The sequence below is a fragment of the Colossoma macropomum genome, unplaced genomic scaffold (assembly GCF_904425465.1).
Source record: "Colossoma macropomum unplaced genomic scaffold, Colossoma_macropomum, whole genome shotgun sequence".
NCBI lineage: Eukaryota > Metazoa > Chordata > Actinopteri > Characiformes > Serrasalmidae > Colossoma > Colossoma macropomum.
The window spans coordinates 41,115,336-41,187,424 of NW_023494787.1; the positions used below are offsets into that span (position 1 = coordinate 41,115,336).

The following is a 72,089-nucleotide window of genomic DNA, read 5'->3' on the forward strand; positions in this document are numbered from 1 at the left end:
ACCTACAGCACATAAACTGTAAATTTGTCATCATTTCCTGTGTGCAATATAACCAATACTCTGCGTGAAATACATATAAAATATCTCTACAGTGTAAAGATTTTATTTGCTTTTCTATTTATAATGTTTATATTGTTAATTCATCACCATTCCTATGTGCAATATGATCAATCCTCCAGCAATACTCCATGTGCAATTCGGGTGAAATATCCTTCCAGTGTAAATATTTTTTGCTTTTTTATTTATAATTGTTCATATTGACGATTTTTGTGAATTGAGTTTATGTGAAGGATAGAGTTTATATTTTTATCTTAAAGTTTTTATCATTTTATTTGTATCTTTACTATTATACATATTGTCTATATAGTAACAAGTAACAAACTGTTAATTACTTTGTTTGTTAATTCTCTTCTTGTTACTTCTTTTCTTGAGTGCCTTGCTATCCCTTTGCTGCTGTAGCACTATGAATTTCCCCATTATCGGACTAATAAAAATGATCTTGTCTTATGATTTATCAGTATCTATCAGTAATGATTTACATATCAGTATCTATTAGTAATAAACTATCATTAATAGTTAATGGATTTGTGGTCTACATCTCTATTAATAATGATCTATCAGAGTTCATAATACCAGTATCTAAAAGCAATGGCCCAGTAATGACTTGCTAGGAATGAACTACCATTATCAGTAAGGATTTATCAGATCACTTACTATTAGTAGTAAGCTATCAGTATGAGATCTATCAGTAATCAATCCATCAGTAATGATACCCAACATAATAATAGACAAATATTTTTCATTTATCAGATTTAAAAACACAACCAAAATGTTAATGCAGAATAAACCTAAGGGTAATGTGAGCACAATGTGCGACATGAAACAAACACTAAAATAACAGAGATGATAGACAACTAGCTGGCCTGTTTTTAATGGTGTGGTGATCGACTATTCACTGCAAACCATAAGCTGTGTTTATGGAGATGGTTTATGGAAAATGGCTGGCTGTGGGTTCTTGGAAATTAATAAAGAAAAAACACAGCATTCATTCACAGTAGTTTAAGATGCATAGATTAGGATGCCCAGAAATAATGTTACCAATACATTGACCTATCACGTCATCCCCTAAGGACTTACTGAGGAATGACAGAAAAATATCAAAGCTGCTTTGGCTCCCATAGCTTATCCCACTTAGGAATGGCCTTAAAGGGATGATGGAGCACGGTGCAGGTTTTGGTTGTCTGACTAACAGAAAGCTTATAAACACACACTCTGCCATGTGTATAATCACTTGTGGTAATACGGCTCTGAAGATATTTGCAGCAGTGCAGAATTTTTATGAAAACGATACCATGCAGCTGTGTTAATTTACAGGAAAAAAAAAAAACACATGGATTGATTCCGCAGAGAAAAATGGTTTAATCTCTGAAGAAAAAAAAAACATCTTTGCAATTCAGCTGCCTGAAAACAAGGCGCAGCTGAGAATCGCACTTCAAAAACTTTTCTTACAAAATAAAATTAAAATAAAAAGCAGGGTTTTTTTTCTTCTTCAATACATTTCTGTCATAAGAAACAACTGCAAAACTGTACAAACAAGCTTTTTACAAAAGCATTTGAGACTTCCATTGTAGAATGTTCTTTCACATTTCTTTCTTTTTTTTTGTTTACACATTTACCATGGAGGTCTGCTACATTGTGACCATCAACCTTAAGGCATAAAAATACAAGAAAATGTCATTTTTAAGACATTTTAAGAGACGAGGGCGACGAAGAGGGAAGTGGCTCGGGGAGCGCAAGTCCAACTTTAGCCCTCTGTACAGATTTGAGAGTTCCTGTCGTGGAAAGCAGAAGGAGAGAAAGTGAGAAGTTTGAGGCAGAGTCTGCTGTGCCTGGTTACATAAAAACCCATTCTGATCCCTTGATTATCCCTTAAGGAAAAGGTCGGAGACCACCCTTCACTTACTTCATTTCCAGTCAAAACAGCCATTAAATACAAGCTGCTCATTTGTCAGGACATGTTTCTGAGGAGATGTAAGATAATTCACTTGCGTAAGGAAGGAGAAAGTCAAATGAAAATAGGTGAAGAAACAGGAGTTTCCAAAAGTGACAAAAACAATTAAAAAATTAATATGTCTGAGTTTAGAAAATGCAACCAACTTCTAAGACTGAACTTTTGGGGGTGTTGAAAGGCATCACAACAGATTTCTTTAAAAAACTGAAAAGAATTAATTCTGTAATAAAGGCAAAGTCTGGATAAACTAAATACTTAAAACATTTGGCCTTATATTTAGTTTCTCAGACTTCTGTGTAATTTGACTATATTTCTATGCATTCCTTTGTTTCCTGACACTAAAAGATGACAATATTTTATATAAAAAGAAAACAAAAAACACTTAATGGCTGTTTTGACTGGAAATTAAATAAATGAAGGGTGAATTTTGCACAGAACTGTAAGCCTGTTGCATAAAGCAAAATGTTTTAAAATGTTTTCCTCTCTTAAAGCTCTTAAATACTTTACTGCAGTTTTTGCTGCATTTGCTAGGGAGTTTTAATGCTGATATTCACTTTATAGTGCTCTGTCACTCTGTCACATAACACAAAATGCTGTGTTATGTGAATAGTACATAACACAGCAACTACCCAAACAATTCCAGTTACAGAAAAATCATAGTGCAATTAAAACTTGCATTATCTGCAGAAGTGCATGTTTGTTGAGTCAATAATTTTTGTTAAATCACAAAACACATCTACTTGTCTCCATTCAAATGATGTACGGGGTTTTCTCTGTCAAAACGCTCTTTGTGGGACACTGCATTCATTGGTGTGGTGTAATGTGAAAAATGTCATTTCAGAGAAACTTACCAAGCCAGAATAGTTCACAGTGGTGGTAATAGGAACCAGACGTCTTTAGAGTTTAACGCCTATAAAAGCTACATCACAGAAAGCGACTACACAAAATGTTGACAAATATGTTACTTGGTTCTCTGAGACTGGCTGTGTTACGTTTTTGGCCTAAAATATTCTTTTATACATGCATGGTGAGCTACATGCAGGGTGTTGTGAGGCCTCAAAGAAAACTTCTTCTTTCAGATTTACCACTATTTCATCACTACATATAAAACACTAAAGACATTGAGACTCCTGGTTCCTATCACCACCACTGTAAAGAAATAAGTCTGTAAGTTTCTCTACAATGAACCAGTTCACATCAAATCACTCTCAATGATTGTTTACTTTGTACACTAAGGCACAGGACTACACTTAAGGAGGGCCTTCTAAGGATTAGAGCTGACTGATGTGAACAATATACCGGTATTGTGATTATATTGCTACATACAGCAATTGGGATATGCTTGAAAGTTTTTAAAATGTACTGGTATCAGCCATAAACATAGTTGAAGATTGGCCTGCATTAGTGTGACCAAAACAATTATCATTAGATTATACACCCACAGAAACATTCATTTGGCTACTCAGCATATTGCAGCCTTCTGTGATTTAAGTAATGCGAACAGAAACATCACAATAACAATTAACAGACAATATATTGTGCAGCCCTATCATTGGAAAAACTTAAGGAAATAATTTAAGAAAATACTGAACTTTTAGGGTTTTTATGCAACCGGGCACCGATTTATAAACTCAGCAGTCCACATGGAGAGACAGGGACAAAGACAGGCTGTTTCTGTCTGGGTTCCTCCAGACGAGGCTGTTTGTGTGGTTTTCTGGAAAGTAAAGTCACAGTGTTTCTCTCAGTCTGTGTCTATGTGGCAGGGGTTGGTCCCTCGCTCTTGTGCGTCCTGGTACAGCTGAAGGAAGTCCCTGTATCTCGGGGCACAGCTCAGCCACGCCTCCCCGAAACGCACTGTCCCAATAAAGAGGAACTCGCCCTCGCCCGGCTTCACCCCACACTTGCGGGGCATCTTCACCCGGCCTGTGAAACGCTTGGCCCGTCCGCCTCCAGACACAAACACCTGACTCTTCTGCCTGTACAGACGAGTCAGTGTCACGGCAACTGATGTCTGCTCTTCCTCCTGCTCCACCCCCAGAATGCTGCCGCGGCCCACTGCAGAGAGAGAGAGAGAGAGAGAGAGAGAGAGAGTATGTGAATGTTAGAAGACTTAAAAACCTATATTACATTGTTTTCCCTGTCATAGTAACAGTGTGAAACCATGGTAACCAAAACTGTTAGCTTGAGATGTTCACAAGTTACTTCATGTGAGTCCAAGTTGTGTTTTTAGTCTCTGGGGTATGAGTGCGAGTTGAGTCTTGAGTCTTTAGTTGAAAATTTAGTTTAGTCTCATTATTAGCTGTAGGCACTACGAAAGTACAGCCCTACTAAATACAGCCTCAAATAATGAGCCTTTATTATAGGAAATCCTTCAGTCTGAACGACTAACCTGGAGTACTTCACACAGTAAATGAGGTTTTTAAAGGAAAAAAGCAAAACAACTTAAAACGGTTGGTTAGTCTGTATAGCAAACAGTTCATACAGCAAATATACTAGCTAACTAGTGTAAAAGCTAATCCTTACGTCTCGAATCCAAGTCAGTGAGGGTGAGTCTGAGATGAGTTACGAGTCAGTTAAAGGTGAGTCTGAGTTATGAGTCAGTTAAAGGTGAGCCTGAGCTGAGTTACAAGTCAGTTAAGGGTGAGTCAAAGTTACGAGTCAGTTAAGGGTGAGTCCGAGTTGAGTTACGAGTCAGTTATAGGTGAGTCCGAGCTGAGTTATAAGTCAGTTAAGGGCGAGTGTGAGTTGAGTTACGAGTCAGTTAAAGGTGAGTCCGAGTTGAGTTTCAAGTCAGTTAAGTTTGAGTCCAAGTTGAGTTATAATTTAGTTAAGTGTGAGGCAGAGTTGAGTTACGAGTCAGCTAATGGTGAGTCCGAGTTGAGTTACGAGTCAGTTAAGGGCGAGTCCAAGTGAAATTACAAGTCAGTTAAAGGTGAGTCCGAATTGAGTTATGAGTCAGTTAAGGGTGAGTACGAGTTGAGTTACAAGTCAGTTAAGTGTGAATCCGAGCCGAGTTACGAGTCAGTTAAGGGCCAGTCCATGTCAAGTCAGTTAAAATGTGACCTGAGTGTGACTCAATCCGAGTCACTGTCTCTGCTGATAGCCATAAGTAGTACAGGCAAAATTGCTAAGACAGGTATCTAAGGCAGTATAGTAACATACTATATAGCTTGTCAAAAATATGTGAACACCTTTCATTTTCAAAATGTTTTTAATAAATGAGGATATTTTCTTTGTTACTTTGCAACAACTTCACATATTAAACAGGAGGCAGTTTAGATCTTGCTATCTTTCTTAGTAAAAACTTTAGTTAAAAAAAACAGTTTGCTTTGTTGGAAATATTACCAAACCTCACCCATTTTATTCCACTGTTGTGATGTCCGAATGATTAAGTGAACACAAAAAAAATCACTAGTTGTTGACTGAATATTACTTGGATTTATTTTAATATTAATATTTTGTTTGGGTTAAATAAATGCTTACTGTTTAGATAATTCGCATTTTAATTATAATTTTGTCAGGTGGCTAAAACGTTTGCACAGTAGCTAACGATAGTAGAAAGTGTTGCTTACCAAAGTCGCTGGTACAGACAGCCAGAAGCAGTTCAGCATCAGTGCAAGGCTGGCAGGATGCTGTAGGGAACAACACATACATTCATGAGTCAAATCAGAAACATGACTCTGTGACAAACTTAAGCACCAGAACATGGGAGGGCCGAGCTGTTAAACATGATAACCAATGACCTTGAGCGTTCTATTGCTTTCATTCAACTGTTTTGCCAAAGTAAAGAAAAAAGGAGCACAAAAAAGCATGAAACAATGTTTCAATTATATTGTTTTCATCATCGAAAGTTACCACAAGTGGCATGTTTTGACCATCATTGTTACTTAGTAACCATCAGTCAGTGGAATGATACAGGTTATCTGTTGTTATCACATATAATAACTCTACAATCTTTTCAATCAATCAGATTGTGTGGTCACAACTAACTATTGTATAAAAACCACTAATCATTCCTGGACCTACAATCCAGATCACAGATTATTCTTCCAGGGCTTGTAACAATGGCCTTAATCACAAACCTGAGCTGCCTGCAGGATTTTTCATTGTGCAATGTGCAGAAAGAGCTGGCTTTTATAGAGCTTGTTTGTTTAATTTGTGCATGAGATCACACTGGCTGTGAGGCCATTGCTGCCCACAGTTTCATTACTTAACAAAGACCTGCTGCTAAATCACAAACACACTGAGCTCTGTGCCTCAGGCACAAGCCACACGTACGCAAGGACACACACACACACATATACACACACACACATACACATGTATAATACTGTGTAAAAGTCAGAGACTTCCTTCATTTATTTAATTTCCAGTCAAAATCGCAAAGTGCAAGTTATTCAGTTTTCAGGAGATATTTCTGAGGAGATGAGATACGAGATAACCCACTTGCATAAAGAAGGGAAAGGTCAAAGGAAAATATGGAAATAGGACCCCTAACAACCTGCAATGGCTGGTAGACCACCAAATCTGTCACCAGCACTTTCATCTTGGAGAGAGAGGAGAAAATCAAGCTCCACTCTTGTTTCAGATCTAAAAAATCCACAGGTGTTTCTGTCCATCCTTCCACTGTGAGAAAACAACTCAACACTATGAGTCTGAATGTGGACATGTGGCTGTGAAGAAGCCCTTACTGAGAAAAGAAAACAAAAAAGCTGCTGGTGTTCTCAGAACAATAGACTGGCCACCCCAGAGTCCAGACCTCAACATCACTGAATACATCTGGCATTACTTGGATTGCGAAAAGCAGAAAATGCAACCAACTTCTAAGACTGAACTTCCCTACAGATTTCTTTGAAAAACAGAAAGCAAAAAGAGTGAAAACTGCAATGTCACTTCCTTAAATATATCCCAATGCTGAAAAAAAAAGTTTATTCAATGGATGTTTTTACTGGAAATGAAATAAATGCTGCAGATGGTTATTTATTGACCCTACACTACTGACTGTCCTTGCATTCATGGTTTTCTGATTTCCAGGCACACTGAGCCATTCAGCTACATGTAGTAAAAACTCCTCATTAAAACACAAAAGCAACAGGCCCAAGGGGGCGGGATCACCTTGAAAAGAGAGCTGCCACTAAAAACACACATACAGAGAGCCTGCACACTCCACAGCAAATGAGAACCAGCTGATTCTATCTGAAAACAATGCAGCACTATGACCAGCAGCACTAGTGAAAACTTTAAGAGGATTGTGCACTAGTACACTGTAAGACGCTTAAAGCACTGCGTGTAAGCTAATGACAAGGCACGGCAAAAAAAGCTCCATGTGATTCCAAGAAAGCAATCATTGCAACTGAAACTGCAGTTTATTTGTCTTCTTGAATTAAAGCAGTGCCCAAAGCCACAGCTCCTGAAACACTGCGACACTGTGTGTGTTGGCAACTCTGACTGGGGGGAGTCTTATGGAAGTGTTGAGCTGGCACAGGGCGCGCTTGCTGCTGTCAGGTCAAACCCTGTCTTTTCCGTTGTATGAACATTTGGTGATGAATGGACCAATAGAAATGGTCAAAACGTCTTAAATAGTTATACGTATATAATTCCATATACTTAATATATCAATATACGTTAAAATATATTTTTTTTAACCATCTAGGGATGAGTCATAATTTTCAAATATTCAACCAGTCATGAAAGTTTAAAACATTGGACTTTAGGTAAGCAAATTAGCTTCTTGCTAACGTTATGTATTGTTATATTTAAGAACTATAGATGTCTGAACTTTCTGGAACCTGAAGAACCTTATGTCTTTATGTTTTTGTCAGAGTTTCTTATCTGTTTCGTCTAAAGAAAGAAGCATAAAAACTACAAGCCACCTCTTTAGCCACCTAATTAGCAAGCTAACTCATTAACCTAACTTGCAAGCTCCCTAGCCAGCTAGCTAATGTTAGCTCTGCTAGGTACTGTACTATCTCGCTCAGGAGAAATACAGACTACTAACAGACCTTATCTGAATGAATCAAACAGTAGCATCTGCAGTTCTTTTAAGGGATTTGTTCTGTTTTGTGAGCTGAAATTTGAGTGGTGCACAATGCTGTACCACTCTGGAAAAGGGTGCGCTTTGGGGGTTAGCTAATGTTAGCTAACTGCACACAGAAACACTAAGAAGGCTTGTTAGGGTTTAAATAATTGACTGCGGCTAATTATAGTCAATGATTTTTGTACCATTTTCAACAGTTTTGCTTAGTTTTATGAACTGAAGTGGAAAAACCGATTGGTGTTCTCAACATGGCTCAGGGAGGAGCTGAAGGCATGGATAGCATCTGACAACAGTGACTGGTTAACAGGAATGTTGTTTCAGCAAAAACAAAGGGACATGCTGTTCTTCTGTATGCAGGTCTATTACAAAATTCAACACGGTTCAAGATGTGTGGTGTAGCGAAAAGCCTGAGCCTCCGACATTCAGGTGCCTGAGTGGACGGATTTATGTACTGCCGTTTGCTTTAGTGTGGACCGGGGTGCGGTCAGGACATGGCAGGGCTGAGGACTGCTCTGTCAGCAACAGCAACGGCAGGCTGTGGTCAGAAAGCTCTCAGATCCTCCACACATGGCCGAAACGTTTAGCCGTCTGTTAGTGCAGGTGGGTAAGGGCCTTACAAACAACACTGGGGTGGTGGTGGTGGTAGGGGGGTATTAACAAGCATGGCATAATGAGTTTACGAGGGCAGAAGTGCAGGGTTCACAAAGGGGGAGAGAGAGAGCAAGATATTTTTGCTGTTTGCCCTTCTTTCCACGCATTGACTTGAATAGTTTCTTCCAGGAGAGCCACAGCAAGAAAAGTGATTTAAAATAGCTGCCTATCTTCACACAGCTTCAAGAGCATGACCCTTTTAGCATATGGGTTATTTTGGGGAAAGGCTTGTCTGGGCTGGAGGATGGCTGAGTGTGTACAGCGAGTCAAAGGTCAGCTGCTGTTGCAATCCAAGGCACAGCGCACCATTGACAGGGTCAGAGGCCATCCAGGCATGCGCTTACCAACAGCAGCTGACGGCCCAGGTTTCAGGGTCTGTAACCTCTCAGCTGACTGTGTAGGGCTGGGCGATATCACAGCTTTATCACAATACATTTTGCCATTTCATTTGATTTTAATAACTATTAATAATCATTGTATGCATTTCCTAACGCTCAAATTTGAACTCTAAGTAGTATTTCCTTGTCCACATTTTAACTGAATAATGATCTCTTTTTTTTCCTCACTCATGACCTTTTTTGCACTTCATAAGTTCAACACTGAAAATAGCTAGCCAACTAACTCTCATGACTCTCCTAATAGCTCTACTAGTTTGTGCTGTTGCAAGTGAATGGCTAGACTTCTTCTCCCTTGAGAATATTACAGAAACATCGCTTGCTTGTGTACCAATCAAGCAGCTGTTCAAAGTTCAAGCTCTTGCTGCTAATACTGAATTGAGTAAAAGAACGACACATTTCATTTTCCTGAAAATACCTCAAATGTGTTTCTAAAAAAGTTTGATTTTTTAGAATTATCGCTATCGATTTATCACCCAGGCCCACTGTCCAGATATTGATCTGGAGCATTCCTTACTGTGGCGTGCATCATCGTGACGTTTGCCGCCATAGCCTTTCTTGTTGTGGCGTTTGTCGCCGTGGCATTTGTCACCATGGTGTTTGTTGCCGTGGAGTTTGTCTCTGATCGCTAGCTCAGAATCTGGAGAGCAGAAGTCTTTCCCTCTCCGAGTTCTGCTGTGGCTCTGATGTCGGAAAGTTGAAAAGGAACCGCAGGAATGGGCTGGCATCTGAGTCAGCAGCCCTGACCGGCCCACAAAAACGCTGCACAGCCGTCAGCTCAACCACTTCACACACAGCCAGGGGCTGCAGGAATGGGGGGACAGGATCCCTTCAACATCTGGACCCCGCTGCATTCCTCGCTAATGGAGGAAAGCTTCATAAGCTCCATTCTTCTTGCCATCCCCACCACTTCAGAAAAGAGGAGAAGAGAGGGGAAAAGAGGAGCGGAGAGGAAGACAGAGTTGGCAAAAAAGATGAAGATAAAATGTCCTCCCAACATCTGGTGTCAGACACATTCCACGGTGATGGAGAGCAGCGCGGTCCCAGCTCAGCAGGTTAGCTCTCGTGAGCTGAAGAAAGACAACAACCCGACTGCAGAAAGAAAAACAGGTCACCTTACAGACCTGAGGGATTCACTGCACGCCTGGATTCTTGGGTTAGCCAGCTTAAGTTGACGCCAAGTAGAGCTTTGCAGTTCTGCCTAAGATCATAACTGTTTTTCATTTTGAGCAATACCGCTATTGCTTAATATTGGAGATGCAATCAGTAACTGTGATTCATCATCACTGGCACAAATAAAATACAAGTATAAATCTGACTAGGATCCAGTGAACATACAATATATGTCCCAAAAGTATCTAGACACCACTTCCAATGAATGATTTCAGCTACTTTCAGGTGCAGCCATTGCTGACACAGGCGTTCAACTGCACACACAGCTTGTATAATCTCCTTAGAAAAGTACTGACCAATAGAGTGGGGCGCTCTAGAGCAGTCAGACATGAGTCTACGGTCACCATGTCTAATGCCAAATGTTGGCTAGAGGGGTATAGAGCCCCCCAGCATTGGGCTATGGAGCAGTGAAACTGTATTCTCTGGGGTGATGGAGCTCCATCTAATACTACCGAGATGTTTTGCAGTGGAATTTGTGATCTAGAACTAGTTATCCAGTGCTAAATGCAATCAAATCCTCATAGCAATGTTTCAACATATATTGTAAAGCCTTCCCTGAAGAGGCATTTACTGCAGCAAAAGGGAGACAAACCCCCCTATTAATATCCTTGCAGAAATGCTGGATGAGCAGGTGTTTACAGTCTAGTATAGTACAGTAGGACAAGCCATGTACAGGGAAATGAAACACTTGTCAAGACCAAACTTTCCATTTTGCTTAATTGCGGCCTCGGTTCTAAGCCTTGGGTGAAATTTGCACAATTTTTCCTCTACCCCAAATTCCGTCGCTCAGCCAAGGCATTTTTGGCCTCCAAGTGCAGCTAAAAAAGCAGTTAGCATTGTGCAAACTGCATGCCTAAATCATCAGACACTCGCCTCAAACCGTGTCAAATTGTTGTGTAATCTCAAACAGACTTGCTTATGTGGTTTTGGACACTGTATGACATTTATTGATAATAACGGAAAATATTATTGACAACGCTGAGTTCCCTTTCTAGCCCCAGCAGTACATACTGGTATAGCTGTATCTCTTCACTGTCCAAAGAAAAACAAGTATCTCCAAATTAAACTTTGCATGTAAGTATGTAAAGAGGTTTTATTCCAAGTGATCTTGGAATTTCTATTTCCATTTCTATTTGTCCATTAATCATGACATTTTGACACAGTACAAAGGGCAGCTGCTGTGTTCAAATAATGTAGAAAAATAAACATTGAGAAAAATGGAGATAAATGTTTTTTTTTTTGGACAGCGAAGATATCTCCAGTCCAACTGCTGGACGCCAAACATGTGGCTAATAGAGTGCAACCTGAATCTCGCTGAATCCTTCTACATCCTGAGACAAACTGGCCTCAACAAACCACAGGCAAATACCATACAGAGGCTTCCAGCCTCAAAATACCATTTCACTATCCACCCGTACCCACACCATTAATGACCGCTGTTTATCAATCCTAGTTTGACATGCTAACTCTGAGGACGTGCAATGAGAAACATGTACTGAAGAGAGACATTTTTGTTTTGTTTGGAGTAAAAAAACAAAGCCACCTCGTATTAGCGCTGCTTGAAGCCGTGCGATTTTGGCAGGTGCGCAGTAGGAAAATAAGAAAACCCCTGTTTTGAAAATGAGGTGGGCTCCCCACCCAGCGCACATCACGAGTATCAGCAAGCAGCTGCCCACAGCGGCTCAGCGGGACTCTGACGTACACTGGATCGCTAGGAAAACAAACTATATGCCGTTTCACTATCTAACAGCAAACACGGTTCATATTGCAGTGGCTGCGCTGTTAAAGGATTAAAGTTAAGAAAAATTAGGGCTGGGACGAAGTCATTTGAAAAATCAATAAATCAGCCCTAAAAAAATAACTGCAGTTTTCCCCTCAACATTACTATGTTGTGAAATGTGAATTTTATTCACATGCAACTGATTAGCGCATCTGCGTCATGTAAATTCAAAGCACCATTATTTTCAGTATCTTCTGTTCATTTTTATGAATAACAGTATGTCGTACAGTGTCTAAACCCACATGAGCAAGTCTGTTTGCATTTACTTAACAACTCAGCTGGCTACCAGTGACCTTGAAGTGTGAATTTCCATAGATTTGTTTGAGGAAAGTGATAATTTAGTTATGCTAATTGGAAGAGTATGAACTTCCATTACTTGTTGACTACATTATTACCAGTTCAAAACTAAAGATGATATTAAACATGACATTAAGTGTAAGTGGAAAATTGTGTGGATCTGATTTCTCCCCAAAAACATTCATTTAAACCATGTGGATCCAGAGATACTTTCTGAGGTAAAGATATCAGTTACTAAATGAGAAAATGTACATTTTCCATTCACTCATTCAAAACAAACAAACGCTAAGTAGAGGCCACATTAATAACCCTTTACCCTGAAACCACAGCAACAGAACGATTATAGAAGAACACATGAAGGGAATATAAACTTGCAAATCCAGAGGAGAGATAAAACAAAACAACTGTCCATCGTACCAGACAGTGAATTGGGGTCCACTCCAGGCCTGTGGCTGACCAGTTCATACTGGAAGGCCGTGATTTTTCGGCTGATGTCTCTCTGGGGCAGGGCTTCGATGAAGAGCGCTCCCTCCTGGATACTGAAGCAGTGCACCTTCCCTTCAGCCTGCTCGCGTTCGCGGAGCAGCAGCCGCAGCTTACCCAGTCGGTCCAGGTAGATATGGGTTCCACTGGACTCGCGGGACGGCTTGATGCAGACGGAGAGCAGGCCAGCGGCTGGGGAGGCCGTGTTGGGTCGCAGGTTGACGATGATGGCCCCAGTTGGGTACAGCCACTCCAGGGAGCCCTGTGAGCACCGGAGATACACCTGCTCCACGTCCCGCGTATGTCCTTCATGGGTCAGCCCACTGCAGGATAAACAAGGGGGGGTAGGAACATTAAAGAAGATGTAGGGGGGAAATTTTAAATTCAGATGTGCTTTAACTTTGAGAGGTCGCAGATATCACCACAATAACAAAATCCATGGTGTAATTTGATACTATTTCTCAGTCACAGGTCACTGAATCCAACAGAGAAAATCTGTGGAAAGTGCAGATTCTAAACTTTCAATCCACATTTGTGTTTCTAAGCAGATATTTTATTCATATTTCAATTAAATGAAAAGTTATCATTGTCTATAGTCTTGTTATGCAGAAAAAAAGTACAAACTTGAACCTGTCAATGGCAAATACAGATGTAAATGTAATTCATTAGGCAACTAAGTGTAATTTACCTTGTAATTATGACATTTTTATACATCATTACAATACAGGACTTTTCATGAAACTCTTGTTTGATTTTTTTTATAAGACGTTTCTTTGGTGAGCTGTTATCCACTGAAGTCCACTGAATGACGGTGGTTGGAAATACTGTCAGTTTCACTTTTTAATAAAGACTAAGCATCAAAAGAAACTTCAGCACTTTAAGCTAATGACTGAGAAGGGTTTGTGCCTGAACTGCCTCCAAGCCGAGCCTCATGCCAGAGGATTGTCTCGGGGCTGAAAGAATGCAGTTAATATCTTCATATCCGCTCACACAAGGTGTTACAGCCATGCGCATAACCTGCTGCATGACCAGTCACGTGAAGACCACAGCTAGACCGATCTTTACACAACCGCACATACTAGACTGGGAATGGCACAGTATAAAGATTTCTGGTCCCAAAGCTGTCAAACAAGACACATTTATTACAGGCGATTATTTGCATTTGTCTTATTTACCCAAATTTGACCTTAAACAAAGATTTTTTTGCCATTGTGTTATAGCCATATGATTTGTATGTTTTACTTGTAATAATTATATTTAATACTTTCAATAATTCAATAACATTCTTTTCATCATGTGGATGCAGCATTCACATGAACTTGAACTAGGGTTAAACAATTTGGGGGGAATATCAAATTGCAGCTTTTCTGGCTACTATTGCAACTGTGATTTATATGCTATTATTTTCTATAAACTCAACTCCAGGCCTGTTTTCCACCAAGAAGGCCAGCACATCCATTCATCTATTGTTTTGGACTTGATGCTTGATTTTTTTCTGGTGAACCTCTTATATTACTTTATAACAGCAAAAATCCTTTACAGTTTAAGTAAATTATACCCAGCACATATTCTGTTTACTATTCAGATTATAACGGTGTAAACATGTTTTAGTGGTGCAAGCTTTGTAGTAAGACTGTAAACCTACAGTCTGTAACTGTACATCGTTTTCAGATTTATTAAAATGTGAAACACCATTGGATTTCATACTGTGTTATACACCATATGTCCACTATATGTCCTACTCATGCAAGGTTTCTTCTGAAAATAGGGAGTTTGTTCCTCCTTTGCTTCAGTAACAGCCTCTACCCTTCTGAAAAGACTTTACACTAGATGTTGGAACATTGCAGTGAGGATATGACTGCATTCAGCCACAAGAGTAGTGGTAAGGTCAGGTACTGATGCTGAATGACAGACACTTCAGCTCATCCCAAAGGTATTGGATAAAGCTTCATCACACCAGAGAACACAATGCTGGGGGGCTTTATACCCTCCTAACCAACACTTGGAATTGGGCATGGTGACCGTAGGCTCATGTGCGGCTGCTCCAGAGTGTCCCATTTTACTGGCACTGCTTTTCTGTGGAGATTATACAAACTGTGTGCATTAAACTAGCTGAATTCACCAATTAGAAGGCTGTCTGGATACTTTTTGCCATATAGTGTATCACTAAACCCAGTAACCCACCCATCCCTAGCACACAGACACACTCTCATCCACACTTTCTCTTTGTCACAACCGTTCCCTCCAACGCTTTGGCAAGGCCGACCACTGGCGCGCTGCCTTGGGTAGGATTTTTGAAACCGAAGTCAATGAATCCCGGGGACGCACAAGCCTCGGCACAGACGAGTGCTGAAACAGTAGCCGAGGCCAGAGCATGCAAGTGCAAATGCAGGTCACGCACCCAACCTCCCCCAGCTTTCAGCTCCTCAAAGAGCCTGGAAGCTCCCCGTCCGGCACAAAGAGCCCCTCTCCACCACCCCGGCCGCCATCCTCCACAGGGCTGCAGCCTGAGCTCAGCGGCTCACTTCCAGCTCCGCACAGAAAAAAGAGCCATCTGCCTCCAGGGATACTGGGTATAAAACCCCATGATAATTATACAGTTTCAGATTTTAATCATTCTGATAAACACATACAATCGCTGCCTTTTTAAAAAGTCGCAGTGAAAGGAAATAATGCATATTGCGTTGCGTTATGAGGAAATCTGAGAGGTTCAATAAAAACTGGATCAATGTGGTGAAATTTTAATGTGCTTTTCAACCTCTTAAATGGGATGCAAACTTTTATTGCACACCAAAATAAATTCATGTGGAATTCCACAGATTTTTCTAAATGTCTCCAAAACCGCCATTAAAGATACAGGCGTATTTTGAGCGTTTATATGTACCTTTCTGCCATCTGTGTTGTAGCTTTTAGAGACATTTAACTAAAAATTCAGACGTCTGGTTCCTATCACCACCACTGTGAACAACTATGACTTGGTAAATTAGTCTGGAATGGAGCATTTCACATTAAACCACCCTGAATGACTTTGTTTATCATACATCTTACCAAATGAATAATGCAGAAGTGTTGCAAGAATTCCCCTTTAAGCTGGTCTGTACTGTAGTCCATGAAGTTACTGAATAAAAAGCCTTAGGAAGTAACAAGCCTGGTATTTTTAGGGGCTGAACAGTAACCTTATACTTTAACAACAACATGATAATACTAAATACTAGAGGATGATGTGTATCTTCTATGCTGGTAATAGCAGTGTTGATAGAAAGTAAAAACTCTTTTTTTTTACCTGTTTACCTGCAATGAATGTCATTTGCAGCCTAATTTAGAATGCATTGAAATAACAGTTTAAATATATAAAAAACTAAATAAATTGTGAGATTCCTTTCTGGAAACGTCCTTTCTGTCTGGGTAACGTTTACACTGCTGTGTAAGATTCCTCTGTCAGGATTGTAAGACATTTCTTTTAGCATAGAGAACCAGTACTACCTTAAAATGAAACATCATCTGATAAGAAGCTAAGACTGTGGTGTTGAATTCTATCCATTCCCGCCTAACACTCCTGAAAACCGTTATAATTCTGATCACTGACATCTAGATAAGAAAAACTGCACATCATCCCATCCCTATCTGCCTTGTAGGCTCCAGTAATCCTGGATCACTGGATGTGGGCTAGCTGGAGACACCCAATCTCAGACAGCTTGGTTACCAAAACGAGTCATGGTGACTAAAATGGACGTGAATAACATGGCGAGAGCTGCACATGTGCAGCGCAGGCCCAAGGGAGCAACTCCTCTTTAATTAAGAGAGTCTGAAACACATCAGTGCTGTGTGCTGTAATGAGAGACCATCTTAAGGCCTGGCTAATCAACACCAGATTACTGTCACAGACTAAAAAGTGCTCCATGTTCAATCTCACACTATTGGGCTTTTATTGTGGTGGCACTGGTGAGGAGAGCCACCTAGTTTATTGCTATACTTCTTTTTAATGGGGCCAACTATTAGAAATGACAGAGGAAAGAAAAACAAACATGGTGCAGTAAAAAGGGCAGCAACTTCAGTGGCCTGAGGTAATTAACAAGCTATTTAAAAAAATGTATTACTGTGAAGTAGCATATAATATAACCTATGTTTATTGGTCAATAAGTGTATTATAGACTGTAGGCATAGATTTCCAGGCCTATTACAGGTCACGTCATCCAACTTTCTCTCTTACTTTCATATATGATATATAACTACATCCATGTCTGCTATGGTCACTACAAAACTCCTGAGATACCATTTAAAGACTGTTATTTCTTGCCAGAAGCACTTTTTTTCGAGGAAACAAGTAAACAAACTCTTGGAACAAAAATAGAACATATAACAAATAAAGAGTACATAATAAATACATCATTTTCATTTAAAAGAGAGAATTCAGTCATTTGATAATTACTAATAATGTATTTTGGTGTGGTTCCCCTACAGAGAAAAAGCAGTAGAAGGCCTACAGTAAGAGTAAGAGTGAGAGTCACAATTCAGTAGAAATGTCAGAAAAAGACTGGGTGAAATTAGTCATGCAGCTGGACAGCAAATGGGGGAAATCAGAGCTTAAAGACAGAAAGCTGTGAAAATGAGAGCAACAATCAAAACGGCCATTACTTCCAGTGCAACTACTACTAATAATAACATGCTAATAATAAAATAGGCATTGGCTACTATGTGTGATACTGCTACTATTACTCAATCTTCTAATAATAGTAATAATAACAATAATAATAATGACTGGCTACTAAGGATGGGTAATATGACATTTATCATTACTTTGATGCTTTGTTGAGCACATATTGTCACTAGTAGTTAAAGAACACTGAACAACTTCAATTTCACTACTGGTTTTGTCTTTTTTCTCATTTTCTAAGTGACCAATGGAGAAAAACAAAATATTATGCATATCATTTATCATAAAAATGTCTTTAAGTATCCTTATCTTATATTTTTTGCCCACCTCCTGGCTTCTACACTGTTAAAAAAGATGGTTCTTCAAAGGTTCTTTAGTAATGGGAATGGACCTATTTAGAACCATGAGTTCTACAAAGAATCACTTCATCTCTGCATGGTGAAATGGTTCGTCAGATTGATGGAGAATGTGTTGTATATGGTTCTAGATAGAAACTTTTTGAAAATGGTTCTAGGACGCACCAGAAAGGGATCTTCTACATGCTTAAAAAAGATGGTTCTTCAAGGATTCTTTACTAAGACAATAGTTCTGTACAGAACCATGAACACTCAAAGAACCATTTGCATGCTTAAATGGTTCTTTGCATGGTGAAACAGTTCTTCAGATTGATGGAGAATGTGATGTATATGGTTCTAGATAGAACCTTTTTGAAATGGTTCTATAAAGCACCAGAAAGGGTTCTTCTACACACTTAAAAAGACGATTCTTCAAGGGTTCTTAGGTAAAGACAATGGTTCTGTATATCCATTAACACTCTAATAACCATGTGCATGCTTAAATGGTTCTTTGCATGGTGAAATGATTCTTCAAACTGACAGAGAATGTGATGTATATGGTTCTTTATAGAACCTTTCTGAAAATGGGGTTCTGCTGCTATTACGATTTCAAGCTTGTAACAATAGAAGAACCCTTTTGGTGCTTTTTAGAACCATTTTCAGAAATTTGAAATTCTCAATCAATCTGAAGAACCATTTCACCATGCAAAGAACTATTTAAGCATGAAAATGGCTCTATATAGAACTTATGGTTCTAAATTCCCTTTACTAAAGAACTCTTGAAGAACCATCTGTTTTAATAGTGATGGCCACTATCAGAAATAGCAGGAAAAATGAACAAAAATTGACTATTATTTCTACTGCAGTGGTAAAAATGATGACTGACCACTTGCACTACTATGACTCCTAATAATACAGGCCACTACGATTCTGCTCCTACAAGCACCACAACTCATATTCTCAGTTATGTTACTGTCTGTTTTTCGGAAGAGCCGAGGGCTCTACGGCAGTCAGTCCTAAGCACTTCAGCAGTATATCAAGGCAGCCTGTCTGCCCCCCAGAATCCTACAGTAATTACTGGTCAGAAATAAATAACCTCCTCATAATACACAAATGAGCTCGTACCTGCCCCTCCAGCTGCACTGGTCGCTGGAGTACTGCGAGAGCGCGGAGCGGCACAGAGCGAGAGCCGCCAAGAGGCACGCCGAGAGCGGCCAGAGCATGGTGGCCTCCCCGCCCTTCTGCTTTCTTCTCCTGGGGCTTTTCTTTCACACAGCGAGAGGAAAATCCAGCGGCGAGACTCCGGCTGAGCCCCTACATCGTGTTTCCACTCCTATCGGCTCACTTTCAGCAGGTCCAGCTGTACTTTATGTATTTAAAACAGCAGTGCTCGTCCTCCTCCTCCACCTCACTCCATAGTTGGAGATGTGTAACGATACCGAATCGGTGAAGTTGTTTTTCTTTCTCTGTCGTTCACTTCTTCAACTCTTCTTCAACTTCTCCGCTCGGACTCCAGCGCTGCGTTCTTTCGCTCCGCCCGTACTCGAACAGGCCCCGCCCATCTGCGTGCTGATTGGCTAGTAGAGCGGGGACGCGTACAACTGCATCAAACTGTGGGTTATTTTTAATATAAAATACGAAACGCTCCGAATGTGAACTCATCAAAATTAACTACAAAATATACATTTTATAATGAGGTCATTAGATACGTAATTTTTAAACCTCACTATAAGCCTAACCTCGTACTAGGCTGGCTTGAAATATTGAAAAACATCCTTAAGGAACATTAACTATTATGTAAAAATATTGTAAATGCAATATCCATCATTAACTACAGTCACTTCTTTGTTAAAGAATACAAAAGGATCAGCCATAACATTCCTGTCTCTAGTTCCATTTCCTTGCCCACCTCTGCCTCTGCAGACTGTTCTCAAGGAGAGGGCACTAATACTCTAATTAGCTAATTCAATAGTTAGCAAAAATTACAGCTCTAATGCAGCACAATGACACTGTGCATCTACTTCATATTTGTGCGGGCAGTTTTTTAGTATTTAGAAAATGCAAAAATACAGATTTCTAAAGTGTTTTGATACAAATTATTTTTGCAAAATGAAAGTTAAAAATAATACTTTATATTGTAATACATGTAAATACATGCACTAGAAATTCACCTGTGGCTTGTAGTTCACACTCAGAACTAGTAGCCTATCAAGGCGTAGTGGGCGGGGCTTTGTCTTAATATGGGTGGGAAAACAATAACGCTTCATTTCAGCACCAGGCACAAATTAATAGTGGATACAACAGTGACTTATACTTCACTTTTCTTTCTTTCTTTCTTTTTCATGTCTTTCTTGTTTTTTCTTTATTTTCTTCTCTCTCTCTCTTTCTTTTTTCTTCGTCTATCTTCTTTATTTTCTTCTCTCTCTCTCTCTCTCTCTCTCTCTCTCTCATTTCTTATTCTTATTATCCTGTCTTTCTTTCTTTTTTCCTTTCTTTCTTTCTTTCTTTCTTTCTTTCTTTCTTTCTTCTCTCATTCTTTTTCATGTCTTTCTTTCTTTTTTTCTTTATTTTCTTCTCTCTCTCTCTTTCTTGTCTTTCTTTTTCTTTCTTCTTGTCTTTCTTCTTTATTTTCTTCTCTCTCTCTCTCTCTCTCTCTCTCTCTCTCTCTCTCATTTCTTTCTGTGGGCCATCCTGTCTGTCTTTCTTTCTTTCTTTTTGTCTGTCTTCTTTCTGTCTTTCTTACTTTCTGTCTTTGTTTCTTTTCTTCTCTCTCTCTTTCTTTCTTTCTTTCTTTCTGCCGTCCTGTTTTTCTTTCTTTCTTTCTTTCTTTCTTTCTTTCTGGCTTTCTTTGTTTCTTCTCTCTCTTCCTTCTTTCTTTGTTCTCTCTCTCTTTCTTGTCTTTTTTCTTTTTGCTCCTTCTTCCTTCTTTCTCTCTTTCTCTGTTTCTCTTTCTTTCTTTCTTTTTCTTTCTTTCTTGTTTCTTCTCTCCCCCCCGCTCTCTCTCTCTCTCTCTCTCTCTCTCTCTCTCTCTCTCTCTCTGATTTAAGCTTTAGTGTTATTATGTTTATTGTTCAGTTATAGATACTGACTCTCTCTCTTGTCCTTTAGTCCTTTGTATTCTACACTCTGAGCTGCACGTCACTCAACACTTGTCAAAGGAACTTGCAGGGTCTTGTTAAAACATGTGACTGTCGTATTTCCAACCACAACTTCATAGCAGGCTACAGTATCAAACCGCCTCTTCAGGAGCGTCTCAGGTACACAAGAAAATGAACTTACATGAGCAGCTTTTGTATTTACAGCCTGTAATTAAGGTGAACTGTGCAATAATTACAGGTGTAAATGTCTTGCTTCTTTCTCAAATGTTGAAGGTTGTAAGCAGTGTAGCTGGATTTACACTACAGAGAAGAGGACAAGCAGAGCTGAATATGTACTGATTGCTTTATGGAGTGTTTTTCTGAGCTGCTGTAGATGAAAGGTTGTCAACAGCAAACAGCTCTCGTGTTTTTCAGGCTCTTTTTTCCTCTCTAAGTTCAAGTGTGGCCAGATGAAACCCGTTAGACTGGAGAAACTTGAGCTGCCTAAAACAGTTACTTCGAAGAAGTTTTATAAGACATGGCGCTACAAGTTTGCGTGTGTGTGTCAGCATGTGTGTGACGGTATTTGTTTTGATATAGGCGCACGGTTGGCCTGCTGTTGGCCTTGTGAGATGACAAAGCTCCTCCTGAGAACAGCATACATGTTACGACAGGCTGAGCGAGTCAGTGACACCTGCAAAAGTTACACCTGCATCAGTCCGTCTCTGTCTGTTAGTGCGTGAATGTATTTAGCAATCTGTGGTGATCAAATGTCCCCAGGATGACACAAGACTGTAAAAGTGCTTTTGTTTCTCCAGAAATGGCAGCTTTTATTAAAAAATGAAGTAAATGAAGTTGACCCTGAGCTCTGCTTCATCCTGCTTGTGAACGCAGTCACTACAGTAGCTTTATATCATTTGAGAAATATTGCTGAAGCTGAAGCTTTTTCTATCTCAGAGTGACGCAGAGAAACTTTTTCATGCATTTGTTACAAGCAGAGTTGATTACTGTAATGGTCTTCTTACTGGGTTCCCTAAGAAAACAATACATCCTCTACAACTTGTACAAAATGTGGCAGCACTCAAACAAAAACAAAACAGAGAGATCATATGTCATATCTCACTCCCGTTTAGAAAGGACTGCATTGGCTACCTGTATCGCTCAGGGTAGATTTTAAAATTCTGCTACTAGTTTTTAAGGCTCTTTTAAATGACCTTAAAGCACCGCACTTACATCACAGAATGTCTGTCTGTTTATGTTCCAGCATGATCTTAGATCTGCAGACACTGACCTTCTGCAAATACCTTCTGTAAAATACAGAAAACATGGAGAGGCCTTGTTCAGATCTTAGTGCAGCTTTTGATAACATTGACCACAAGATTTTAATTCAACATTTTGAATGCTGGCTTGGCCTCTCTGGCACAGTTTTAGAATGGTTTAAATCGTATTTAGGTAAAAGGCAGTTCATGGTTTCAACTGGAAATTATTCATCAAAAAGATTTGACATTTCTTATTTCTTGTGGAGTCCCTCAACGTTCAGTTTAGGGCCTTTGCTTTTCTCTTTGTACATGCCAGCTCTAGGCGATGACATTAGGAAACAAAATATAAATTGTCATAGCTATGTTGATGACACCCAGTTATACATTTCCATTCCTTCTAATGATCAAGACTCTGAAGACAAGCTTATTAACTGTGCGTCAGATATTTCCCAGTGGATCTTGCAAAATTTTCTACAATTAAATCACAAAAAACAAAAAATGAAATATTGATCATTGGTACCGAAACTCAGAGAAAGCTGCTTTATGAAAAACTTGGTTCTTTAGCTTCTTATACCACATCTGAATAACTAAATCTGGGTGTGATCTTAGACTCTGAGCTCTGTTTTATCCCGCATGTAAACACAGTCACTAAAGAAGCTTCTATCATTTGAGAAATATCACTACAAGTTCAACCTTTTCAATCTCAGAGTGACACAGCAAAACTTGTTCATGCATTTGTTACAAGCAGAGTTGATCACTGTAATGCTCTTCTTACTGGGTTCCCTAAGAAAACAATACGACTTGTACAAAATATGGCAGCACTCAAACCAAAACAAAACAGAGAGATCATATCACTCCCATTTAGAAAGAACTGCACTGGCTGCCGGTATCTTTCAGGATAGATTTTAAAGTTCTGTTACTAGTTTTTAAGGCTCTAAATGACCTTAAAGCACTGCTTACATCACAGAATATCTGTTTGTTTAGGTTCCAGCATGTAATCTAAGATCTGCAGACACCAACCTTCTACAAACACCCTCTGTAAAATACAGAAAACATGGAGAGGCCTCGTTCAGTTATTCTGCTTCTAATCTATGGAGCTCAATTCCACCTTTTATTAGACAGTCAAGCTCAGTGCTCACTTTTAAGAAACATTTAAAACTATATCTCTTTAACTTAGCATTTAATTAACACGTTTTTCAGTATTTATCTTTCAATTTGGTCTGTGTCACTTTCTTATATGATTTTAAAATAATACTCATAATTTCGTATATCACTTTAAGCTTTATCAACTGTCTGTGAAGCACTTTGAGCTGCCATGAATAGTCTTATATAAATAAAGATTATTACAATGGATACCAACGTAAAAAGAACACTTCAATCAGAAATGCTAATGCTGCTAAAGTAAATAAAAGTGAATAGCCACCAATTAGCATTATAGGTACATGACCTCTGTTTTGATTGGCTGCCTTGTATTGTGCTATCAGACGGCAATGTCATGGTTTCAGTCTGGGCACAAACACTCATATCTTTGACTTGAATGGGCGGAGCTAAAACGCTGTCGGCCGAATAGGCATTTATGTACATGCGCTGGTTTTCGTGACATAACAAAAACAGCAAATTCAGAATGTTTTTGCAGCTTATTTTCTCTGTGTGGACCACATGTACTAGGAGAGTGAATGGTACGTTTGGAAGATCTTAGATGTGCTCTAAACACAGCAATTTTTAAAACCAGGTGAAAAACATTTCTCTTTTCACAGCTCTGAGGCTTACACATTATTCTTACTGCACTTTGTTTTAGCACTGCACCTTCAAAATTTATCATTTATTTCCTTTTTATGTTTTTGTAATTCGCTTGATGTACTTACTTTATATTATTAGTTTTATGATTTAAATCTATTGCACTTTGTATTTTTTGGGCCTTTGGTTTTTCTTTTTCTTTTTTGTTGTTTTTGCTTTTAGTTTTATAAAGCACACTGAATTGCCCCTGTATATGAAATGCCTTGCCTTGCATGTACATATATATGTATGTTATACTATCTCAAATGATTTGGTTTTATGATATGGGCCCTTTAAGGTTAGATCTAGGGTTATGACTTCACACCTGTTTCTGTGCATCTACTGAGACATTTCAGCCAGAACAAAGCTTTCTGTGACACTAAAACTATTATAAATTTCATTTATAAAGATGCTACTTCATCTCGAACGGTAATTCAGTTCATCCTTCAGTCTCATAGGTAAATGAAGGCAGATTATCATGGTGACCTCAGAAAATCACATTTTACACACCTCTCTCCATCTTTTTCATGCTTTTTCTCTTCCTCTCTTGGATTCGTTGTGTGATGTAATGCGAGTCTGAAATTCATTATCAACGGCAGCTGGACCCTGCTGCTCTGTGTCGACCCAGGCTGACTCAGAAAAGACAGAGATGTGAAAAACAACAGTGGTACTAGTGGGAGGGTCACAGTTGGTTAAAGGAACAGACTGAAAAAAACAAAGCAAATGACTTCTCCATCAGCTTCTGTAGAGGGGTGCAGGGAAAAGGTTTATGTCTTAGGCCTAATTTGTATGGATTAACAGCGAAATTAAACAGTTCAATGTTGCAGGTTTATGTAAGCTAATTAAACAGCTCCAGTTCAGTGTAAAGGATGGTTCTTGTTAGTTAGCCATACAGTTAAACCTTAATTAGCTCCAGGTTTAGCTGCTTGATAGCTAGTTAAAAGTTGATAGCAGAGCACCAGGATTTGGTTTAGCTACTTGATAGCTAAACGGTTAAATGTTACTAAACAGGTTTAACAGCTCCCTGGCTAGTTAAACATTGATATAATATAAGGTTAGCTACTTGATAGCTAGTAAAACATTATTATGGTATAAGGGTTAGCTTCTTGTTAGCTAGTTAAACATTATTATTCTGCAGGGCTGCTTGATAGCTACTTAAACATTAACATGCTATAAGGTTTAGCTACATGATAGCTAGTTAAACATTAATTATGATATAGTTAAACATTAATTATGATATAGTGTTTAGCTTCTTGATAGCTAGTTTGACAGTTAAACATCACTGGGTAAGACATTATTATGGTATAGGGGTTAGCTTCTTGTTAGCTAGTTAAACATTATTATGCTATAGGGCTGCTTGATAGCTAGTTAAACATCAATATGCTATAGGGGTTAGCTTTCTGATAGCTACTTAAACATTAACAAGCTATATGGTTTAGCTACATGATAGCTGGTTAAATATTAACGTGCTATATAGTTTAGCTACTTGCTAGCTAGTGAAACATAAGTATGCTATAGGGGTTAGCTTTCTGATAGCTAGTTAAACATTAATGTGCTATATAGTTTAGCTACTTGATAGCTAGTGAAACATAAGTATGCTATAGGGTTTAGCTACTTGATAACTAGTTAAACATTAATTATGATATAGTGTTTAGCTTCTTGATAGCTAGTTTAACAGTTAAACATCACTGAGTAAAACATTATTATGGTATAAGGGTTAGCTTTTTGATAGCTAGTTAAACATTAACATGCTGTATGGTTTGGCTACTTGATAGCTAGGTAAACATCAATATGCTATAGGGTTTAGCTACTTGATAGCTAGTTAAACATTAAAATGCTATAAGGTTAGCTACTTCAAAGCTAGTTAAGCATTAATATGCTATAGGGGTTAGCTTTCTGATAGCTACTTAAACATTAATATGCTATAGTGTTTAGCTTCTTGCTAGCTAGTTAAACAGTTAAACATCACTGAGCTCCAGGTTTAGCTGCTCAATAACTAGTTAAATATTGATAGGCTATAGGGTTTAATTACTCAATAATGCTGCCATGCTATTCTTACTTCATGTGACCTCTGTATTTTGAAATTATAGCCAAAATATAGTGTTGAGAATAGAAGTTCCACAGATTACCATTTTTAGCAAAGTCAGAAAGGCATGCTGTCATTGTTTTTATATCCCTTTAAATGCCTTTGAGATGTTCTGGGACACCAGTTTATGGCTACAGCTGAGTAAATCTTAAAAGTATGACAAGAACAGGAATGTTATGAGCACTAACCTGTCAAGAAAGCACAGTGCTTCACAGGACATGAATGTGGCTTGATAATCACTGCTTGCTGAGAAAGCCCAGTTGTTACTGTTGAAATTTGTGCTCATAAAATCCAACCAGATGACTACTGGCCAGTTGTTCAGCGGTGGTTAATAAACCTTCTTTAACTGGTTTGCAATTAAGTGTATGTAAAATATATGTTCGGATTAAACAAACTATTTAAGTGGACTATGCATAGAATCAGCACACAAACATTTAAAAAATCCAACAATGAATATTACTTACATTTTTATTTATTCACGTCTTTCTAACATGTTGGGAAGTTACCAGACTTTAGACAATCTGTTCATGCTTTGGCAGGTGTTTTGTCCATACTTCATGCAAAGCACCACAGAGCATTAATTTTAAGTACATTAAAAAAAATCAAATCTAGAAAGGGGACATATAGTCCTTTAGGTCCCATCTGTGCAGCAAAGAAGTTTTAATCATAAGTCTTTCTAACTGCATGAGAAGGTCATGTAATTAAAATGCTCTGATATATGCCACAATTTGTGTGCCTGCATTTGACTAAAAGTTTAACACATCAATTTTAAACTTTACGGAGTTTACGCAATAGCTAAACAGTTTAACATTACAATCTGAATCCAAGTGATTGGATTTAATGGAATAAAGTTTTATGTGGATGGACCTCATGCTGGTCTAAGCTGTCAGCAGGATATTTAAGCCATTAAGGTCCTCAAGAACTGCTGGCCATTCCTTTTTCATTCCTTACTCTCATAATGTCTTAACCTCCATATTAGTTTCTTTGTAGTCACTGAAATATTTATAGTAGTTATGAATAACAAGCCTTTAAATGAATAGCTGAATAAAGTGACAGCAGTTTAAAGGATGATTCTGCAAATTTGTGATTGAACTTTAGATCACAAACAGATGACCGCACATTCTCCAGCAGGATTTTTCAAGTAAAGAGCAGAATTCATGGTTTCTTCAATAACGGCAAGTTGTCCACGCCCTGAAGCAGCAAAGTATCCCTTCACCATCACACTACCACCACCATGTTTCGCTGTTGGTAAGATGGTTCTTATTGTGGGATGCTGTGCTAGCTTTATGACAGGTGTAATGGGAGCACTGTCTTCCAAAATTTCCACTTCAACTTTTCAGTCCACTGAACATTATTCAAAAATGTTTTGGTTTCATCAGCAGTGCTTTTCACCCCCATGGTTACATGGTTTTTGCCCAGTCTCTTTGTAAAGGTGGAATCATGAATGCTGACCTCATCTGAGGTGAGCGAGGCCTGCAATTCTTTAGATGTTCTTCTGGGTTCTTTTGTGACTTAGTCATCAGTGTGCTCTTGGAGGAATTTTGGTAGGCTGGCCACCTCTGAGAAGATTTGTACTTTGTTTCTTGTTTCTTCCTGTTTTTTTGCTGGAATCCCAGTGCCTTCGAATGTCTTTGTAACCTGATCCAGAATTATGTATTTGAATAACTTTCTTGCTCATCTGTTCTGGAATTTCTTTTGATTGCGGCATAGCATGCTGCCTGTTGAGACCTTTTAGCCTACTTCACATTGCTGGAAAGGTTCTATTTAAGTGAAGTTTAGATTCAACAGTGCTGGTAGTAATCAAGCTTGAGTGTATCTAGATTAATTGGTCTCAATTTTCAATTACATTTGGCTAACTGATTGATTGAGTAAGTGGTTCCTTCAAAGAGCTTTTTTTGCTGACCCATTGCTTTATGGTTTACCTCTTATATGAAGTCAGCTTTTCTTGTAGTGACATTTGGACTTCATTTTGTCCTCTAAGAGTTCTGGGTAAAGTATTTTTAGAGTGAAGTAACTTCTCCAAATGTTGCTAATCTCTTACAGAGAAGGGTGAGTCATTTCCAGCCTTTAAGTCAAAAACAACTTTGAAATGGAGTCGGCATAGCATGCAGTCAGAAAGATGTGTTTGTGTGCCAAAAAAGTTCAAGTGATTGACAGCAATGATGAGTCTGTGTGCAGTATCATGATGTCTGTCATCAGTATCACTCCTCGGCCTTCTGAAAAGCTGAAGTCTTGCTTGTTTTGCCTGTTGACAGAGGTGGACATGTATGGACACACACAGGAAGGAAACGCAGTGGCCAGATGGCAATTCCAAAACATATTCACCATAATGCAGCAAACAGTGAACTGAACTGCCCTTGTTTCGGTTTTTGTAGAACAGTAACCTCATGGATCGGCAATCAAGCGTGTCTTTGCGATACACTCTTGGAATGCGTTCACGGATAACACGGAAATGGACTGCTGCATGCTTGTCATTTTGTTGGCTCATGTCCAGTGGCTGTAGTAAGAAGCTTTTCAACATGTATTCAGAACAAATTAAACCAGAACCTGTTTTGTGCTGTCGTTACTTGTGTTGCATGTATTTTGTGGAGAATTGGCCAGGCTTTATGCTTTGGTATAGTTTGGCAAAAAATCAGATTAACACAGTTTTCCTCTTTTCCCCAAACGTAGTCAGTCAGCCAAGGCATGTTCAGGGTCCAAATTTTGCTTCTTTGTTTAGCGCTGGAGTTACGAGGCTAATGTTTTTTAACAAACACTGGAGGTCAATAGTCACCCAAATCTTTTACTTAAACACATCCCCAAAGCTTCTAAACCTCAAACCACATCCAGGTCTTCATTAAGGCCAGGCAGACTTGTTGAATCTGGTTACCCCTCAGTACGACTTACTATGTTGCTGAATGCAGCGAGAAGCTATTATAGACAACAAGTGTTGTGCTGAACTCTGATACCTGCACCTTCAATCTAGTGGCCATATGCCTGCATGACATGCATATCATACAGGCATATGGACATTAGATTAATGTTCAGTATTTCTGTTTTTTCTATTTATAAATGACTGTTAATCCTGATTTTTCAAACTGAAGATATATGTTTAGAAACAAAAACTGGCACTCATATACTTGACGTGTCTAGGGAGTCAGATTCTGCAGAGGAGTCAGCACTTGCCTTCTGCACCCTCAGAAGAAAAGGTACTGAACTGTCACTGGGGTGGTTCCCCTTTTGTCAATAAAGTGGTACCCTCAAGGGTACATATTAAGTACCCTTAGTTAGGGAACATGACTGAACCACATTCCACTACAATTATATTTTGTAAGTTACACATTACACTCCACATAGCCTGTTTTGACTCAAGGGTTTTTATTTTATTTTCCCGTTTTACAATCTTGGTTATGAAAAGGTACAAATACGTACCTTTCTCCTGGGAAAATTGTTCTACCTTTGAGGCTACATTTACATTGTACCTTAATGAACAAAAATGTAACTGTACTGTATCTTTTTTTTCTGATTCATTCAGCTGCACAGAAAATTCTTGTTATTTTTTACAGTTCACAGTAAGTTACACTGTGCTCTAAACTACTTTAACAAGTCTGCATGACCTTAATGAAGGTTGAGTGGGTTGGGTGGTTATTGATTTCTAGTGTTTGTTAGCAACATTAGCCAGGTAGCTGTAGCACAAAACTAAAGAAGCCAGATCCCAGTGCATTACAGAATCCACTATAAAATGGTGGTTGGTGGTTTTTTAAAGCCCTGAATGGTCATGCACCTGCATCTGTTGTGGATATGTTTTGTATGTATGCATCCTCAAGATCTTTAGGATCTGCACTCCATGTAGAATGTGATTTTTCACCTTAGCATTCCTTTAACTTGTGCTGCCACACATTTCTGTCCGTCTGCATATAAGGACCTTATTACCTCAACATAAAATGTAGTTGCAGTTATTGTTGACATACTTTCAGATTGTAAGTCAAACAGCCCTGTTGGTTCACATTTTTGTGAATGTGTCCTGTATGAAAAAGTATAGCATAGTAGCTTCCATGCATTCCAGCACAGCTGCATGTTCCACTTCTGTCAGCACGCGGCTTGTTAGCGTCGGCGAATAGCAAAGCTGCTATAGTTTGGGAGGAATGTATTTGGGGGGATGCAGTGATTGCTTAGTCTCCTTTCAAATTCTCGGCAGTCCAGGCTGTCAAGGGCCTGCATTTCTGAGTGCGGATGATGAAATTCTCTGAGTGTGAGTGTATGAGTGTCTCACTGGGGAGTAGAGAGAATGTGGTGTGTGTGTGTGAGTCGCTTAGGCTGCTACGCTGTATCAGCCCTTTAATGCTTTCAAGCTGTGCGTGTTTCACCCTCAGGTTCATTCTCACTCTCCACCATAAATCTGCTGCATCTGCATCTCCAGCCCACGCTGGATCACCACGGCTCTCAGAGACACTGACAGGTGCGAGATTATGGCCTGACTTTGTGAGATTAAGGAGAAAGGTAAGGTTTATGTGTAAGCCTACTGGTCCTTTTGAAGCACCAAAGGGTATCAGTCACCTATTCTGAAGGCTAATAAAGCAGTAAGCAACAAGAGGCCATACATTACAGTGATTTCACCATAGATAAAGAGTTTGTTAGGCAAAGAGGTGTTTCTAAAATGGTGACAGAAACCACATGATAAAATCCAGTAATGTTCAATAAATAAATAACATAACATAACATAACATAACATAACATAACATAACATAACATAACATAACATAAATGTATTCTTAATAATAACTGCAATAAACAATTATACCACCAAACGTTCAGGGGTATAAGAATAGAATATTGCATATTGTGTTCAAGATGTGGTTCCCCATTCAATACACAAAGGGCATCAAACAGTAGAGAATTCCAAGATTAAATTCATGTCATGCACTTGTGCCAGGCAGCCCTGACATGGGGTCATGCAGGCATAAAATGAAAAGGCTATAATGTAAAAAAAATTAAGCAAAAAATACAAATAATCAGAGCTTTTACTTTAAACCAAACCAATATCAGCATTAAATGACATTGTTGCTAATTTACTGAAGGAAAGAGGGAACACTGCCTACCCTATCAGTGTGCAGCAGCGCTTAGTGAAGCAGTTAACCTATCAGCAAACTTCATTTACATATTTGTATCAACATTACAGTATTATTGTCTATATATAATACAAAGCATCCATATATGTAATTCCTGTTAATAATAAAATATATGTTTGTTTTTTAATCTTGACAAATAAAGCATTAGATACCATGAGAATATGTACTTTGTTTACACAGACACACACAAACAACTGACAGTGAGAGTTAGTCAGGTTAAAATACAGCCTCCACAACCCTAACCTTAACTAACCCTGTATAACCAACCCTGTATATACTTCATGTTAGCTAGGTAGCATTATCCTTGGCTTTCAAATCATATCAAATCATATTATATCAAATCAGTCTAAATACAGCTGATTAGCCTTTTCTACTAACTACAAAATAATGTTAATATCTTTCTTTAAAACATTTATATAAATGTATTTACTCATGTAGATTTTTTAACACAGAAAATTTTAAAAAAAGGTTATTCCACTATGAAATGAACTTCTTTTTTAATCCATAAGACAACCAGGGTGCAATGTCTTGCTCATATCCTACTGAGCATGCAATGTATGGAGAAAATCTCTTTATGTAAAACTGATTATTGTTGGTGGACATAAGTGGATATGGTGGATATAAGATTTTTCCTATAGTACATAATTTATATGGATTTCAATAGGACACAGTAAGTAAGCAGTAAGAATGTCTAATTTGTAAACTGATTTAAAGGAGTGCCTATTACAAAGTGATGTGGTAGTGGCATCAGTGATACTGAAACAATGTACTTTTAAATTTACATAGTTTAGATGTAATGACGTGTGTTATCTGGAGAATTGTACAGTGTAATATTGTCTAATATACTGCAAATGGAAACAACATTTTCAGGCACCCCTTTTTTGTTGTAGCAAAAACAGTATTGAATCAGCACACAGCCATGTGGTATCAAATCGAATTATGAATCATTGTAAAATGAATCATTATACCTCTACAAGCAATGTTATTCACAGTAGGCTGTGGTTGCCAAGCAACATAACAGTCAAAGATTTTGATAACTTTGTGCATTAATACAGTTCTCAACTGATGCATGTGGTCTTCTTGTGCATATTGAGTATTTCAGTGGCTTTGAAAGTAACTCAGCCAATCAGATTGCAGAATCTGTTTTTCAAAATCTCATGATTCACTGAAAATATTTACTGAAAATGATATGACACACTTTTCACCTTAATCAAACTCCCTTTACTGGCCTGCTCTCTGCATTAGTAACAACAGGGTGTGGGTCGAACTGATGGAAAATGTCAGAAAAATACCATTAGCAATCACAGTTTGAGTCATTAACAGGAAGAAGGCCTCCTCTTTCCATCAGCACAACTGGACTGGACTAGGTTCATGTGTTTCTCTGCAATGTGACTGCTAGTTTTGGAAAAAGTGCTTTAGGTAAAAGTGCATACGGCAACCCTGATGGAAAAAAGTTGGACAAGGATTGTGCTAAGTATACATTTACCATATGATAAGATCTATCTTTTAAATCAACTTGAGTGTCCAAAATAAATGTATTATATATATCATAATGGATGTTCTTTAAAGGGGAATTCCACTGAGTCTTCAAAATGTCTGCATAATGAAATCATTAAGATCATTAAACAAAGTCCTTCTGAGTGGTTTGATGTGAAATGCTCTGTTCTAGAGAGCAGCAGTACTGATGATAGGAACCAGACGACTGAAGCATTGAAACTACCCGAAAGTCCCCAAAGATTTTTTTTCTTTTTTTTACTTCTATTTTTCCATTATCAACATTACATATAAACTCTTATGAGACTGAGTGAATAGGATGTCTATAGTTAAGTTCAAATATACAAGCCCTACCCTGCGATGGACTGGTGACCTGTCCAGGGTGTATCCTGCCATCCGCCCAACGACCCCTGGGATAGGCTCCAGCTCCCCCTGTGACCCTAAAGTATAAGTGGTTTAGAAAGTGTGTGTGTGTGTGTGTGTGTGTGTGTGTGTGTGTGTGTGTGTGTGTGTGTGTGTGTATACAAGCCCTGATTTCTACCACCACTGCAAAGAGATTTGAGTCGGTAAGTTTCTCTGAATGACTTTGATTTCATCTCACTGAATTATGCAGAAATGTTTAAGGCTTCTAAACTTTGATAAAACCTGAACTCCTTAGACGTTTATGAAGCTAAAATCCTTGAATATGCCTTCGTGTTGTGTTTAAGGCTAAAATATTTCTAAAATGCGTATGGAGATGAGAATGAAGCGAACATCCTGCCATACTCTTCAAGCAATGCTTCAAAAGCTCTGCTAGAAAGGGAGATCAGAGCGTGCTCATTGGGACAATCGTCCCAGACATGGTGAACAGTTCTGTGGTCAGGCCTTACAGAGCCTCAGCCTTTAGCACAGCTGATGAGGATTGACAGGCATGAGGACATTAGCGCATGAGCGAGAGGTTCTCAGCACTGGAGGCTACAGCAGAATCCTTAGAGCTGTAGTTCCACAAAGAATCACATTCACACAATTTTCCACCTCAAATGCAGCCAAAACATATTTCATGTCTGACGTTTGTTTTTTTGGTTTTGCACTGAGGCTACGATACTAATGTAGCTAACAAGTAATGGAAGTAATGGAAACTCCATCAATTAGCATCTTGCAAAGTACAGGCCTAAATCAACACACACTTGCCTTGGTAACTTAAGACGCTAAACATATCTTAACTAAGGTGTAGGAGGAAAATGTGTAAATATGGCTTTTATCTATCACAAAAACTATCAATGTTTAGATTTGACCAATGTTTTAAACTGATATTTGATGACAGATGATGGTTATTGTATGTAAAAACTGTAGAAAGTTTGGGATGCTGGGCTACTGCAGTAAACTGGTTATTAATGTTACTGCACTTGTAAACCAACGGAAATAAATGTTAGGTTTCTCTGTAATGCAGACAACGTAGCAGTGAGTGTAAATCTCCTTCAGACTGAGAAACTTCCTCTAAACTGCCAACATGCTAACCTCTGAATGAAAATCTCCTTCAGTCTCAGAAAGTTATTCTCAGATTTGGATGACAAGCATTCTCTTACCCAGCAAACTTCGTAGGCCAGGGGTCAGCAACATGCGGCTCTGTTGCTCCACAGCAGAATTAGATTTGTAGGTAAAAGTAAAATAATCCTCCTTTGCAGTAAAATAAAGCTCTGCTGATCATCCTAACTCAGTTTTAACAATAAATGATCTTAAACACGGGAATTAATGTATAACTGCTAATTCACGCTTTAACCCTTAAGGTTGGCGTGCAGACTGCTGATCACCACGGCAGTGAAGACAAGAATCTTGCCTAGCTAGTAGCTAACAAAAAGGCAATGAGAAAGATTTAAGACGAACATCGCTAATTTGGAGATGAATGGACTTATTTGCGTTGATAATCACTCCAGCTGGTTTCCTGATACGTTTAATCTGCAACGAGAAACTGTCAAACACTAAAAAGTCATGAAGCTGAAGTCAGTTTCTTCTTCGAATTTCCCCGTTCCATCTTAAATGGTACAGCAGTTACTTTCTAGCGCCATTTAAGGTGGAACGGGAAAATTCGAACAAGCTGGCGATTGAGAAGCTGACTTCAGCCTGTAAAAAGTCGAACGAGGGGCAGTTTACAAGAAACTATTCTACTTTTGAAGAAAAGTTTCCTGCTGGAGATGCAAAAAAAAGTGGCTATAGCTGGGCTAAAGCTTAAAGCAGAGCAAAATAAGTCTGCATTTTCATTTATATTTTTAGCCTTTACTAGTACATAAGCACATACTGAGACATATTTATAGCCATTTATATGGGTAAAATAGACATAAAATGTTATGGCTCCCAAGGTGTTTTAAGTTTTATTGATAGGACAAAACGGCTCTCCTTAACATTTGGGTTGCTGACCCCTGCCGTAGGCGCAAGTGAAAATGTCCTTTGAGGAACTTTTCTCTCGCCAGCAGAGGAAATGTCCCGATTTCTACATTCTATAAATGTTTAAGTATCAGCATCAGCAGATATTTACATCAAAAATATCAGATATTGGCATCTGCCCACAATTCTCATATCGGTGCATTCCTAACAGCAGTTTTCAACACCAACAATAAAACTGAAAATAAGTTTTGCTATTAATAAACACAGGCTAAGTCACTGATCTTGCTTCAGCAATTCCTTATGTGGCCTTTAAACAGTTCATGCACAGAAGTACAAAAGAGAAGTGTGGGCTGTTTACTGATACAGTAACTCTCTTTAGTTCCTCTTAGCTGCATCAGAGGTATTTGCAGTTGGCCAGGGCCCACTGATAAACTGGATTTATAGGGGACGTAAACCCATCATGACATATCTAGGGAGTTGGACTGTTTCAGATTATGTTCATGATTTGTAACCATTACTCTTAATATGAGAAACAGACCGTAATATATCACGTACCAGGTACTAGCGCGCATTTGTTGGCGCTAGTCTGTCCAGGAAAAACTGAGAACTACTATGTCATGCATTTCATCTTTGCTGATTTTGCCCCTCACAGGCAAGCAAAGAACAAGCAAGCCTTGTGTTGGAGCGCACTGGAGAACCACATAAACTCATCCACATGCGCACTAGCATAAACAAACACACACACTCGGCCTTAACTGGCTTAGCATGCTTCGTGTAACTGACACCTCCGGATCCTCAGGAACAAAACAGAGCAACACACTCAGAAACGTGTCAGAAACGAGTTCATTGTCCTGCACCAGATTTCTTTAGCGAGTTTACATATCCACATGCTTCCCTCAGAGGAGTGGTAAACAAACCATTTAGATTAGCGAGAAGCAGAGCGTCAGCTTTAGGGCCCGGGCCTTTGTTTTTCCTCAGAACGCTCTGAAAAATGCTCTGTTTGTCAGAGGTCAACAACTTGAAGGATTCATTAAAACCTCATGGCAGTGTGAATGGATCTCTGAAGACTTGCTTCTGGAAACAACGCACACAAGCAGCTATAACCATCAGCCTGGAGCTACTGTAGATGAGGCAACAGGCCTGTTTTTGTGAAGTCAGACGTTGTCAAGGAAATCATTTTGGATGGGGGCGCAAAACAGAGGCTTAGGAACTGCAGGATAAGCGTGGAGCTCACTCGAACAATTAATTTTATCACCAAGGCTGAAAACACAGAGGAAACAGACCCCTGAAGTCATGCATCTTTGTGTAGCCTGCATCATGCACATATTAGGAACTCTGCGTGTGAGCAAATTTTTTTTCTCTGAGAGAAATGAATGCCATTCTTTTCCCAAAAATGGCCACTATCGTGCTCTACAGTAAACAAAATGGTTCCAAATCAGATACATTTTTCCCCAGAATGTCACTTGATCTACTGAATTATGATCAGTCAAAATACAAATGATAGACATGCTACAAGCAAGCTAACACTCCTGTACAAGATGTTACATGAAAGTAAGTCTACTAATAAACACTATTTTATAATAACATCAGCAACTCAAACAGTAGGCTGCTACTGTCAAAGCCAACTAGCACATTTGACAAACCTTGGTGGTTTATATGGGGTATTTTGGCGAGATTGCCAGTCTTCTGGTGTCATATCAGCAGAATTTTTTTGTTCTAAAAACGTTCTGAGAATATTACACACATGTCCTATTAATGTTTTCAGTGATTTTTTTTTGTTCCCAGAATGTTCATCTGGGAACTTTCTCTAAAAATATCGTCATGTAATGTAATCTGTGGCCCTGACAACATCCTCAAAACATCCTCTGAATGTTGCAGTTAAAATGGTATGTCTTAGTTAACAAGTAACTTTATTGGAACATTATTTGAAATGATAAACATCCTTAAAACGTTCTTTGAACATTAGATTAAAAGGTTTTCTTTAAACATTATTAGAACCTGTAGGTAGTGTTAGCCAAAGTTATTGGAACGTTCCCTGCTGGCTGGGACGTAGCAATGTTTTTATTTCTACTCCTTAAAGACCTCATTCAGAGCATCCGGTGACGTTCAGGGAAAAATGTATGTATGGCAAAACATATTTTGTTTCTAACATGTTTGTGTTATCAGAGCTTTTTTGTTTTCTCATATCTACCAGCAAAATGCCACTGGTAGCACCTAGGCTACTTCCACTGTGGCTAGCAGCGTACACTGGATTCATAGAAAAGGCAGATTTCTGCTTTTTTTGGACCACAACAGTGTTGTGAAAGTCCCATCACCCCAAATATAACTTATCAAACATATCCATCATCTGATTAAATTCAGTTTCTTAGTACTGCTCTTCGTCATAAGTTAACCCACATTTCTGATATGAATTTAGCCACAGGTTTGACCGCGGAAACCTCTAGGCCATCTCTTCTTTCACTTTGGTGTTTTCCTGTTTGAGTTGCACAAGTATACCCACATCTGATTAATCTGTTCTCTTCTGGTCATACGAGTGAGCATTTCGCTTACAGATTAAGCTGAACCAGCTGAGTTTGTGTTAAACAGTGCCATCCAAGGCGAGTACTGGAAAAACCTCGCTCTGCGGGTTGGGTTTGAGAAAGCAGCTCTGACAAAAGCAGCTGTTTTTCCATGGAAGCCAGCAAGAGCCATCAAATAATCGGAACCAAATGCAACCCGTGATGAAATACCATTTTTGACGTGGTTGGCAATGTAGTCATGGAAGTGGCTGGTATTACTCAACCCAACACTGAACAGTAAGAAGTTCCGAGATTCACTTCAGCTTTCACTATGACTGTTTAAATTCAGCTTCTTAGTACTGCTTTTCATCATGAGTTAACCCACATTTCTGATATGAGTTTAACCACAGGTTTGACCGCTGATACCTCTAGGTCATCTCTTCTTTCACTTTGGTGTTTTCTGGTTTGAGTTGCACAAGTAATATCCACATCTGATCCACCTGTTCTCCTCTGGTCATACAAGTGAACATTTTGCTTATGGACTCATTTAAACATTAATCCAGGCCACCCAACCTGTTCGTAGAGACATTGGTTAGATGGGTCAGGTGTGATAAATTGCATTTGGCACTGAACTCAAGGAGAAGGGTTGGGCTCTCAGAGTGTTAAGCTCATCAACGACTAAGCAGCATTAGTATTGATGTGTATGAAAGTACATTGGTTTAAATTAAAATCTCATACTAAAATGGTTGAACTCAAAGTAGCACCTGATCTCACAGACAAATACAAGCTCATTTTTTACCCTATGGCTGAACTCAAACTAAAATGGCTGAACTCAGACTAAAATCTCTACCTAAAATGGCTGAATTCAATTAAAATGAATGAACCTAAGCTAAAATCTGATCTCATGGTTGAACCTAAGACATAATCTAATCTCATGGCTGAGCTTAAACTAAAATCCACTCTCTTAACTGAATTTAAGAGAATATCTGATCCCTTCTGAATGTTTGATAAAATCTGATCTCATGGCTGAAAGTGAGCTAAAATTTCTTAGCTGAACTTAAACTAAAATCCTATCTTGTGGCTGAACATAAATGAAAATCTGATCTCATGTCTGAACTTAAAGGGGAATTTCTGCACAATTAAGTGGTCAAGATGTGAACAGAGTCATTCAGAGTGGTTTGGTGTGAAATGCTCTGTTCTAGAGAATTTTATTGAAGTCAGAATTGTTCTAAGTGGTGGTGATAGGAACCAACATCCACTTCTGAAAGCTCCCTCACAGAAGGTTGTTACATGAAATTGTTATGGATACTCAGACTGATGTGTGAGTCATTATTTTAAGGTAGTTTTTGATAAAGTTTTGGAATGTATTGAAATGTATTTTAATTGTAATCAATTAATGGCATAGGGGTACATGAAGGGCATTCTAAGGTAAATTAGTCCCCAAAGTAAACTTAGTTTTTCAGATTTTCCACTATTTTACCATCATCAACATTACGTATGAAAACAAAATAGCTATATTTGTGTTGTAGACATTGTGAGCCCTGGTTCCTATCACCACTACTAAAGAAATCTGAGTCAGTAAGTTTCTCTACAAATTAACCATTTCACACCAAACCACTCTGAATGACTTTGATTTCATCTTAACCACTGAATTATGTAGAATGTTTGAAAAATCATTGGAGATTCCCCGTAACTTCAACTAAAATCTGATCTCATAGCAGAACTTCAACTAAAATCTGATTTAAGACAACAACCGATCACATCTGAATGTAAAATAAACTCAGATCTTGTGGCTAAACATAAACTAAAATATGATCTTGTGGCTGAACTTCAACTAAAATCTGACCTCATGTCTGAACTCAGTCCAAAATCTCATCCCTCAGACAAGCTTAAGCATCAATCTGATTCATTCACTTTGTTTTTTTTGCTTCTTTGTCGACATTTGAAACCCAGCTTGTTTTGTCAGTGATGCTAAAAGCATGTGACACATTTGGTGGAAATGGCTCATGTTAAAATAAATATTCTGAAAGGTAAACTTGGAGAGAAACTGTCTGTCAGCAATGCCATTAAGTGAAGCATTCTCAGACTTGAAGAAAATGGCCAGGCCTAAGTATAAAGGGGCCAGATCTCCATGTCATCTTAGTTCCTAACATGGGCCGGGTTGTCTTTCTGGAATATTGAAATAAATAAATAAATAACTCAGAGCAGTGTTCACAAGGCATCTCTGCCAAACCCTTATTGCAAAACTGCTACCCCTGTCCTTGCTGTTCACAGGAGAGAGAAGAAAAAAAAAAGAAAGAAACAGTTGAGTCGTGCCAAAGTTTGTTCTATTATGTATCGGGGCGATCAACAATGACAAAGAACTCAGAGACTCTCTCTCTCTCTCTCTTTCCCCTGTGGGTAGCAGAGGCCTTTGCCTTTTTTTTTTCAAATAAACAAATTATGTCTTTACAAGTTACATATTTGAATCACTGAGCCTGGGGTAACACTTTGATACTACAGAATATGTAAAAGTCAGATCTTTTTAATTTACAAACCACTTCAGGATGGCCGTGAGCTAAATTGAAAGCAGAACATAGCTATTCTAAAAGGCCACACAAAAGAGTTAACGTAATAAAACAGCCAAAATCAAGCAAATTGAGACAGCTGATCAGAAGTAAATTAAATCACACTGCTAGTCAGGCCGCTTCTAAGGGAACGAGACCAGCAGGCAACAGAATTGTTAGCTGATGACTGCTGTTAGCTGAATGCGACTGGAGAATGTAGACTGAATGTAAAGCAATAGCTTTGCAAAGAATCAAATTTACACTATTTTTCTCTTATTCCAAATGTTTGGTGTCTGAAGTCTTCTTTTTTACTTTTGCACTGGAGCTACGAGGCTAATGTAGCAAACAAGTAGTTCTAACTTATGATTATCAATTAGCATTGGCCAAACCACAGGTCCAAATCATTAAACTCTTGCCTCAAACCACAGTGTGGTCTTAAGTAATCTCAAATAGACTTGCTTATGCGGTTTCTGACTATGTATAATGTACTGTTATCTATAAAAATGGACAAAAATATGGAATTCTGGCTTCAAGATAGCTGCTATGTAGCTACTGTTTTTAGCCATGAGCAGTGTTGGGGGTAATGCAGTAAACAAGTTACAGTGAATATTTTTTTCCTGTAACAAAGCAGTGTAACGTGTTACAGTTGAAATTCTTGTATGTCAGCAATGCCGTCACGTTACAAGAATAAGATAGGAATTATGTTTTTTCTGTCACTCTCATGTTTCAAAGTTGTTCATGTTTAAATTTTACTCTTAAAGATTTTATTTTGAGATTGTTTCTAGTGGTTAGTTTCTAGGTTTTTAAACAGCATCAGTCAAGTTTATAATTTTAATAAGGCATAACTGGTTGTGTCTCGTTCACAGACAGAAATAGTGACGTCTTTTAAATGGTGTTTACTGTGATTGTCTATTTCTTTCTGAATAAAGTGCAGTAAGAACTACTGGGTGTTAAGAGTAACATAGTAACCTTTTCCAGAAATGAATTAGTAAATCAATCCCATTACAATGCAAGAATTGGCAGTGGCAACCAGTGATGATTAGAACTAGGCCTTCAGTTCAGATGTTAAAACTTGGTCAAAAACAAGGAGAAACACCTCTGTGATAGTGCTTACCCCAGCTAGCACCCCTGAGGGATAATAGCAGCAGGTTGGGTCTAAAATAACAACAAATCCCATTAACATTTTCTGGCTGTTCTGGATTAAACACAAACATTTGATAGTTGTAAAAGACTTTAAGTTTATCACAAGCATATTAGCTTATATATTTAACCTTGTAATAGTTTTACAGTGACTTTCAGGAAAGAGCCTGAACACAGAGTTGTTGTCTCTGTTTCCCATTTCTAAAAACGAATGAAATGTATTCTTAAGCCTGTCGCTCGTATTCACTGTCTGTGGTATATCTAGGACTTCCAGAAGGCCTGGAGTGACTTTTTTTCTCCCAAAACAGGTCACACCCATTGGACATCAAAACGTAGTTGGTTGATTCCTCTGGCAGATTCTAATTATGTTAATGGATAGTGTTAGTAGCTAATCTCAAAGTTTGACTGCTCAGTGGCCATCTTGGCAACGCCCCCAGGCAGTCATTTCCAGTCATAAAAGACAAGACTCCTATTTCTTTGAATTGGGAGAGGTCTATAAACTCTAAACTAAAAGCCAAATTAATGTTTCAAAAACATTTTTGAAATTACTGATAGCGTGTGATGATCAGTTATTGATCTCAGTGTTACTGAGCTCTGCTAAAGCCTGAGTAAACTGATAAATCAATGTGATGATCAGTTATTAATATTAGTGTTACTGAGCTCTGCTAAAGCCTGAGTAAACTGATAAATCAATATGATGATCAGTTATTAATATTAGTGTTACTGTGCTCTTTTGAGGGATGATCAGACTCCTGCTAGGGGGATGGTAGAAGCAGCAGTGAACTGAAGCAGTGAGAGAGAAAAAAATGTTTCCCATTTCAGAACTTCATTTAATTGATAAGTGACATTTTCATGAAACGTATTAACAAATGAATCACAGGAATAAAACTGCCAAACAGCAAAAGCAAGAAACAGGTTTTTTATGTATTACAATGGAACACATTGCGGAATACGTTTAGGACAGTGTATTCAGTCGTCACTAATTTTTCAAAGAAGTTTGCCCAACCCTGTGTGTGTTTGTGACCTTGTCGCTTCATGCCCAGGCTGACGCTAGTTTAGGTTAGCTTATTACCCTGCAGGGTCAGAGCGGGAAATGGAATAAAAAAGATAAAAGAGAAAAAGGCTGCCCAGCCAGTTTCCTTCACAGCACTCCCTCAGGCTCCTGCACCGCCCCAGACACACTCCACGGGTCCCTGCAGCGTCACGCGCACACTCATACGTGCGCACACACCCGCAGGCACACGCCGTCACGCTTCGAGTCACACACACACACAGCCAACACGCTCAGAGTGCTGCGCCGTCACACTTAGGCTGTCTCCCAGCTGCGCCGGGTTATTTGACTGAAGGCCAGAATCGTCACAGAAAAAACGCCAAGGGCCAATGTTCATACGCCAAGTTTCAGTAGGATTTTAATGCATTGTATTGCCAACCCTCCCAGGTGTGTACACCCTAAAATGGTTCTTCTTACATGTCATTTAATGCCTTACTTATAGCTCACTGAAACAGAGAAATAATGTTGAAAATGCAGAACTTTCTAAACTTTCAATTCATATGACAATAGGGCCTGTGTACAGCACAGTTTGGTAGTTCTCCTTCTCAAGCCAACACACAAAACCTGGCAATTAACAGATGTGTTGAATTATGTGTGTTTGAACAGGGAAATCACCAAACTGTGCTGAACATCGGCCCTCCAGGACCACAGTTGTGCACCCCTGCTCTAACCTGCTGAGTCATAAATGTAAAAATTATGCATTATGTACAATGCATATTGGCATTAAGTACAGGTTGTAAAAGAAGAAAACGTGATTTTCTCTTCTCCCTCAAAGATGAAAGCTTTAAGTGCTCTTAAGGATCGTTCTGGTGGTCTTGCACGGTTGTTAGGAGTCTCATTTTCTCTGTACCTTAATTATTTTTTTTTGCAAACTCCCAGTTTTTCACTTATTTTCCTTTGATTTCCCTATTCCTTTAGAAAGTGGATTATCTTATAACTAATCTCTAATAATATCCCCTGAAAAATGAATAACCGGATGGTTGTTTTGCACAGTATTGTTTGTAATTACGTATAAATCATCATGACGTGAATCAAATGTACAACAAAACAACAAATAATAACTCTGGATAGTGAAGGGTAACACACAGAAAGTGGCTTGCGTAATTCTGTGGCTTTGTTCAGTGCGCAGCTACTAAAAGAAATGGTGTCCAATGCCTTCAGGTAAAGAGAGCGGATTGCGGTGAGTTTTGTGAGCCGCTGCCACCTGTTTGAGAGCATTAATCAGTTCAGACAAGATTACAAGACCAGACACGAGTCAGCACAGGTGAACTGCTTTGAATCAGGGTGGCGAGGGAAAGAGAGAGAGAGAGAGAGAGAGAGAGAGAGAGAGAGAGAGAGAGAGAGAGAGAGAAACAGAGAGACAGAGAGAGAGAAAGGTGATGACATATTTGAGACACTGTAACTCCAATGGCATCGAGAGAAGCTTCGGATTCTGACTGCATTAACACTGTTTACTTCATCAGTACAAGAAGATATACTAGCCTGGGTTTGGACTGTGTGTGTATGTGTGTGAGTATGTGTGTTTAATGAAACAGCAAAACCAGTTCTTCTTGACTACTGAGGTTAAGCTTAGGATCATCTTTAGCGTTAGGCCTAGAAAATTCATAACACATATAGATACTTACATATGCATATCCATCCTCCAATCATTTCAGTAGACTTGCTTTTAGTGTTACTAAGAAATCTGCAAGGGTTTTTTTCCACACCTCCAAAGTTCAGTCTCAGAAGTTGGTTGAATTTTTTGCTTTTCACAGTCCAAGTAACCCCAAACACATTCAGTGATGTTGAGGTCTGGACTCTGGGGAGGTCAGTTCATTGTTCTGAGAACAGCAGCAGCTTCTTTGTTTCATTTGCACACTTTTTTCTTTTTTGTCTGTTTCCTTTTCTCAGTAACAGCTTCTTGACAGCTACACATCCTTTCAGACCCATAGCACTGAGTTGTCTTCTCACAGTGGAAGGATGACAGAAACACCTGCTTTTTTCATGTTTTTTCAAGTGAAGCAAGAGTGGAGTTTGATTTTCTCCTCTTGCAAGTGGATTATTTTACATCTAATGTCCTCAGAAATATTTCCTCAAAAATGTATACCTTGTACTTAATGGCTGTTTTGGCTGGAAATTAAATAAATGAATGGTGGGCTCTGACTTGTGCACAGCACTGTACTTCTATATGGGACATATGCATAACTCCACATACAGATATGAAAACAACTGTGTCTGTGTGTGTGTTAGTCGTAATGAAGCATGTGTCAAACATCACATGTGTAAGTCTGAGTAGCTTTCTGTGTAGGCCAACTCAAGCGTATGATCAGAATCTCAGGATATTTTTTCATACAAAGCGTAGGATTCAGGACTGCTCTCTATCATTAGCTCAGCTAACACACTCACTCTCTCGCACAAACACACACACACACACACACACACACACACACACACACTAGCCCGCAGCACAGCTCAATAATGACCTCTTTGTTCACTGAGCTAAGGCTATAATTGTCTCTCTCTCTCAGGTGAAAAACAGTCAGCTCCTACTTACTGTTGCATTTCTTATTTCAGATTCTGTGGTAAAGAAAACACTGTAGTGAATAAAATCACTCATAATGTCCCAACTGAGGGCTGCGCTAATGACAGCCTGGACTGAATACTGGCCCAAACCACACATTTACTAGTCACTACTACACTCGCATTTTAGATTTTGTTCATTTTCAATTATTTTTGGCTTATAACAAGCATCAGGGACTACAGTTATCCAGCTGGCTAACACTGACAACCTCTATTCGTGCTCTGCCAATAAATGTGTTCTTTCATAGCAACCTGTTGCTGGGTTGTATAAGCTGTTCAGAATGTACAAAAATCCAAGAACCGTGACTTTTAGAGCTAGGCCTCCAGTTTGGTCCAAAATGTCAAAACATGGTCAAAAACGAAGACAATACATTTCTACAATAATGCTAATTTCTTCTAGTGTTCATATGGGATTCAAGAAGTATGTTAGTGCTAAGCTAACACAGAATCACATGAACATTTTTTGGCCCTTCCAGATTAAAAACAGACATCTGAAGCTTGAAAAAACAAATTTCATGTTTTGCTTGTAGCTCGCAACAGACATTAACATATATTTTACCTTATATGTTGCAGTTTTTCAGTAAAGAGCCCTCGCATAACATCTGCTTGCAACATACTGGTCAGACCACCACTCATATTCGCAGTCAGTAATGTATCTAGAACTCCTAGTGACCTTTTTTTATCTTACAAAATTGGACCTGTCCATTGTAAATCAAAATGTGATTGGTTGATTCTGCTGTCAGTTGCTGTGTATTTTGGTGGTTAATCTGACACAGGTCTTCAATTCAGCTCCTGAAGTCCTAACCAATGAGAGAGCTCGCTTGGCTGTATCTATCTAAATATCACAGAGAAACAAAAAATCCTGATTGGATCATTTTTTTGTTGAGTGTTTCAAGAATATAACTCTTTTGATTCCAACCATAACTTAACAATGAAATAAGAGTTTTATTACAATACATGCAGGGATTAAATACAACAAACATCATCAGTTTATTCAATAAAAACATACTAACAAAATTACAGAAAGTTCACAAAACTCATTAGGTCTGTGGGCCAGTCAAGCTAATGGGAAATTGTTACATACAGCTTTTGTCAAAATATGTAAATTTAGATTAACTTAGTATTATCAAATGATATTTTATGTCTGTGTGAAATACAGTTACAATGTTAACCTGTGTCTGTGTTTCTTTTACAACCTGCCTGGTTTCCATTGACTACAACAACAAAATCCATCTCCAGCACCTTGGATAGATGTTATTTAGCAGCTCTACACAACATTTTAGTGATCTAATGTGTATAATGACATATTTTTGACAAAAACTGAGATATCTGCTCCAATTTGTCATTAGATTGAAAGGTTTGGTTCCATTTAATGCTAGAAAACAATGCATTTGTGGGTGGAGCATGGATAGGTCAGTTAACTCTAAGGGCCCATATATGGGCCATCATTTTTATTCTCTTTTTATACTCTCATATCTACATTACTTACATTTTAGTTTCATAGTGGTAATTGAATAATTTCTTTAAATTGCTGAATAATGTGTTAAGATTAATAACTGGATAATAATTGTAAGGTTTGAGGGGACAGTGTAAATCCCCCCGATATATAAATAAATAAACAAAGACATTGTAGGGGCAACAATGGAATAGCAGTGTTTCATTTCAGGACATTCACTTTCACAACCAAAAGGCACATCCCTATTGATAAACACAGTAGAGCCCAAACTCGCGCCCATAACTCATAGAAATGACCGTCCATTAAAGCAGCAGACGTGGTTCCGTTTCCAGCTCCGTCTGTTTATTATTTTCCGTGGCGGCTCTTATCAGCAGCGGCGTGCCCGGCGAGAGGCTGGTCAGGGCTCACTTCCCTTCTCCCTGCACTCCAGCCTCATCCGGAGAAAGTAAATCAGGGCTATTTGCCCCGCAGCCTGCAGCGTGGCGGATACAGCCTGGACGCATCCATGAGTTCTGCTCCAGCAGAGAGAGAGAGAGAGGGGGAGAGAGAGAGAGAGAGAGAGAGAGGGAGAGAGACAGAGTCTCTCTGGCCTTCTTCCGCAGAGGAAACATCTGGACACCACTGGCCCACTCTGGCGTGAAAGTGAATGACTTTGCGCGTGAGTGTGTGTGTGTATGTGGAGTATTTCACACTGCTTACAGCATGTCCACACTTGCACATGAGTGTCTGCAGTTATAGACCTATTCATGTGTAAATGGCCCACAGTAGCTGGACTGGAGACTGAAAACAAAAACCAAAATCAATATTTCTCACAAAATGTCAACAAAAACAGGAAGAAAATCACTTTCTGAAGTGAAAACTTTTCTTTAGCATGCTGTTAACTAGTTATTAACATTGTAATTTCTTTTGGTAAATGTTCATATAGGCCTAGAAGTAATGCCACAAAGGCATGTCCCAGTACACTTTGCTCCAGATTTTTACCTTGTCTTTTAGCTCACAAGAGGCTGGTAAGATGGTAAGATGCCATGACTATCAAACCATTAAACATTAGTAAGCTGTAATCATTTATGTTGCCTGAGCTGAGTGTATAGATAAATATTACATTTACAGTAGTGTGCAAAAACCAGCCAATAAACTCACAGAAGAAGATGTGATGTAAACGTAGTGTAAAACTCAAACTTCATGCCGCAGCTTTTTTTTTTAAAAAACATCACATCACTTTACCTGAAAATATGAACATACATCATGCAGAAGGTGCGGAATGTTTAAATCCATAATTTTAAGGAAGTTGATGGTTTCAGCATCGCTGCAAAAGTGTTTTGCTGCCATCTCGCCTCAACACTGCTTGCTTATTACTGGTACCAAAAAGAAATCAGAGTAAGAGTTCACATGCAGTGAGAAATCTGATTACTGAACTAAAATTCAACTCTTTATTGGATTTCTTAATTGGATTTCTAGACCTTACTCCGATCTAAGAAATCAGAGTGTGCTGTTTACATGACCATTTGAACAATCAGATAACTGTACAAATCTGATTATGATTGGATTACTGTTTTGGCTCATCAGTGTATGTATTTAATGATGTCGACAATGCATGTGAAATGTAGACTTTCTATATTTTATCAGAACTATTTGTTTTTACACCGTCACTTTTCTATGTGCATGAAATGTTGTGGCTCTGTGTTGAGCTGCTAGGGAGCAATATGGGGTGAAAGGGGAGGGGGGAGAACCCCCTGCTGTGAAAATAATTCACACCTCTCCACAAGGATGGCAGATTTTTTCATATAAGAAATATAGTGTACAATAAAAAGAGCATTTAAACTCATCCAGTTTTGTCAATCACACATTTCCATTGAAATATATTCAGTTAACATTATCAAAGACAAAATGCAACTGAGGGGCCTCCAAAATAGACCTCCAATTTTAACTCAAAGAATTCTTTCACAATTTGTGAATTTTGTTGGTGACAGCATTAGCGTGAAGATAATCACACAATGCACTTCCACCTTTCCACTAAAACAGTCTGATTCTCTAATTAAATATACTTGCTATATGCTGTAAATTTCATTGATGTTCAAGCTGCCCATTATTCTTGATCTCCCACCCCCCCAAAGTGTCTCTGCACAGGTCTGGGTGGGAGTGCTCCAAAAACTGTCACTGACGAAAAGGGTGTGGAGAGAGACGAGGCCGGGCTCGCTTTTGAAGGAAAACTGTTATTCTCCGGGCGGGTGACAGAGATGGAGAGGGGCTTCAGCCTGGTGAGGAATTGCTCCGGGCCTTGCTGACAGAGAAGAGAGGGAGAAGGTCAGGAGGTCACACCTGCCCATAATCCTGCTGTGTCTGAACAGGAGCTCACATTAACACATATCTTGGCTCTGCTGAAGGACCTGCCTGCTGCACCTGGTCTTAAAGGTTATCATCAGATCCAGCAGAACACAATGGTGATCATGCTCACTGTCACAGTCATTTCTGTAAAGCTGCGGTGCAGAATTCCCCAAGCACTGCTGCAGCCGACCCTGGATTAGCTTGGGGTTTACTAAAAGAGGCCACGGTAAACAGGCCAGTCTGTGCGTTTTAGTGGAGAACTTGTGCAAAGGTCTCTGTTGCTGCAGTGTTAATCTGTAAAAGTCAGTGACAGTAAAAGCATGGTGTAATTTTATGTGAATTTTTTTCACTCTTATTTCTTTATCTTTTTTGATAGAGTTTAATGTAAGTCTGCTTAAGTCTCTAAACATACCATTCACGCCACAGTCCATAAAGTCCATATATAAAAATTAAGCTGCAAAAACAGTCTTTTTTGGAATTTTTTGAATTTGAATTTGTTATTTCTGTGATATCACAAAAGCCATCACATTTGCATGGATCCACCTATTCAGCCCACAGCAGTTCAAGCGTTGATTCCAACTCATTCAGCTTTCTGAATGAGGCACAACACAGGGCAGCCTATCAGAACAGAGGTCTTTTACATAGACATAGTAATAAAAGCAACTTTTTTGTTCTAAGGGATAAGCAGTGGTTGATGTAAAAATGAATTGTGACTGTTTTTGGTACATAAACCCACACAAATGTGGTAAGTAGGCCCAAATTAAATGTCAAAAAAAGAATTAGGGCATGGGATGGAACCTACACTTTTGAGTCACTCTCTGTTTGAGTTCTTAAGCAGAAGAGGAGATATTGTAAAGTGATGTGAAAACAATGTCATGGAGGTTTTGCTTTTCATTTTGCAGCTTTCCTCATGCCACCATGGAAAAGTAGCATCATGTGTTCATGGCATTTATTTTCCACTGTAGTGATTGCATTTTAATAAGGTAAACCTTTTAAAAGCATAGCAAAATGATAGTAACAGATCCTCCGACATCTAACAACTTATTTGTAGCCATCTGATTTAATTCTGTGAGGGAGCTTTTATAGATGATAAACTCTGGTTCCTGTCACCACCACTGTGAACAATTCTGACTCTAGTTTCTCTAGAATTGAGCATTTCATACCAGACCCTTCTGAATGACTTTATAAGTTTGTTGTTTACATCTTAACCCTTTTAATTATGCAGAAATTTGAAAAATTGGTGGAGTTTCCCTTTAAGCGGTGTTTGATTTTCCTCTCTCTGCAGGACAGCAGTGTAGACGTGATTTTTGGGAGGTCCTGGTGCGTTGTTTGGTTTCCTGTGCAGGCCAAGCTTCTGACCCGGGCCATCCTCTCTTTCTACCTGCGGCTCGTCCACATCCTCTTCCCCCGTCCCAGCCCACACACTGATCTCCTCTGTTTTCATTTTTAACAAACTTCACACCTCTCTGTCTGAGACCTTCTCTCCATATATAGGGTTGCCTCCTTGTCTGATTTTCTACACTTACAAAAGTGGCATATTACTCAATAACAAACTAGTTGTGTCATCAGTGTTTTACCACATGTTGTCAGGCCACGATAACACAAAATATCTCTGATGCAGACTGTGAAATGTATGTTTAAAGTAATACAAAAAAGTCTACACATTAGGTGTCTGAAGTTTGTTTGTTTAGTTTTGCACTGGAGCTACAAGGTTAATGTACACTACTGTGTAATGTAAAGTACTGAGATCACCCTGCATTTATTTAATTTCCAGTCAAAACAGCCGTTATGTACAAGTTGTTTTTCAGCGTCAGGAAAAAACAGAAAGCATATACAGTTGTATGCTAATGTTTGAGCACCCCCAGTCATCTCCACTTATTTTCTAAGTGAAAATAAGTTAATACATTCTCTACAGGGAGCATGCTTAAATATTGTATTTTGTTGCAGAATTTCTATGTATTTGCTGAAATTAATGTATTGGAAAAAAAAAAACATAAGATATAAAATGTGCTATGACTTTTGCACAAGCCACATTTTACATTTTAGCTTGTTCCTCAATATGTTAAATTCAGCAAATAAACAGTAATTGTGCATTAACATGTGTAGAAATGTGTTCTCTGTAGAGGAAATGTTAGCTTATTTTCACTTAGAAAATCAACGCCATTTAACCAGGGGTGCCTAAACTTTTGCATATGACTGTTTTTAACAGAAAATTACACAAAAGCTTCACCGACTAAATATAACATCACATGTTTCAGTGTGTGTGTCCACCATTTGCCTTTCTTTCAGTTTTCACAGAAATCTGCAGGGATATTTTTCCACACCTCCAAAGTTCAGTCTTAGAAGTTGGTTGCATTTTCTGCTTCCAACAATCAAAGTAATCCCAATCATATTCAGTGATGTTCACTGTTTTGGGAACACCAGCAGTTTCCTTATTTACTTTCTCTCGGCAGCTAAACATCCTTTCAGACTCATAGTGTTGAGTCTTCTCACAGTTGAAGGATGGACAGAAGCATCTGTGGAGTTTTTCAGATCTGAAGTAAGAGTGGAGCTTGATTTTCTCCTCTCTCTCAAAGATGAAAGCTTTAAGTGCTGTTTATCTGATGGGGACAGTTTTGATGTCTACCAGGACTTACATGGTTATTAAAGTGAGTAGATCCCGACATTTTTGTTGGGATCCACTCATTTTTTGAGCTCCAGTTTTGGAAACTCTTGTTTTTTACTTATTGGTCTTTGAGTTTCCCGTTCCTTATTTAAGTGTTATTTAAGGTTATCTTATACATAATCTTCTCAGGAATGTCTCCTGAAAAATCAATAACTTGTACTTAATGGCTGTTTTGACTGATATTAGATAAATGAAGGGTGGTCTCTTGGTGGACTTTAGCACAGTACTCAACCTAGTAAGTAATGGAAGCTAACAGCCACTAATTAGCATCATACAAACTGCATGCCTTCATCATTATACAGAAGCTCTAAAATGCATTAACTGGTTAAATAACCTCATTCTCCATTTTCACAGATGTATGTCAAATAGTGCCAGAAACCACACATGCAAATCTATTAGATATTGGTGGAGTGCAAAATTGCATTAGTTGTTAACTTCATTAGTCTCAGTTCTATTTTCTAGTTTACTCTAATTCTACACAGGCCTGTCTTTCTTGCACGCTTGCTTTCTTTCTTTATGTCTCTCTCTCCCTCTTTCTCTCTCTCTCTCTGCTGTGTTGCCCAGTGCTGCGTGACTGCCTTTCCAGCTAAGACAACAGTGCTGTTTCCTGAGCCCCTGTGTTTACACTCTGCTGGGCTCCGGCTCTCGCGTCCTCTCATCTCCTCTAATGCACCCTGACACCCCCACCTTTGGTGTCCTGAGGCGCTGCAGCCCAACAAAAGCAGCCTGATCCGTGGCTGACGCACCAGTAGCTCTGCTTACGCCTCAGGACGAGCCTCCAGCGTGCCCCCCAAAGACCTCCACACGTCTCCCCGGGGTGTGGCAGGCTGCTCAGCCGGCAGGAAGTTGCACAATCAGATTATGAGAGCTGTGACGCCTGTGGAGGTTTTGCGGCCACAGTGGAGTCAGAACTGTCAAGTTTTCAGCCCTCAAACTGCAGTTATTCATCTAAAGGCTGGCTCTTCAGAGCTCTACAAATTAAGCAGAAAACATCTGTTTACAGAAAATTACACAGAAGCATCAACAACTAATGCCACATTTTTCAGTATTTAGTGTGTCCACAGTTTATTAGAGCTTCCATTCTTGTTGGGAGTCTTGCTTTCCGTTTTTTCAAAGAAATCTGCAGGGATATTTTTTCACACCTCTAAAGTTCAGTCTTACAAGTTGGTTGCATTTTCTGCGTCTCGCAATCCAATTAATCTCAAACACATTCAAGCACCAGCAGCTTCTTTGTTTGATAAGTGGGCCATTCTCTATTTGGAGTGTCTCCTTTTGCATATGTGATAATATGAGATGTTAATGGACATATTAAGATTATTTAGTTTTGAGATGAAAGAAACTGACTTTTCAAAACTGAATCCACCTGAATTTCATAAGTGTGTCTTGATCTTCTCAGCAGAGTGATTGGGGTCGTTGTCGTGTTGTAGAATTTTTTTTTTTCCTAATGAATGTTTTCCAGAAGGTATTGCATGATGTATTAAAATGTGTTTGTACTTATCAGCATTCATGATACCTTCAATCAACAACAAGATGTTGTAATACATCCCCAAACGTCTGCTGATCCTCCACCATGCTTGGCTGATGGTTGTAGAGATTTGATGAGTCTTTTATTGCTTCAGCAGTGTACATACTGCCTTCTGTTACATTTACAGATCTCAAATTCAGACTTGTCATTGCATAAACTCTTACTCCACATCTCAGATATCCAGGTTTTTTACTTTAGTGCAGATGTTCTTCCATTCTATTCCACATCTATTTGCTTTCTCCAGTAACAGCTTCTGTACAGCTATACATCCTTTCAGGCCTACAGTGTTGAGAAAGATGGACAAAAACATCTTTAGATTTGTTCAGATCTGAACCAAGAGTGGAGCTTGAAAGAAAGATGACGCTTTAAATACTATTCATTTATATATATATATATATATATATATATATATATATATATATATATATATATATATATAGATAGAAGAATAAGGAATTGAAGTGTTGGCCCACATACAGACCCTTAGAGTTTATTAGGTTAAAGGAAACAGCACAGTCTTTGAGAATTCATAAAAATAGTGCTAGGAGGTGATAAGTGGTAAAAGGTCTCCCCCACGATTCCCCACAAAGGCAGACTATGTGGAGCTGTGGGCCGCATGGAAAATTGGAATTTTATTATTTCCTATACACACACACACACACACACACGTGGTTGTATTTCTGTCTTTGTGAGCTGTTTCCATTACCTTCTGACCTGCTTATTTACTTCCATTACCTTCAGTGCTGCCAAATGTCGCTATGCTACTCCTAACTGAACCCTAACATTAACCTCAGAAACCAAATGACCACACCTGGGTTTGTCCTCATCCAAATGTCCCCAGAACAGACATAATATTTAACAGGTCACTGCGAAAGAGCTAAAGGCACCCACACTAGCATACACATTAGCACGCACAGGCTTTTGCTGCATAGAAGCATCGCTAGCAAGTTTGTTAGCAATGAATGAAAGTTAGCAGAGTGAACAACACAAACAGAAAGAGATTAGCATTGATGCTTAACTCTCCTGGAAGGTGTTTCAGTAGGGTCATCCCTGTCTAACCTAGGCCCTTTGTTCCCTCTTTGTTATTTTGGAAACAGCATGGTCCTATAATATGTATGATATCGGCTGTATCTGAGATGCTATATATGCTGCCTACTCATACAGTATTCTGAGGCACTAAGGCAGCCAGTCATGTCCGAATTCAATGTTTATGTAAAACCCTGCCTGGGGTTCCTCAGTTAGGTTGCTTTTTTGAAGGCAGCATAGATGTATTGTAGCCTCTTTAAAGACTGGAAAAAGATGCTAATGCTAACAGCTAGCAGTGAGATGTCGTGTCTTGGCAACAACGTGATGCATCGCTGCTTTTGAAGCATATCTTAAACACAATTCGGTTGCAGGTAAGTTCATCACAATGCTGCCGTCTGAGATACTAACTTATGCGACAAAAAGGTGTCGACACAGCTGCTTTGAGTTTCAGACGCAGCCTTAGACAACACATGTTAACGTGCCCCTGCTGCGCATGTGTGGTCCAAATCGGGTTGCCGGTTCAAATCGGGTAGTGACAGGATCCTTTGTTCAAATAGCTCTATGTTCCCATATTGCTTCAATCATATTTTTCAACATGAAAATAAGAGTAAAGTCCATGCCTGTTGTATCTTTACAAATGTACATATTGTGATGTTACACGCTCAGTAAATAAAATCTAAAACTGAGTTTATGGACATGCTGCTTCCAAATAGATTCCTTTATTAAAACACACTCTAATTAAACTTTTTCAGTGAACAGGAATGTGAATTTATTCGGTGACAGACAGCATTTAATTGTTTTTAGTTACCATTTTATTTGAACTTTACAATATTAACAACATGGCAAAACATTACTAAAGTTAGCATTTATGCTAACAAAGGAACCTTTGAGCACATCCTTAACAACATCCACATTTCAACCCTATTTTTAACTTCACCAGCTTGTCCTCACCATGACCCTTTGGCGATGATAGTGGTCACCAACCCTCCTCCTGGACATCCACTTTCCTGTAGAGTTTAGCTCCAACCAGCTAATGCATTTGATCCAACCAATCAAGAACTTCTGAAGTTAATGAGTTGGAGCAGATTTGGAAGGTTGTGGTTGAAACTAGACTCTGCAGGAACGTAAATCTTCAAGACCAGGGTTAGTGACCACTGCCTTATAGCACCTTATAACATCAAGCTTGTTCCTTTAATCTGCTAACTTGTTAGTTAGCAAGCTAAAGGCTACAACAGTAAAACAGTAAAGGACAGGTAGCGCACCACACTTAAAGTAGACATTCATATAGTTTATATATTCAGTTAGATTATATATTCTACATTCTGATTCCTCAAAATAGAATGAACTACAAAGTTTGCGTAGCTGGCTAATAAGCACACTGACACAAAGTGCATTTCTACTGGGAAAATCTGCTTCTCTTTGTTCCCTGTATGATCTTTGAAGAACTCATGACATTATGAGCTTGGAAACCCTTTCATAGGTTCTACTAATGTATAATGTTGAGATATGATGAGATATGATAAAGAGCTAAACATAGCACCCTGCATAGCACGCTTTGTTTCAGCAAAAGCTCAGCTGGATCATGCAAACATGCTAATACTATCCATTCACTCTAAGCTATGGCACCATTTTTGAAAAGCGTACTGCTTTAGTGGATCATGGCAGGTCAAGGCAGCGGAAGCAGGTCATTGATTGTATTTGTCGTTGAAGTCTGTTTCAATAAAGCCCAGGCAGAGAAGGAGAGAGGAAAAGAAAAGAGGGTGTTTGCAGGACGATTGCGTCTATGGTCCTGCATTGAGTGCTGGTAACACCATCATCCATCAAACCTTTACTCCCACCCCCTTCATCCATCACGCAGCCTGACATTTCACAACAAAATAAAAACTTAGCCATGAGGCCTCAGACAAACACAGAGATGGCGGAACAAAGACGTCTCAGTCAGACAGTGTTACGCTGAGGAGCTTATTGGATTCATGCCCATCTGACTCACATAGGAAACCCAAAAGTGCCATCCTTCCCTCTGTGGTCTGCATGTGGAGAAAACTAGGGTAACAGAGGGCTTTTTTGTGGTCGGACAAGACAAGTGTTGGCTGAATGCTTACTAAAGATGCAACTATGCGACAATTTTGATGCCGTAATTTATGATCAGAGGTGCTTAGCAACAAGTTATATTTTCATTCTTTTACTTCTACTCATCCTCTCTTGCACTTCCACTCCTCTCACACTTTGAGTTAGTCCTAACTTGTAGGCCTGTTATATCGAAGAAAAATGTACATATCTTCTTACATATCTATACATATATTCACTCTTTTAAAAAAAAATATATATATATATTGCTGTCCCCAAAAAAGCCAGGAGAAGAAAAAATTGGTCTTAATGCTTAATGCAAGTTAATGTAAAGAAACTTTATTCCAAGTGATTTTGGAGCATCTCTATTGGTCCATTGATCATGAAATTTTTACACAATGTAAAGAACAGCTGCTGTGTTTAAATGATACAAAAAAATAGAAATGTTTACAGAAAAATGTTTTTTGGACAGCAATATGTGTGATGTTTTAAAATATATGTACTAAATATAAAATATAAATACTAAATGTATGTATGTATATATATATATATATATATATAGTTTTAAAAAATAGAAAAAATAGATGCAAATCCTGTGTTTCCTGTGTATATACAGACTGTAGCCCACCTGTTGCTACACAATTCATCAGCCCCCAGCTATCCCATTCATCACTGGTCATTTTCAGCCCACAGTTGTCCAGATATTGTCTGAAAGTAGTATAGTATTGCATGTGTGGCACTGATTCGAGTGTATCAGACACAGTGGTGTTGTTGGAGGTTGTTACACAAGTCACTGTCACTGCAAGGTTGAGAGTGGCCCACCACCCAAAATATCCAGCCCAAAGGTGCTCTATGGTCAGAAACTGACCACTGATGAAGGGTTTGAGGATAGCCAGCACAATTTGTGCATCAGCAGAGCGGCTACAGTCTCTGTACACCAGCAAGGTGGAGCTGAAAGGTTTCTAATAAAGTGACTAGGGAGTATATCTGTGAGGAAAGGAATCTGCTTTTAACTTTTTCACACTGTTCTGCTTTACAGTTGTTCACACCTGTGACACTGCAGGTGACGAAGTCCAAGATTTTATTGCAATCCATCAGGAAAAAAACAAAAATAGCAACAGCAAGGAAAAAAGAGACAAAGAAGTAACACCCAAAGTAAAGACATTAAATTGAAAGAAAACAAAAGACTAAAGAACACAAAGGAAGCAAGTAGCCTAAATGGAAACACAAAACAGAGCTTGTAAAACAAAACCACAAAGTAAATGCAAGACCAACAAACAGGGGTATAAATACTGGGGGAAACTAACAAGGAGCACCTGGGAACAATAACGAGAGGGCGGGGCTACAGACTACAGACAGGTGAGGGGCATGACAAAAGGGGCGGAGCAGGAAAGAAAAAACAGAAGCACATGGCAGAGACACAAGGGAGAACATAAACAAGGAGGGAAAACAAACAACAAGGGCAAGTTAGGGCAGTATGTTACAACACCTCTGAATTTTTAGATTTATTATTTAAGACATCAGTGCATCAAAAAGGGAAGAACAGAGCCCAACAAACTTCAGTTCCCACACTGACAGATGCTACATCTGTTTATGTTACCTCTTTGACATGGATTGATTATTTTAATCTGTTGAAACACCATTTTATTTACTTAGCACTCTATGATGTTAATTCTGACAGATTGTAATACACTATAGGAAGTGTAGGGGGCAATAGAGGGGAGTGGGGCACAGCCTACCTTTTTAAGTAATTATAATAGGATTTGAGCAAGATTGTTCGGCTCCACAGAACAATTCGGTCTTAAACACTTAAGTTACATGAATAACTACTTATTCACCCTTTAACCCTGAAGGTTGGCGCGCAGACTGCTGGTCACATAGCAACGCAGATAACCATCGTGCCTAGCTAGTAGCTAACAGAAAGGCAAAGAGAAAGACTTAAGACTAACATTGATAATTTGGAGACAAATTATTTGCATTTATAATCACTCCAGCAGGTTTCCTGATACGTTTAATCTGCAACTGTCAAGCATTAAAAAGTCACAAAGCTGAAGTCAGCTTCTTGCTCAGCACCTTCTTGTTCGAATTTTCATGTTCCGCTATAAATGGTGCAACCATTTAAGTTTGAACAGGAAAATCCGAACAAGAATCAGGTGAATGAGAAGCTGATTTCACTTTCGTACATTAGGAGACATATTACAAGAAACTATTCTACTTTTGAGGAAAAGTTTCCCAGAGATATGAGAAAAACAGCTATAGATGAGCTATAGCTTAAAGCAGAGCAAAAAGTCTGTGTTTTCGTTTATATTATATTTTTAGCCGATACTAGGACTTCAATAAAATGGACATGAAGTGTTGTGGCTCCCAAGTTGGTTTAATTTTTTTTTAAACTTGACAAAATGGCTCTTTTAACATTTGGGTTTATTTAAATATTAATATTTAATTTTTTTCTTTGTTTTTCATAATCTTACATCCAAATGTAATAACTTGTGCCTGTCTCTACATATTCTCAGTTTTTATTGTATCATAGTGCACCAACATGCAGGGAAAAGGAATATAGACCACCTCCCTCTCCCACCACACCCACCTATCATGAAAGGAAATCATTCAGCTAGCTCAGAGACCCTCCCCCATTACCATTTCACTCAGAAATACATCACGATATGGATGGAAATTATTATGACTTCAATAGTACACAAGTAATCACAGTTAATGAACTGTAGAATTAATAGTTAGTTGCAGCCAAAGTCAAGCCACTACTATGTCCGTGTTGGGAAATGAAACGAGTGCCAACAGCTCTGGCCCCCCGCAGTCTCTTGCTCGTGCTCAAGTTGACCTCTGCCTGTCTTCACTCTGTTGAATGAAGTCTGGATGCACTTTGGATGACTTGGCCGCTGCGTAATGTTGTCTTTCGCTTTTCTCTCCTCTCAACCCTCTGAGACTTCACCAGTTTTGCCTTCCCCAGCTTTTTTGGGCTCTGCGCTCTTCCCCAGAGGGCCGAGGGTTATGGATGAAAGAGGAGAGCAGCATTTCTGTCGCTTTTACTGCTCAGTTCTGCAGCCAACACAAGCTCACACTCAAACCTGGAACATCACAGAGACTAAAAAAATCAGAGAAGTTGATAGTTGCATCGTCCGCCAACTAGCAAAGAGCTACGGAGAAGTATAGGGCAAAGAATGAGAGAAAAGGCAGAGGAGAGAGAGAGAGAGAGAGAGAGAGAGAGAGAGAGAGAGATAGAGAAAGCAAGGAAAGCAAAAACAGAGTGCTTCAGTTGTTATTAATTTGGGCTTCAGTCTACAGCATAATAGTTTCAATCATGACCTTGGGCCAGGAAGATATCAAGACAGGGCTACTGTTGCCAAAACTATTACGTTAGCACGCGCTCCATTGCTATTACCCAGTTACCCTCTCCAGGGGCAATTTAAGTCGGCATAGTTCAAGGGGAAAATACATATAATTTACAAATCAGTTATTCCTACTGAAGTGAGAGCTGGCAGGTCCAAGTGGCAGCGGACACTTGAGGTTGCTAACAGGCCTTGTCCAAGTTTGGCATTTATTGCCCTTGAATTATACAGCAGGATATGGGACACCAACCCTACTGTTATAGTCCCACTCCCCTCACCCTCCCAAAAAAACCTGGAAAACTCACCAAGCAGGGGTCACATCTGGTTACGCTGTGTGTTTTGGGGCTGCACAATGTATCAGTTTGTCATTCATTATCACAATATTTGCCTGCGCAATGCCGAAATCGCAGAAGGACACAATATGCAATGTGCCCTCAGACCAGTCTGTGTGCCGTGAGCATCCTTACTACTTAGAGTTCCAGATGAGTGGCTTTGTGGATGTGGTTGTGATTAATCAAAGTGATTATGTAATCCAGCAAAAGTAAATTATTTTGGTCAAAATAATACTGGCCAATCTGAAACCAAATCACCTTGATTTTGAATTGATTCACCACTGTGTTGCTGTACGTAAACCTTTGAGTAACTGTATGTAAACCACTGGCATTAGAGAGCAAATTAAAATATTGTAGCATATTAATACTTCAAAAAGTAATAATTCTAATTAGTGGAACAATTTGTCAATGTAACATTTATAATTAAATTGCAATGTTCATTTTGTAAAACATTTAGATAATTGATTTTCTCCACAGTAATTCAGACTCTCCACAAGGGGACGCTATTAGCAATCATGTAACAATTTCACGCATCAATGAGAGGAAACCCACACCAGGAGTGTGAAGGAATACATGCATGTTTGCAGTCATACATTTGAAAACGAGTAGCAAAATAGTTTGATACCAAAAAGTAAAGCTTTTAATTTAATCAGTTAATTCTGAAAAAGGATACAGGCGGTAAGCTCAGCAGGGTTTTTAGCTTTAAAGTCCAGGGCTGAAATTTTTCTTGTTTCAGTAGACAAATCTTAAAAACATCAAGCATTGTTGGCTTTACACACGACCCATTGATTACATTGATTTGTTCTGTAGAGTTTGAATTACCCGATGGACTACAAATACCATAAGCACTAACGTGCAATCTGTGTTACAGTTTGCATTATGACTTTCGCACTGGATTCATTTGTCTTGACACGTGCGACAAAACTGTCACACTGTACAACCCTGGAGTTTTTAATACATTGCAAGAAGTTTAGCAATATAATCATAACACTAGCATTTGCTCATATTGTGTAAACCTAATGTGTTCATCTGAGGAACTTTGAGCAACCTTATGCATTAAGAATCAAATAAGACTGTTTTCTATTGAAATGCAGATAAATGTGGGGTGACAGTTGTTAGATTGATTGCTTGAGTGCATCTATTGCATGACGTAGACTTGCTTGGGGTATGTGTGTGTGTGTGTGGATATATGGTCCCAAAGCCAGCAAGAGAATTACCTCAGCACACAGAAACGCTGCATGTTCCATTCGCCCCATCTGGTTCACTTTAGCCCCAGCATCAGTATGGGCGCTTCCACCTCCAGAAACACACATACACACAGAGCACAGATGAGTTATGATGGGAGTGGTGGTGCTGCAGATTTGACTGGATTATGGACACAGAAAAGACCCCTATAAATGTATATTTGTAATGTCCGTATTAGCAGTAATGTGTTACTGATGGTTAACTGTGCTTTGCTGTGTTCTAAAAGTAGCACACCGGCTCATATAAAGGTATTAGTGGGAGTCAGATTCTGTTTAGTTAAAGCTTAACACCTCGTCTTTCTTCGCTCACTGAACTATTCCTCGGCACGACGCAATCCAGAGCCCGCAATAAAAGCAGGAATTTATGATTTTTTTTCCCTCTGACTGTTTTCCGCATAACATGACTTGCTGAGGTTGGAACTCGCCGCCTTCCTGAACACATTTTTAGCTCACTGAGCTGAAGAGCAGAGCGAGGAACGCTCTGGCAGAGAAGAAAGAGGAGGCAGCAGAAGGTGAAAGAAGAGAAATGAAAACAGGTTACTGCTGGGCTGAGGGAAGAGTAAGTCTGTTATAAATGGACCATAGCTAAACACAGGAGTAGCAGCAATCTTGAAGCTTTCATTTTGCCTGTACCATTTTGTCTGGCCATTTTTACAACAGTGTAAAAGTCTATTTTGATAACCCAACATGGTTTGAGGCTAATGTGTGATGATTTTGGCATGCAGCTTGTATGATGCTAATTGGTGAGGTATACGCTTTCATTAAGCTCCTTGTTACTTGCATTACTTTCGTAGCTCCAATGCAAAAACCTACACTTCAAAAAACTTTTTAAAGCCTAGATTTAAACATGGTTGCCAGAAGAAAGTCTCTGCTGTTACAGATAAACAAATTCAAGCTCCTGCAGTTTGCCAAACGTGTATTTTATGGTCAGATGAGACTAAAATAGAAGTTTTTGGCAACACCAGAGGAGAGTTTGGCGTGGACAAAAAGATAATCATGCAGAAAAGTAGCTCATCCTCACTGTGAGGTATGGTGGTAGATCTGTGATGCTGTGGGGCTGTTTTTCTTCCAAAAGCCCTGGACAATTTATTCAGATACATGGTATCACAGACACCATCAAGAACTAGCAGAAATAAAATCAAAACCTGACAGCCTCAGCCAGGAAGCACAAACTGGACCGTAGTTTGGATCTTCCAGCAAGACAATGATCCAAAGCACGCCTCAAAATCAATACAAAAATTGTTCACTGTCCATAGAATATTTTTTTTGGTTTTGCCATGGCCACCCCAGACCCCTGACCTAAACCCCAAAAAACTGTAGGGTGAGCTGGAGAGGAGAGTCCACAGTGTGGACCTCAGATTTCTGTGGCACACAAAGATTTGAGAAAAATGTTTATTTCCTGATAAGATTTAGGTTTTTTTCAATGATTGTACTTCAAAAAGGTTAGATTTTTGTTAATAATTTAAAAGAAAAAAAATAAAAGGAAAAGCAGTAAAGAATGTTTTTTACAGCATCTTTTGCTCATGTTTACCAGTGCCCATATGTGTGGAGGGCACAGTTGCTCTCAAGCCCATGTACAAAAGCAGTCACAAACCTTTTGTATCTGCCTCTTTGCTGCTGAATGTCAAGGTCTGCTTTCTTATAGCAAAGTGGAGGAGGAGCAGAAAAAAACTAGCTTGCTAACAAACTAAACCAAGCCTTTTTTCTTGATGAATTAGAAGCTGGGTTAAAGTGACCCAGCAGCTGGGTAGCTACACCTGACAGTACTGAAAGAGGATGGGGCATTGTCCCTGAGATTGACCAAACCACTAACCAAATAGCTGGGCTACACAAAACAATCCAGCAAAGTGGAAATAACCCAAAAAAATGACCCAATAGGTTCGACCCAGCATTTAGATAGTAAAAAAAAAACAGCTTTCTTAGAGTGTATAAACTTCAGATGCCAAATATGTCGTGGCTGATTGGCTACACTTGGAGCAAGGGGAAAGTGATCTAAATTAGATTTTTCACCATAACATTCATTTAAATTCCAGGCAGGATTTGGATCTTGCAGCTGAGTTCTCCCCAGGTCCCTTAGTGACTGCTAAAGTTCCGCTGCTCATGTCAATCATCCAGCAGTTGCTCCTAGCGCTTATATAAAAGATTCAGACTCACTTCACCACCTCTAAAACACCTAAACACACTCTCCTGCCCCCCGTCTAATAAACCTGGCTCTTCTGTACCCAACAAAGTCCTCTTTGTTTCACAGGAGAGGCAGAAAAAAGGGCCAAGAACATGGCTGCTGTAAATCACTCCATACAGATGGAGTGTGGTTTATAGCTGCCAGGCGTACAGTGCCGTTCCCCCTGGGGTCTGTGCAGAAGGAGCAATGGCAGGTTACCTGGGACCGGGCTTAAAGGACAGTAGCTCGGCCGGCTTCCTGGATTACACACATTTACGGCTTTGACTCACTGCTCAATAAGCGCCACAAATAAATCTTGCTGTAAAAGTGAGCAGCTGTAAAACAATGAAAAATAACATGAGACATAACATCGAGACTTTCACATTGGCAGGGCAAAAATGTGAGTCAGTCAAGTGAGAATAAACAGTGTACTTTTCCCAGAATGCTCAGTGCCAGAAAAGAACCAGCTTCTTGATGATTGGCCAGAACTCAAATGTCACTGGGGTGGTTTGCAACTACACTCCTAATGCATCCAGTGTGAGGACGATGATGACAGTAACAATAACAAGAATGCATCGTTTCAACTAAAATCCAGGGTTGCTTAATAAATCAAATTTACATAGATTTTTTTTCTCAAATGTAGTCCATCCAGGACATGTTTGGAGTCTGCTGTTTGCTTTTTTGTTTTGGCATGGTGTTAAAGGCTAATGTAACTAACAAGTAATGGGAGCTAAAGTAACAACAAGTAATGGGAGCTAAACAACTGGCATGTCTATATGTATAACGTACACTGGACTGTACGATAATAGACAGAATATAGGAAGATGTCGGCTACTACAGTGTTTAGCAATGCGCCATACTTTCATCCATTTTTTTACAGTGTCAGAAACCACACAAGCAAGTCTATTAGATATGTTAGTTGAAATATTGATTAAAAAAAAAGCCCCTGTCAACATGATTTCAAGATCTGCCACGGAAAAAGCATTTTCCAGTGTTACATTCAAGAAATATACTTGAATAAATACAATATAAAGGGGATAAAAAAAACTAAGGAATCCATGAAATGACTGGAATAGCCCACACTTCATTTTACATTCTGTCACATCCAGACTATCCCATTAGCAGTTCCACGTTCTTTTTCCCGAACTCTGTGCTCAAACGTACAGCTTAGGGGTGATTTTCATTAACATGACAAATACTGGGACTTAACCTGAAAGAATTAAATTGTTCACATCAATGTTCTTTTTTTTGGACATACACAAAATGATGCCGGATTAAATAACTAAAATAAACCTGAATCATTTTATTGTTTTTCAGTTCAGTTTTTTAGTCTTATTGTTCAATTTGAGAGACCAGATTCTCATTACTGCAACTCAGTAAAGTGTGAGTGTAAATTTATGTGAATAATTACTTTTTTTAGTCTATATAACGTTGTCAGATTAAGTATTTTAACGCTAATTATTAAAATGTTATTTGCGCAAAATATAGTGTTTTGCAGTTTTATCTCAGTGCTGCAACACACTGACATCACTATTCAAGTATTTGCCTCTTGAGTGCATCTTTAACAACTTGAAGGTTTGAGGCGAATGTGTGATGATTTAATCACGCAGTTTACACAAAGCTAATTGCTGGAGTGAAAGCTTAAATTACTTGTTAGGCTACATTAGCCTTGTAGCTAAAGTGTGACGCTAACCTCATGCACCAAACATGTCTTGGGTGATCTGCTACGTTTAGGGTAAGGGCGAAAATTGCGCAAACTTGATTTCTCGCCAAACTATTCTTTTACCAAACAAAAGAGAGTCCCAGTCCCGAAGGGGCCGTGCTGCGTGTGGTGTAAGGTGAGCGCAGGCTGATGAAGGCCAGGCAAACTGGGCAGTGAAAGAAGGGGAGCTGACATGAGTTCAACAGCGCCTGAGGGACGGAGCTGGCCTAGGCGGACACAGCGGCATGCCAGCACTACATATGATCCCATCTGTACGCTCAGCGGTGGCTGCAGTTCAACGGCAGCGTCCCTGGATCCGTTTTAGGCCGTCCTCAGACAAACTCTCCACAGACTAGAGCTTGGCAAGCCAAGGAGGCCATTACCAAGTCCTTCACATGACAACTCCACACAGGGAGCAGACAATCAGATACCTTCAGGCCAAACAGTACTTCTGCAGGAGAGCAAACACAAAGCCAGGGAGAGAGAGAGAAAGAGAGAGAGGGAAGGGGGGGCGGAAGAGGAGGAAGGGGGGTTAAAAAAAAGAGGCACTCGGAGAGAAAATAGAGAGAGCAAACTTCATTTAGCCAGATGTGATGCTATCACCACAGCAACTCCTTGTATTTTGTGGAAAGAGGGCTGTGGGCTTTGGCACTGCTTGACTTTTTTCAGTCTCTCTCTCGCTCTCTCTCTCCACTTCACTCTAAACCTCCTTGCCTGCCTACTCTTTCATCAGACGTTTTGAGAAGAGAGAGAAAGAAGGAAAAGTACGAGTGGGAGGGGGGCAAAGGACAAAGTAAACAGTGAAAAGAGTGAATGAGAGCAAGAATGAAAATGGAGAGAGTGGGGGAGAAAGAAAGAGAAGATGTATAGATAGAAAAACAGGGACAGAAAGCAAGAGAGAGAAAGAGAACAAAAAGGCAGAAAGACAGAGAGACTGAATATAAAGAAAGAAGTACAAAGAAAGATATAGACAGAGATATAGAGAGACAGAAAAAGAGACTAAAGAACTAAAAGGACTAGAGAAAGAAACACAAGTAAAGAGAGAGAGAGATTAAGAGGAAAGAGAGTTAAAGTAAAAAGAAAAAAGAGGGAGAAAGAAATAAACAGAAAGAGAAAAAAGACTGAACATAGATTCATAGTTGAGAGAGAGAGTGGGCAAGAGCAAGGATAAAAAAGGAAGGAGTGAGAGAGAAAGAAAGAGAAGATGTATATAGGTGAGAGAGAGGAGAGAGAGAGAGAAAGAGAGGGAAGCAGACAAAGAGAAAATGACAGATAGAAAGAGAGAAAAGGGACAATATAAAAGAAACATAAAGGGACAGATTATATATCGCTGCTGTCTGAACAAAACCTCGTATATCCACAATGGTAACTTTACAGGAGAAGGAAAAAAACTACTTTATTTTTAATGTAAGTCAATGGAACCAGACGTTTTTCCAAGTAATTTTGGGCTGTTTATTTTGGTCTATTCATCATGAAATTTACATAAATGTAAAGAGCAACAGGCACTTTTAAACTATGCCAAAAACTGAAACGTGACAAAAATAGAGATACAAAAAAAAAAAAAACTATCTATCTATCTATATATATATATATATATATATATGAGAGACAAAAGTATTGGGACACATTACACCTACAGGAGCTTTTATGACATCCCACTCTAAATCCATAGGCATCAATAAGGAGTTGGTCCCCCCTTTGCAGCTATAACAGCATGCCTTTATGGACCTTGCTTTGTGCAATGGGTGACAGTCATGCTGGAACAGAAAAGGTTCTTCCCCAACTGTTCCCACAAAGCTGGAAGCGTACAATTGTCTAAAATGTCTTTATATGCTGAAGCATTTCCCTTCACTGGAACTAAGGGGTCTAGGCCAACCCCTGAAAAACAACCCCATAGCATCATCCCTCCTCCACCAAACTTTACAGTTGGCACAATGCAGTCAGGCAGGTAACGTTCTCCTGGCATTCACTAAACCCAGACTTGTCCAGCAGACTGCCAGATAGAGAAGTGTGATTCATCCACTTTGTGAATTTGTGTGGTTTACGGCTTCATGGCTGAGCTGTTGCTGCTCCTAGGCATTACAGTTGACCAGGGCAGATCTAGCAGGACAGAAATTTTCCAAACTGTATGGCACAGGTGGCATCCTATAACAGTACCATGTTTAAAGTCAGTATCAGTACAATCAGTACAACCCACTCTACTGCCCATGTTTATCTATGGAGACTGCATGGCTATGTGCTTAATTTTATCCACCTGTTAGCAATGGGTGTGGCTGAAACACCTGAACTCAATAATTAGGAGGTGTGTCCCAATACTTTTGTCAAAACAAATATATACATATATGTATATATGTATGTATAGTCTATTACTCATATATATATATATATATATATATATATATATATATATATATGTATGTATGAGGCAGAAATATAAGGAGAAATATATGGAGATACTAAGAAAACTAGATTTACATTAGAAAGAGAAAAATGAACTAAAAGAAAATGACAGAGCAAGAAGAACAGATGAAGTCCAAAGAGAGAGAGAGATACAGTGTAAGAAAAATAGAGGGACAGAAAGAGGGAGAAAGATGTAGAAAAAAGACTGAATCCAGACACAGACAAAAGAGAGATAGGGAAAGAAAGAGAGAGAGAGTGGGAGAGAGAGAGAGGTGAAGTGGAAAGAGACCTGGAAAGAGCGACATTCCTGAGCCAGCTGCGGCTTCAGGGGGAATTCTACTTGAATTGGAAAAGAAAGAGGAGGTAGTTGAGTACAAACCACAGATTCAGACAGACAGACAGACACAGACACTCAAAGTGAGTGAGTGAGTGAGTGCAGCAGTAGCCTCCACAGTGAGGGCCTGCAGGGAGACAGACTTCAGGCCATGTCCATTAACCTCTAGTGACTGCAGCCTGGGCCAAGCACAGTGTCACACAGAAAAGCCAGACAGCCCTGCAGGCGACAGGGGAAATGGATAGCTACTGTGTCCATCATCCACAGAGAAAGGTGCTGAAGCACAGAATAATGTGAAGAATTTTGGCATAGGCTATTTAACATCAGTACATTCATCTAATTTGTATTTTTATGGGGCCCTTGGTGGTTGCCTAGCTTTGCCTAGTGTACAGTCAGAGACACAAAGAAGAGAGAGAGAGAGAGACTTACTGGTTCAGATTTCTTTACAGTGGTAGTGATTGGAACCAGGGGTTGTGATGTCTACAATCCAAATACAGCCATTTTCTTTACTATTCATAATGATCAGTGAATCTACCGCCTTGACCAGTGGCCTGTACCTCTCTGTCATGAATGGATTTTTTGTGTATAACTTCCTGTGACAGCTTTCAGAAGCATTGAACATCTGGTTCCTATTACACCCCTGCAGACAGCTCAGACTTTTTGAAACTTGGAATTTCACGGCATAGGTTTGTGGATTTGGAGACTTATGTAATTCCAAATGTTTTTAACGTCAGTGGTACTGCACACTTCAAAGCTTGTTGATCTCGTGCTGCCGTTTCAAAGTATCCTTCATGTTCAACAAGCTACTTATAATGAGAAGCATTAGGAGTCTGGCCCAAGGACTCTTATTGCCTGAATAGGGAACTAAACATTACATTTTCTGCTTGATCCCTGTTACCTGGGTACAAGATCATCCACCCAGACCTTCTTCTGAGTCTAAGAGGTGGTTCACAGTTCATGCATTCTGTGGTGAGTCAAGATGCCTTTTTCTGTTCTTTTCAGTGGGAGAGATGCATTTGGTGCCCTGACTTTGTGTGCAAGGTGCCTTGCCTTTTATTCACACTGCACAGTTGCATTCTAGTTCAACTGGAAGCAGTCAAGTTCCTTTTGTCAGCAGCATTTTTTGTGTGCTTACCATTCAGATCAAAGGTAAAGTGGGCCTTTACAGTTGTAATGGTAGTTAATGGTAGTACTTTTAGCATAAAAACTGTAGCGTACTACCACAGCTAGGGTCTTATCAGCGTGGTGCTTGACATTTCAAGTAAGTTTTTTATTGTTTCGTTATGTTACCTAATTAACAAGCAAAAAGTTTGCCTATTATTAGTTAGCCAGTCAGCTATTGCTAGCTGCTGCTTAGCAACAGGAAGAAGCACAGCCCAACACAGCCTTCGAAAAGTATAGCAGGGTGAACCCCCAAGAAAAAAAACAGTGGTGTGCCTTGCCTTTTCCACCTTCAGAGAAATACAGTTTGAACCCCTCTAAGACTGATACGTCCACCCGTAACGACTTATGACAGAAAAACTCAGAGCAAATCTGACCGCTCTGACTTTTGAATTAATTTTTTAGCATGGTTTTTCTACCCTGCCAGTAAGGCTACTTCTTTTTAGCAAAAACATCTTACATAGTCCAGATTTAAGCCAAAAGTGAGGACAGTCCAACAGTATAGTTCCTGACCTCTTTTCCTGTTGAACAGTCCTGACATTTGGCTCAAGTTATCTGGCTAACTGAGAAATCCTGCTTTGTGAAACACCCCAAGAAACTATTTTCTGTGTAAAAACTCCAGCCAGTCATAACACGACTACTGTTGGACAGAGGAAAGAAGCTGCTAAGACAGGAGTAATGAGCGATCTAACAGAGCACATTGTACAATTACAACAGCCTCAATTTATCTATCCAGGATGCCACAAGTCATTAGCCTAGCATGCTAGCAAGGATAACTGCACTTTACCAAAATTATATCATGGTCTAATTTGAGAAAAACACAAAGAAAAATAATCCTGAGAGCAGGTGTTTGTCTCAGGAGAAGAAGAAGAATAAGGAGTGTGCTATTATAAGCAGGCTAGGAGCATTAACAGCGCCCTTCACTAGCATAAACAAGCGAGCCTTTGTCTCTACTGATTTAGACTGATAAAACACATGCATGTCCCAGTCCTGCAGGCCTAATCACCTGCGTCCAGGGCTTATGAGCACTCAGGCTATGTTCTGTGGTGACAGGGTTTGTCAGCAGGCTCAAATTGGGGGAAAAATGATGCTGTCCTGGGTTTCAGTACCATTTATCTGCCATTAAATATTGGGGCTATAATGACTGCACCTTCTTGTCTCATAGAAAAGAATGGATTCAGCTACATGCACTAGCTGGTTCTATATTCCATTTACATGTACACTATTTACAAAAATGATACATTTGTACATCATTTCCACATGAATTAAACATATTCTAGTGTGTTTGAAAAATGTTTTTGCATGTCATTTTTGGGTTATGTGTTTTGATAAGGACTGTTATTGTGGGGCCAGAACCGTCCAGGGGGAGGTGTGTGAGCTAAAGTCCTTACAGGAAAGTCTGTTCACTCGGCGGCCATGTTTGTAACACCACCAGGCAGTTATTTCAAGCCATACAAGACCAGCCTCCTATCTCTTTGAATGGGGAGAGACCAAAATACTCTAAACTGAAGGATAAATTAGCGTTTAAAAAGCATATTTGAAATCACCGGTAAAATCTGATAAATTCTCTTAAATAGTTTGTAGCGTTTGACTCATTAACGCACAAAAAAACATTTATTGGCTACTGTGCTTGCACAGATCTTCACATCTAGGGGGGCTTTCCCCCTTTCCTGAGACAATATCGCTGACCCTTCTTCACTCGTGGTGTAACCAGCAAGCCATTTGGCTCTTTTTCTCCCCAAAAAGATGGTATTTTTATTGTTATGAGCTTTACAGTCATTTATAACATCTCTGGTGTGAGCAGAGAGTTGTGAGAGTCAGACATGAGCTGGGAAGCTGTTACTAAAGAGAAAACCCTACACTACAATATTCATCATCAACACCATTTTTTCTTTCTCTTTATTTTGGCAATAACTATGTTAATGTAATACTTTCTATTAATTTCGAAATTAATAATTTCCCCACACTTGGGTCGAGTAAATTCAGAGCATTTCTGTTTTGTCTGTACACAGAAAGGGAAGAAAGTACATAAACACCAGTGGCGAAACATGGCTATTAAAGTTCGGACTTCAGTTCAGGTCATAATGCCAAAGCATGGTCAAAAGTGAGAAAAAAACACATCTATGATAATGATAATTCTGCTAGCGTCCCCACAGGATCATAGTATTACATCAATGCTAAGCTAATGGCAGCACATGCAAACATTTCCTTGGCTGTTCAGATTAAACATGGACATTTGAAGTATGACAGTCCATATGTTGTAACAGACATTAACATATATTTTACCTTGTTAGTGAAGAACCAAAGTGAAGAGATGCCCCTGCTATTTTCTATTTCTTACAATTGACTGAAATCTGATTAGACTGGCGCTCATGTCGGCTGTTAATGACATATATAGATCTTCCAGAAGGCCCACAGTCAGTCTTTTTCATACAACTGGTCCCACCCATTGTAAATTACTGAATTGATTGATTCCACAGTCACTTTTAATTACATTGGTAGTTAATCCAATGTGTAGGGCCTTCAATCCAGCTCTTGAAGTCCTAACCAATGGGAGAGCTATCTGGACTGTATCTACCTAGATACCATGGTCAAAACAATCCTGGACAATTTTCCTTTTACTGTTTCAAGATTTTACCCCTTTTTAACCCTTTGGGTGATTCCATTTGTGTTGCACTGATATTACATTTACAAATAGGTATGTAAAGCAAATTTTACCTTGAAATACAATCAATAAAATACTTCAAATTCTTATTTTTACATTAATGTGTGAATCCATTTAACTTTTCAGGTTTAAAACAGTCTTTTGCTTGAGTTATCCATTACAGGTTATGAAAAATAGACATTTTAGTTGCGACCCACAACATTCACTCAACCCTGTTACATACATACTCACCCCTCAAGAATATCACTATTCCATGTCCAATATCAGTATTCCATGTTCAACACGAAGTAGCATTATGCAAATTCATGGGAAGAAGAAAAGTTCTTCCATTCTTTTTTCTTTATTGTCAGTAATTTTGATATATTGACTAAGAACGTCACTTTGAAAGTGCAACTCTGTTAACCGAATTATAGACTGGGCGGAAATTATTCACTGTTGAGTTTAAAAATAAGACATTGCTCCAAGATTGGCTAACATATTTTTAAAATGCATGTTTTATAGATTCAATGTTGTGAATGATACATATTAAGGTTTAATTTTTAAGTGTCACAAGGGCTAAATAGCACCAAAATCATGGAATCACTTAATTAGTCAGTGTTCTGTTTGTGAAGCCTATAATTAGGTGCAATCTTTTCTACTGTATACCTTTTTGTGCTAACCACAGCTTAGAATGATTGCACAAAAGGAATGTTTAAATAAAGGTGAAACAATGAAGAAAAGTCATGTGGCACAGGGACAAAAGAGAACAAATAAACGATCATTTACATAATATTTTCGGTTATTTAAATGACTCTGAAATTCAGTATTATCAACTAGCAGCCCAAGGCTAATACACACACACACACACACACACACACTCACGGGGTTGTAAGATCTAAGTACACACACACGCATCCTGTTTCCAGTGTGCT

General features: G+C 39.1%; 1 protein-coding gene across 1 annotated transcript; it reads right to left on the reverse strand.

Moving 5' to 3' along the window:
* Positions 1-1,399: 1,399 nt before the first annotated feature.
* Positions 1,400-19,355, reverse strand: metrnla (meteorin like, glial cell differentiation regulator a). Its single transcript, XM_036567387.1, has 4 exons — positions 18,942-19,355; positions 12,762-13,150; positions 5,584-5,643; positions 1,400-4,066 (listed from the first exon to the last, which is right to left on the reverse strand). The coding sequence occupies exons 1-4, from the start codon at positions 19,037-19,039 to the stop codon at positions 3,753-3,755; spliced, it is 861 nt and encodes a 286-aa protein (XP_036423280.1). The 5' UTR covers positions 19,040-19,355; the 3' UTR covers positions 1,400-3,752.
* Positions 19,356-72,089: the final 52,734 nt, after the last annotated feature.

What these genes read in the sequence shown, in the direction of transcription:
- metrnla (XM_036567387.1), bottom strand. Translation starts at nt 19,039, where the DNA reads ATGCTCTGGCCGCTCTCGGCGTGCCTCTTGGCGGCTCTCGCTCTGTGC. An exon ending in GGACCCCAATTCACTGTCTG is followed by an intron (nt 5,644 to 12,761) that starts GTACGATGGACA and finishes TGTTCCCTACAG; the next exon opens with CATCCTGCCAGCCTTGCACT. An exon ending in TGTCTGTACCAGCGACTTTG is followed by an intron (nt 4,067 to 5,583) that starts GTAAGCAACACT and finishes CTCTCTCTGCAG; the next exon opens with TGGGCCGCGGCAGCATTCTG.